Source organism: Limanda limanda, chromosome 7, assembly GCF_963576545.1.
Source record: "Limanda limanda chromosome 7, fLimLim1.1, whole genome shotgun sequence".
Taxonomy (NCBI): Eukaryota; Metazoa; Chordata; class Actinopteri; order Pleuronectiformes; family Pleuronectidae; genus Limanda; species Limanda limanda.
In genome coordinates this window covers 29,805,217-29,861,500 of record NC_083642.1, presented here as the reverse complement: position 1 = coordinate 29,861,500, position 56,284 = coordinate 29,805,217, and the positions used below count along the sequence as shown (strand labels likewise).

The following is a 56,284-nucleotide window of genomic DNA, read 5'->3' as shown; positions in this document are numbered from 1 at the left end:
AATTTACTAATACTATCTGTTATTTCCTGCACTGTTATGGGAGACAACATCTCATCCTGTGATAATCTATTCAATTGGATCGAGTCCAAGAGTTTTGTTATTTTCTCCTCCTTCCCTATCAATTCTTGACCTTCATATCATTTTTTATAGTATGCCGCAAACGCCTCTGCTACTCCTTTCGGTTGGGAGGTAATTCTATTTGTGTCGGGGTGTTTAATTTTAGGTACCACACGGTTCGATTGAGCTTTCCGTAACTGAAAAGCCAATAACCTACTTGCTTTATTCCCCATTTCATAATATTTTCTTTTCACAAATCTAAGCATTCCCTCTGCTTTATATGTGAGTAAATCATCTAATTTTTGTCTCTCCTGTTTTAATAATTCTAATGTATTCTTTTTCCTTGAAACTTTGTGTTCTTTTTCTAACCTGATAATTTCAGTCTCCAATTCAAGTCTCCTGGCTTCCCTTTGTTTTTTTATTCTCGATGGGGTAACCTCTCTGTTATCATTAATATCAATATATTCTTTTATCTTATCATGTAATTCCTATTGGATTAAGGGGTCATTCAATATTGAGACATTAAGTCTGTGCTTTACGCATGTGTTCAGAGAACACAAACCAACATGGTATTTGTCGGACCCATTTGTCAACAAACTAGGTGAATCCAGCATGTCTGTGCAAGAAGAAGATCAGCTGCTGGAGATCGCAAGAGAAAACAACTCTGCCGGTGTTCTGGATTAAAGTCACGGCAGAATACCCTGAGATCGCCACAACAGCACTAAAAACTCTGTTGCCATTTCCGACATATGTGTAGTGACATCAGTGGAATTTTTTTTAATTAACGAATTAATTTTTTATTTTAAATAACAAAAAAACTGCACTAGAGCACTCCGCTCCCAGAATTCAGGCTTACTTGTCGTCCCTAAAGTCTCTAAAAGTAGAGTAGGAGCCAGAGCTTTCAGCTATCAAGCTCCTCTCCTGTGAAATCATCTCCCACTTTCAGTTTGGGAGGCAGACACCATCTGTACATTTAAGAGTAGGCTTAAAACCTTCCTTTTCGATAAAGTTTATAGTTAGAGCTGGTACAGGCTTGTCTTAGACCTGCTTGTAAAAAATCATTGCTTATTTTATCATCATGTTTTCTTTTGAAGCTTTTGTACTTTAATTCATCAACATTTATCAGGAACATCTGATATTTGTGGATCTTGCAGCATAATGCTTCATCTGTTCTAGTTTCTTTAATCTCCTCTGACTTTGATCAGTCATGACCTATTTGACTTTCTGGGGCAAATGACCCAGCAACCGACAATTCACCATCAGTCCACTCACACATGAGCGCAGTGAAAGACACAACATTCTCTAAGTCCATCTTTTTGTCTGCCTATAAACCCATCAGGCATTTTCACATCAATTTGAAAAATAAAAAACATCCACATCAGTTGTGACAAACTTAAAGGATTTTAAAGGCAACCTCAGGAGGTATTTAGACTTAAAACTCTCTTAAAACTATTGGAGCCTCGACGCTGGGTTCAGAAATCCGAACGGAGCCTCCACTTTTGCCAAAGGTCACAGAGTATCTACCGGTACTCCCCGTTATCGATTTAAAACACTATTTGAAAAACGTCTTTTCTATAGTTTAAACCTCAGGTGGGTCCAAATCCGGGCCATCCTGAAGTCACCCAGAAACCAAACAACCACTGGTAAACAGATTAAGTAAAGACTTAGTACTCGTGTACAGTGCATTATGACATTATAAATTTACAAAATCCAATTTTCAATACAGCTCAGTTCACTTCCTTTAATTTCTGCTCATTTAGTTTTGATTTAGATGGATTAATTTGGATTCGACTCTCACACAGAGGGTTGGACATGAGGCCAGTTGTCACAACATGTGACTCCCCTGCATACAAATACTGGCCTTTGATTTTTTTTTTTTTGACAGTCAAATAGCAGAAATTTTGCATGTTTTCTTTATGGTCTCATCAAGCTCTGACATGGTAAGGCAAATCAAAGAATAACTTAAAATTTGCAACCTACCGTATAATTAAAATATTAAAAATTATTTGAACAAATGAAATTTAGAAAGCAATTCAGTCCAGTGTTTTATTTTTAAGAGTAACATTTGAGTAGTTTAACCTCACAATGAAAATAGAGACCTTACCTGGAGAACAGCACTTTATTCAATAACAGTTTTAGCTTTCATCACACCATATGTAAATGCAACATACTGCCTGCCTTATTTAAAGTTTAAGCTGGTCGGCCTGCCCCCACTGCCAAAAGGATCATAGAGGAATCAAATTGATTCTCTCTAAATGATTGTGTTAAGTTGTTTAGGCATCCTAAGGTCCTCTTAAATAATTTTCCACTGCCAAGTAATCTCCAGACAAACAATATGTCTCCTGCACCTTGAGTGCTATTGACCGTTCAATCCCCAGCCCTATCAGTGCTCAGGCCCTAATGACTCTCCATGATATGTAGTATAGGATTAACTTTAATGGTTCCGGCCTATTTTGTGCAATTGCATTTGTCTTGTTTATTTGAAAATAAGCAAGGTGTTTTTAAAGAAGCACACAAAACCTTTCCCAATAGTTGGTCAAGGAGGCTGGGGGAAAATGCATAAATACTCTCAAAAACAAAAAAAACAAAAAAAAGGCTTATTTTAAGAGGATTGATTATAACCCTAACCCTACTCTGATGAATTAGAAAACACAATTATTGTTAAGCACATCATCTAAAGAAAAAAGTGGGGAAATCAATTTTAACAGGTAAAAATACGTAGAAACCTCAGAGAGAGCCACATGTGAGGGATCCCTCTCCCAGGACGGACAGAAGTCCAATAGATGTCAAGTGTAGGAAAACATCATCAGGATTAAAGTTTTTAGCATTTTTAGCATTTCAGCATCGATGAGGGTAAACATTTTTGAAGGATAACTTCAATACTATATGTCAAGCAGTCCTGCTGCAATCATGGTCAGCAGCCAGTAAGATCACGATCCAGCATCAGGATGGGATCCACTATAGTCCACAGTCATTGTCCACTGCCGCTTTAGGATCCATCATCAGCCGCCGCCTTGGTCGTGGTCCACCACCATCCGATGCCAACGCGACAAAGGATCCGCCATTCCCACTATGATCAGCTGGCACGATACAGAATCCACCAAATTGGATCCACCATTGCGACCTCTGATGCGCGTTGTGAGATGTAAATACAAATACTAGTGGAATTGCATTTCTAAAGTCATCAATAAAAGCTTTATTCATATTTGAACCCAGTTATTTTCTACATTATTACGACGGTTATGTTTTCATCGATGTTTGTCTGTCTCTTGGCAGGACAACACAAACCAATTTTATTTAAATTTAGATAAAGGGTGGGGTACATTCGTGAGATGTCGACTGCTCGCGTCCATGCAGTGAAGGAGTTAGTTACAGATACTTGGTACTCACTCTCAATAAACCTCAAAAACGTTTTGCAAGGATATCTCTTAAGAGTTTGTGGGTTTTCTTGGTGATTATATTGGTGATTATAATTTGTGCATTTTGTGCATCTGTTTGTATTTTCATATTTTCACAATGAATGAAAAAATAATTTGCTTTGGCTTAACATGTACGAATTATTTCCACTAACAGCCTCGCGCTGAATCACCTTTTATATGATACTTTATATGAAATAAGGTGCTAAAATACTAAATGGACGCACTACAGCTTTATTTCCTGCTGCTCAGTTTCCAATGAGAAACTCATTGCTGTAGTTCTAAGAGATACAACTTTTAGTGTCCAGTGTTATCACAGTAGGTGGAGTAACGCTATTCTTGATTGTATCGTTAATTTTACATAATGTTTAAGTCCCTCTTCTTACAGCAGATCACTTTTCACATGGACCAATCCTGTGAGCTCTGCTGCTGCTTGAGTTCCTCTAAGCCCGGGGTGTGACGTCATTCTCCCAGAATGCATAGCTTCCAGCGCGGCGCCCAGCAGTCCAGGCCCAGACTCTAATAAATATCTGTTAAACTTTCTCCAAAATGTCGAAGGCGAGGCGGAATGGAGGCTGGATGAAGAGCCGGACCGAGACACAATCGGTAGGTACCCCTCTGTCCGTGTGTGCTGAGCCGGGCTGTAGTGTGACCATGCTCGGGGAAATGCAGAGGAGTTAGCTCCCGCAAGATAAACTCCAATACAACTTTGTGAACCGCTCATCTTTTGTTTTTTAACCCGCATGCTGGCTCGAGGTCACCCCCAGCCATACTAACACCAGTCGGTTGGTTTGCTCGATGAAAAAAAGAGTTTATCAAAACCAAACCAGTAAACACTAAACACCGTTCCTACTCCTGCCGAGTTTTGTGGACGCAGGCGGAGTAGCAGTGAAGTTTAGCTCCGGTCTAGTACTAACCCAGTCCACCACTTTACACTTCAAGACTTCAGTCGAGCTATTGTGAGCCACGCTTCAACTTTTCCCCGATTCTTTCCTTAATTTGAAATGATGAATTCTGCCCGCTGGGTTACTTTTAAAGGAGAGTGTAAGCAGAATAAGTGTGAGGCTTAAAGCTAAACGGCAGCTCCACAAGATGGCGCTAGCTGCTCCCTCACCCCCTTGTTCACTCAGTGCTAATGGAGTCTTTCCAGCGACCTTTTCTCTTCCTACTGTTGAACAACCAATGTGTGTCAACTATCTGCCTGAGTGAAATTAGTGAATCTACAATAGATGGAGAGACTCATGCACATTACTTTAGTAAACTGATGGAATTGTCAATATCTGTCCTTGTAAAGGTTATTATTGTGAAGCATGGTCATCTGCTGAGTGATAACACATGGTTGATGCAAGTAGGGGCACAGCTCCTGGCACGTCTGTATACTAAATGTATGTTTACTTTGAGCTGGTATTAGCTTTTGGTTGTATTTTGCAATTTAATTTCTGTTGTCTTAAATAGAACGTTTGTTTTAAAACGCATCATTCATTTTAAGTTAAACTGTAGAATCCGTAGTTTTTATTTTGTATTTTCAACAAATCTCCATCATAGCCCCCCAATAAACGCACTATACATTGCAGCCAAATACCACCAATCAAAGTAACTGTGGACCATGTCTTTAAACTAGGGCTGTCAAACCATACAATTTTTAAATCAGATTAATCCCCATTTCTAAATGCCTGAAAGTTTCCCATTTTCCATGTATATTGTTGTTGGAATAAGAAAGATAAATGACAGAAGGCTGTTATATACTACATTTAATATTGTTTTTTTATTGATGACAAGTACAAATGATAGTTATCAAGATTGAAAAATAAAATCTAACTAAACCAAAGCATTTTTTATCAAACTCAAAGATAATCTTTATCCTAAACAATTTTTAAATCAAACAAACAACCACACCTTTACACAATTAAATGTGAAATCTGAATCTGAGCCCAGCTGTAGAAGAAGTGTTGTGCCAGTACACACTTAAAAGGAACAAGTTCCAAGTTCAGATTAAAATTAACAAGTGCACATTCATTTGTTCAATTTTTTTTTATTGGGATGATTTAGGTGACAAACGTACGATCATGCTTTGAATCGATGGTGTCGGATCATGCCTGCGTGTCGCTCGACTAATTTTAACACGGAGGCCTGACTGTGTCACGTCTCGTGTTGTACTGAGCACAAAATGTTGATGAGTTGTTTTTATTATATGTTTTAAATGCAGCCTCATAAACTTTGGAGCAAATCAAACAAAAACTAAGTGACTTCATGTACTGATCTGGTCCTGATAACTAGTGATGAGTGTTTATTAGTTCAAGTGACAGCAGGTCAGAGTGGAGGAGCAGACAGAAACTCCAGCTCGGTACATACCAACTCCAGCTTCTGCTCTGATCACTGAGCAGCTGAGAAGAGAGGAACTCTGTGTTTTCACTTTTTCCACTGTTCTTCTACAAAGTCACTGACCGGCTGCTTTACGGGAACGAGCTCTGATCACTGCGTGTGTCGCTCTGAGCAATGAGTGGGGGCGGGTATGGTACTAGTGGCGGGTCATTCTGTGCATGCGTTAATACACAATTTATTCATCCCGCGTTAATTTGACAGCCCTACTTTGGAAAAGTGGAATTAACAGATTTTACCATTACCAAAAACTTTGATGTCAAACTGTGGTGTCTCGTGAGTCATTGTGGGAAGTAGAGAATAACAAGAGAATAGAGAGAAAACAGAGATTTGATGGAACGAGGCGACTGTCAAATCTCGCTCTGCCTACTTGTATGTAGAGCCGGAGGAAGAGAAAAGAAGTAAATTACTGATGGCTGCTAAAAATGGTAAAAAAATATTTAATTCATGGTCCAAACATGGATGAAAAGACTGAATCAATACTAAGTGGACTTAATGGAGCTGTGAATGACTCCCATGGTGTCTGCCTCGGACTTGATGTCTGCAGTTAGGCTGTGAGGCCAGGCTGTACGCCTTCCTCCGACTATGGAGCTGTCCGTGGTCTCTGCCTCCTTAGCTAGAGTTTGTTTATTTATCGCAAGTTATATTATCTTCGCGATATTAAATGTTATCGCAAAGATGTTTCCTAATATCGTGCAGCCCTAATTCTGATATTAAATTATTACAATAAACCAGTCTACATGGACTAGTTTCTCCGCATCCTTTTTAAGAGAGTATGCTTATAATTTTCAGAATATTTTAATAATAAATATGTTGTGGTCCAGGGACATAGTCCAACGTTCCTCGCCCAAACGTAATAGCAAAATTCAAGGGGCCAAAAAGCCCCCACTAGTTGATTCACCCTGTAATAGGCTATCAAAACACTTTACGCTAAACACTTTTGTGGTTCTACTGAATGACTGACTTGTCTTCTCTTCCTTCATCCATTTATTTTTCAAATTAAATGCCCTCTAGTAGGGCTGCTCGATTATGGAGAAAATCATAATCACGATTATTTTTGGACAATATTGAAATCACGATTATTCAAACGATTATTTTTGAGTTTGAAAACATGATGCATTTATTCAGTATTTCTCTCCAAAAAACACTTTTACTCAGAATCGCGCCAGGAAACACTGAAAAATGCCTTTAAACAATATAAATTACATATTTTATATTCCATAAATTATCAAATATGCATCCCATACTTTGGATTTCCCTTCTGTTGTCCTGGAGTTTCAATTTAGCAGATTTTCCTCATTATTAAACGCATCTGTCGTTTTAACTCCATTATAGTAGTTGGAGATTGTTTGACCCAAAAATCGAAATCACGATTAAAATTTAATTAATTGCACAGCTCTACCCTCCAGCATTTCTTATAGTCTTATTGTTTTAAGCTTGACTCACTCTTGGCTCCTCAATATTTTTCCTGTTCTCACACACATTTTTTTGGGCAATCGTAAATATAATACTTGCCCTGTAGTGCCCTGAATACCTGAGGATAATAATGGAACATATGCTTGTGCCATTGCCACTTGCTAAAATTTAGTCCAATAATAAACAATTCTAATTTACACAAAAGGGTTGGGCGATTGGGCGAACATTGTCTATTGGTGATTGTTTCAGCAACTTTGTCATTTTATTTTTGCTTGATCGTTACCATGATGATCTCCCTCCTTGAGAACCCTACAAGCTGGCACTTATTATACACTGCTCAAAAATATTATCAGATCTTGATGAAGGAATCATTTAAGTTGAAAATCCTTACTGATGTACATTATATAATAAAACTGCACCAAAAATCTAAGTAAAAAATAGAACTCACAGACTGAACAAACTAGCGTGAATTTCATCGCAGCAACTTATGTAACTCAGTTGTTTCTTTGGCCCCTACATGCCTGTATGCACTCCCTACAATATCTGGGCATGCTCGTGATGAGGCTTCTGATACACAGATAGATAACCTCTTAAAGGTGCACAATTGGATTTAGATCATGGACGTGAGGGCCTGTCAATGGCCTCAATGCCTTCGTCATCCAGGAACTGCCTACACACTCTGGTCACATGGGGCCAGGCATTGCCTGCACCAGGAGGAACCCAGCACCCACTGCACAAGCGTATGGTCTGACAATTGCTGGTGGATAACAGCAGTCAGTGTACTGTTGGCTATGTCATGGAGGTCTGTGCGACCCTTCGAGGATATGTCATCCCACATCATCACTGACCCACCAACAAACCCGTCATGTTGTATGATTATTTTGGACAATATTGAGATCACGATTATTCAACGATTTACTTTTGAGTTTGAAAATTTAATGCTTTTATTCAGTATTTCTCTCCAAAAAAATACTTTGTAAATGAGAACTTTGAAATTTCCTCTCATTATTAAATGTCCCCATCTGCACCCCCACTACAAGCACACAAGCAGACAGACAGAGAGACAAAGAGAGGGGTGGGGGATGGCTATGAGGACCGTCATTTACCCCTGAACCCCTACATGGAACCGGTTACATACAACAGCAAGTGGAGAATCGCAGGCTGACCGGCGTGGAGAAATGCAGGTCCAGTGTGAACAGCCAGGCGGCTGCGAGCTTGAGAACATTGTGCTACATTGGGTGGTGCTGCTCCTCGTTGGACTCTTCAAATCCGAAGTGTTCCCATACAAGAGAACTTTTTATACCCTTTTTGTCGATAAAACAGGGCTGCCCTCCCTCTGCCATTTTCCGCTTGCGCTGTTTTTTAAATACCGCCGTTCACCACACACACAACTCGCCTCCTTCACTTTACAGCTGCTTGAGAGTGAGTGCCAGTCAGCAGGGCCGCATTGAATTTTTCTCTTTCAGAAAATCTCTAAGCCTACTGTACAACCTAAAAATGCCAAAACAAATCGTTTCAACTCGATTATGTTAGTTTGGAGATCGTTTGACCCAAAAATCTATTAATTGCACAGCCCTAGCATAACGTTCACCACGGTGTCTCCAGACTCTTTCACGCCTGTCACGTGTGCTCAGAGTGAACCTAATCTCATGGTGGCTTCCAGCGATTCCGAAAACAAAGTATTCCATAATAAAATATTATTATTAATTTGGCAATGAGTCTCTCAAAGGCAGCGTTTCTGCACCAGAGCTGCAATATATTTCCTCCAATAAGTCAGGCTTTGTACCAAACTAAATGCCAGGAAACTATTATTGTACTGTGACAGGTGCGTTGCTGGCAGAGCAGCTCCTCTCACAGCAGCGTTTCAGCGACAGGCAGCGGCAAATCTAAAAAGTGAGGAATCAGAAATGACTATCAAATTTAACACTGCTTACAATACAGCAAGAGAGGAGTTGGCCTTCACTAAATTCGAATCACTGATAGTCCTCATGAAAAAGAACTGGTGAAATGTCTTTATTCACTTCATTTATTATTCAGGGTTCGTACGGTCATGGAAAACCTGGAAAAGTCATGGAATTTTAAAATGTGTTTTTCCAGGCCTGGAAAAGTCATGGAAAAAAATAATTTCCCAAAGGTTTTGGAAAAGTCATGGAAATTTGTTATATTCTTATTTTCATGTCGTTCGTTTTAGGGATGGGCATAAATACTCGACTATTGATTAATTGATCATTAAGAATTTCATTGATGACATGTTTTCATCGATAAACTATTGCATGTTCGCTATGTGGCAGGAGGTGGGAATATCCGAGTTGCCCTGAACGCAGCACAGCGTGTCTGTTAGCAGCTGGAGGAAGCAGCCCGGAGCTAAGCCTCTGCTGCTCGGCTTCATGTCCGCACACGGACCCTCAGTCCACGCGGAGGGTAACCCGGACAGACCCGGGTCTGGGTGAGGGGTTCCGGGAGTGAGGGCGTTACGACCGGACTGAGAGGTCGAGAGCCGTCAGATCGAGCTAGCTCTCAGCGGCTAGCTGCTCTCTCAGCGTGGCTTAGGAGGACAGCAGCGCTTATTTACAAGTGTAACATTGAACGGATCCTGTTTAACTGCCACAAGAGTTGTTAATCTTGTAATAAAGATCTCAATGAGGAAACGCGCTGTTTTTTCTGATTTCACTGCATTTTAATATAGGCTATAAATAGTGAATTTTAATATAAAAATATGAATGATTAATCGAAAAATCGATCGTTAATTCTTCCGACGATCGATTAAGACAATTTAATCGAATGCCCATCCCTAGTTCATTTACGCTGAGTTTTAAATAATTCATACATTTTTAAAGAAATATGCTCAAAATATAAGCAGGCATACTTTGGTTTGTGTCATTTAAGGTGTGCTGTATGCCTTGGAATTCTCATTGTTAGTTTGAATACTACATTTTGTCACTTTTTCGCGTATACACCGAGATTTCACGCAATGTTCGGTCATGGAAATTGGTTTAAAGTCATGGAAAAGTCATGGAAATCCATTGGTCAAAATGTGTATGAACCCTGATTATTGATGGAGACAGACATTTTCCACAAAAGAGTGTGAGTGTCATGAGGAGTGTCGTCTACTGCTCCTTTTGTTTGGGTTATTTTTGTTTGGTTTATCTTTTTATTTGAGCTTTTCAAGCACTTAAAAACTAGCACTTTAAGATTGTTTTATCGCCATGTTTTGTTGAGTGTTTTAATTTTTTTTTTAAATGTTTACGCCTTTACTCCTGTTTACAATAATTTATTTAATTAGAAATGGATTTACCTATGTCTATGTATGGAAAGAGACGCTGAAAAATGCAATATGGGGTTCACCTAAAATATGTGGTGGTGCACCTAAATGAAAAAGTTACGTGAACCAGTGCAATCAAGGAAAAACTTAGTCTGGAGCCCTGAGATGTTAGTCTGACGTTGTCATACTCATAATTCTTATCAGAATATGAGTCTGATACTGCTCCATTGGGCTGTGATTATGGGGCGTGTTTCAACCGAACCAGGAAAAAAAATGCCTCTTCGCTCACTTGGATAGACCTACAACCAATCAGAGCAACGTAGTATGTGACGTATGTTAAGCGACGCATAGTTGTTGTCAACAGAACTCAACTGCACGCACGCTGGAAGAAGTCGAAGAAGATCGCCTTGATCGCATTTCTCTGTTCCTCTTTCAAAATGAATGCGCTATCAATGTCTTCTAAAACAGACTCAATGGCAGCATCTACACATCTCAGCTCTCCAGTGGCAGGCATGTTTGTTGAAAACGAATTCAACCAAAGTGCTCTTTGGTGACGTGGTTGATTACGTTACTGTTGATCATTTGTCCATCGTATAAAGCCCGCCCTGACAATTTGATTGGTCCGAACAGCTTCTGTTCGGGCATAGTTTCTCACCAACGGAGAAAATCCAGACCAAACTTCCCAAACTCAAATGTTGTGGGCGGGTCTAAGTTCGTCTGGCATCCAGGCTACTGAGATGTGATGCAAATACCTAAATACATGTGATTTTCTGTGTTTGAAGAGCAGGGGAAACACACACCCGAAGACAGGAGACATTTTCTGGCAGATAATGGCGCAACGTTGTGTTTTGACCTCATTGTAGCAGAAAAAAATCCCGTATATGAATTCATCAGTCACACTGCTGAGCTGCGACTGAACCACCCAGCTCTCAGACAGTGTAGTCACTCTAATCTGTTAACATGGGTTCCAAAATTATTTTTCTTTTAAATTCAATAAGTGCGTGATGTTTCCAAAGTAAGAGTTATTGTCCTAAATACTAATAACAATATTGACAAAAATAATAGTGATTATGATATTTCTATTTATCAAGCAGCCCTACTCTAATCTGTAAAGAGAATGGGGCGCCTGTGGAGTACTTGCCGATTCTGGTGTTCTTTGTCGATGGCAATAATATCTGCATGGTGCTGGGCTGTGAGCACAGGTTCCGCTAGAGCAGTGGTTTTCAACTGGTCTGGCTTTTGGACCCACCGTCACCCCTTAAGCACAAATTATTTGGTTAAAATAAACGATAATGATGTCTGATAAAAGACAAAATGGGAGAAATTTAACAACTCAAAGAAAATTATTTGATAAATTGTCCGCACTACAGAAAGCAGTAAAAATTATAAGGGTTCAAAAAGAGTTTTTAGTGAATACAGAAAAAAGGATTCACAGAAAACCAATTGTATTGTATGTAACATGAACTTGTAGAGTTAATGGCAATTTTGGTTGCAGATTTATTTAACATTGTTTATGTTTCTACCATGCACAATAGGTTTCATCTGCAAAATGTGACCCTGTTTTCTGGTTTGCAGGTCTGCAGAGATGTTGAGCGGCCTCTGTGATTCAGCTGCTGTGATCTTGGTGTTCAAGGCTGCTGAATACTAAAACAGACTGGGCCAACACAACAGGTCTACTTAGGAAACAACAATCCAGCCAGAACTTCCAAAGCTCCTCATCACCGCAGCCCTTTTGGGGTTGCTATGGCAGCTGCTGTCACAGAAACCAAGTGCTGGAAACAGGCTTTCCTCAGCAGGCCAGGACAGACCACTAGTCATTGCCGCAAAAAAACATCAAACAGTCAACAAACAGCACTTAGCATTAACTCTAGCACTCCAAGTTAACAAAGCAACCAGAGGACTGCAGGCTGATGGTCAGCTGTGTGGCGAAACCTCATGAGTCTTGTCTGTGTCTGTTTAGGCTCATGGCAAGAGTCCTTGTGCAGCAGCAGAGCCAGTACTGTTCCTAGACCATGTTCCACCAGCAGGACAATCTGAAGAGCCATTTGCAGGAAAGCCACCCAGCCAGCAGGCAGCTCTTTCACTGCCAGGAGTGTGGGAAGCAGTACAACACTCAGCTGGGTTATCGACGCCACCTGGTGGCAGCCCACAGTGCTGCAACAGGCCTGCCTTGTCCAGAGGGGGTACCGTCCCTCCTAGAGCAACTAGGCGGCCATACAGACAGGCCTCCACCCTCAGAGGGTAACACTAATGCTGCTGTGCCAGTGAGAGAGAGGAAGTACTCGTGTGAGCGATGTGACCGTCGGTTTTATACTCGTAAAGATGTACGACGTCATGCTGTGGTGCACACTGGGCGCCGTGATTTCCTCTGCCCACGCTGTGAACAACGCTTTGGCCGCAGAGACCACCTGACCCGCCACTTGAAGAAAAGCCATGCCCAGGAGTCGGGGTTGATGCCATCATGTACTCCAGGTACTCCTTTGGCTACACCCAATGCTGCCACCCAGTGCCCATTGAAGGAGCCCAGCCCTGTGACCTCTGAGATAGGCTCCATCTCCAAGGAGCCCATGGAGACTTTCCCCAGGGACATGTACAACTCTTATCCTATGACCAATGCTGTCCCCGGGATGGGCCACCCTCATGGCCTCATGCAGGGTTCCTTATCCTCAAGCATGGGTGTGGGACGCCACATTCCCCCCCAGTCTTCACACTCCCACCTCCATCACCTGCAGCCCCCTGCAGCTCCACAGCAGCAGCCCTACAGCAACATGGCCAGGTACCAGCATGGATCTACCTCATATCCTCGTGCCGACGTGGACAGTTTCCTGCTGGACCTGCAGAGTGTCCCACCACCACACCTGAGTGCAGTTAACTCCTCTACCTCTACTTCTGCCTCACCCCAGAGGGAGGTGCTAGGTGAAGGGGTGGCTTCTGGTGGCGACCCACACCTGCTGTGCCGGAGCCCTGCTGTGTCTTCAGCCGAGTTGTCCTGTACCACCAACATGGACCTCGGGCCTCTGCTGGGGTTTTTACCTTTCAGCCTGCCGCCCTACAGCCCTCACATGGGGATGGGAGGGTTAGTGATGAGCTATCCACCTGCCACCACAACCACTTCCTCTCCATCCTCTTCCACTGGGTTGTCCTCACAGGCCCCAGGCCCTTTCTCCTTCTTCCAGCCTCCCCAGGCTCATGTACCCCAGGGCCCTGGAGCCCACAACCACAGCCAACTACCTCAGGCATACAGTAGTCCTACTATGAGCACTTCAAGCTCCCTACCTCACTACTACCAGGCCTTTCAGCAGTAAGCAGCTCTGTCCCCACAAACGTTTCCTTTGTCATGCTCATGGAATTTTCATGAAAAGGGTAAAACATGAGATCAGCATCTTTATGTAAAACACATATGAAACTTTCATCTGTCAGTGCTTATGATGCTAATCTTTGTAGTTTTTTTCGTTGAACACAACAAATCACCTCGTCAGTATTACCTCATTATTTAAAAGGAAGCTTGAACGTTTTAAGAAATGTGATGGTCTCACTACAACCAAAACGGAGAGCCTCTGTTGGTCAGACCCATTACCAACAGTGGAACACTTGAAGCACTTCTTACAGGTGCTGCACAGTGCTAAATTGTTCAGTTTTAGATTATCAAAAAAATAGGTGATGTTAAGAAATATTTTAACCAATCTATATTAAAGAAAATGTCCTACCTTATTGAAGCTGATTTGAGATTTTCTAATATTTTAGATGAGGTTTAGATAGCCTTAGGTGGAGAGACAAAATTGTGTTGGAAGTTCTCATTTAAAGTAAACAGCATTACACCAACCATCAAAGTGCATCAGCAGATCAACCATTATTTCAAGTGGCATAACTTTAATATTTAGGTTAGTATGAGGCCATGTATCAGTGAATGCAGTCACTATTGTAGCAGTTATCCGTAATCAGGGTTAGGGTTAGGGTTAGGGTTAAATCAGTTGCTCTATATTAAAAAAATGTAACAGAGCGGCTCTTACAGCTGGAATTTCACATCTGAGCCCTGAGGGGCGTTATTAGATGGAGTTATCTGAGGTGAGGTCTGTCATGATAACAATTTTTTTTGGACGATATATTGTCTCATTGAACATTGATATTAATGTCATAATTTTTACTCTTTTATTCCACTGATATAATGGTTAAATAATTGAATAATTATGCAACTAGACCCTTTCAATTAGAATTAAAGATATTAAAATACCCATTATAAATAAAATGGATAAAACAAAATAATTAAAATGAGCTCTGTTAACAAAAATTGCTCTTGAATCAATATCAGGCACAGGATATATATTACCAGCTTGGTTAACTGGATTGGAGGGTAACGATTTAGATGAGCTTTTCTATTGTTTAAGGTTAGTAGTGTTTCCTCTAGAATTATGTGTGCGTGTTTGTCTCCTTGTCTCTGTTTCTCTTACACACAAACTGATAGTCACATTTATTTAGTTATTAATTGATGGTTTTGGATCAGGAATCCTGATCATTTTGGCTGTGTGTCGCAGGTCAAGTGCGTACTAAATCTTGGGACTTTTTTTGAAAGTGTTTAAATGCATGCCTTATGAATTCTCTTACGGATCAAACAAACGGAAATTTCAATTGTATGTTTCCTAATAACTTTTTAATTTGTGTTGGTGTTTATTGTGAGTAAGTCTAAGTGACCCAGGCTAGTGGGGGATTGGGTTCCAACAACCCAAAAGCTCTAATCATGAAGCAGTGGCGGTAATAATGAACGTAGTGGAAACCCTGTATTCCAATTTGTTGCCACTGTTTCTAAACAAACCGAAAATGTTTTATCTTGAACTCATATCTAGTTCGCTGTACATTTCGCTCTGTGTGAGTGAGTGGGGGTGGGGCCAGCACGCGGCATCTGGTCTGTGTGAGTGTAAACGCTCCCAGACACGGGAGAGGAGACATTCTTAAGTATACAAACACGCAAGTAAAGACAATGGGCAATTTATCAAGGTCAGCAAAACCATTGACTACATGTTAATATATTGTATTATACGTCAGTATAGCAATTATCGTGAAAGGCCTATCTGAAGTCCCAGCAGCATAATAACAAAAACTGTAATGTGACATAGATACTTTATCATTTTTGCTATATTATGTAGCATCACTATATTTAAATGCACTTACCTTTCATTTTCAACAGTGCACATTATAGGTCAAAGCTGTCACTTAAGACAGAAAGCTGCTGTCTAGATTTTTTTTCAATACCTTTTCAAGTTCTGACTTTTTTTAGACGGAGCATGTTTCATGATGGGTACCTTTCAGGTAGATGTGTTACGTAGATTAAATGCTTCTGAACCCCATACACTGTATTAACTGAGTTAGAATAGCGCTGGTTTTGAGACTTCAAAACTGTCCAAAGTGGGTGAACCAGTTTGAAATTCCTGCCAGCTTTGTAATTGCTGTGGCTTACATCCTCATCTATTTCTTCCCTCCTGTGATGCCCTCTGCCTCTTTTGTGCCTCTCTCCCCGTGTGGGGCCTCAGAGGGATGCAGTAGCTGTATTTATCCTTAAACATCCGACTGCTGTAAACATGTTGAGTTATTGGCACACTACCAACTATGTCACTGGTCTCAGGGCCGCTGCCTTTCCCTTTTTAATAGATAAATTACCATTTTCCTACATGTGTCATCTCACACAACCCACACTCAGGTGCTCATTCAATGTTATATGTTAAAATTACCATCGCTCTTGGCAGTAGGCATTAGTAGAAACTTTTAAGGGTGAGATAAAAGTATGTCAAGCTAGTGTAAAGTTGCAAAATAATTGTATTGATCACATTAGTGACGGAGTAGCCACGTTCCAGACCTGAGACACTAAGAAGATACATGTAACTATCTCTACACTTTTCTGCAGCGACAGGTCTAACCATTGGTTGCAGATGGAGATGGAAATGTACTAGAGACAATTATTAAAGGAACACACAAGCATTTGCCATGCATGTTTCATCACATGCAACCTGGGAATAAGTAATTACGGTTTCAGTACGATCATATCTTGAGCTTAAGTAGATAGATATTTGAGTCTTTACAGCAGATTGAATTTATGTCAGAAAATCACATGTGTATCCAAAAAGCCATAGATGTGAGCCTGCTTGATCTCTTGACCCATGTGTAACTGGGTTTTGGTACCCCTTGTGTATGTGCGCACTTCCTTTGTTGGGCTTTGCCAGGACCAATGAGTTACTTTTGGAGTAAGAACATTTTGTGTTGTCCCCACAACTTGAAATGGCTGTTTGATGGTTAAGAGATGGTTAGAGGTTTTGGTTATAATCAGTTTTAGGTTAGGTAAAGGGATAGTTCACCCAGAAATGAAAATTCACTCATCTACTCAGCCCTATGCCGATGGGGGGAGGGTGAAGTGTTTGAGTCCACAAAACGCTTTTGGAGATTCAGGGGTAAGCAGTGTAGCTGATTAGTCACCCATCTTCAGACGTGATAAAACAACTGAAAAACCATAACATGCCTCCATACTGCTTGTTTGGTGTCATTTAAGTGTCTGCAAGCCTCGACCTGCATATTCGACCTCAAAATGATGTAATTAATATTGTGTTTTTAGCCTTAAAGTTCAACAGGAAGTGTGTTTTTTCTGTTTTATTACATCTGAAGGAGTCACTATTGAGTTCACTTATTATCAGTATTGGATTCTGCTGTAACAAAGTTTACCCCTGAGACTCCAGAATTGTTTTTGTGGACTCAAACAGTTCACCCACCCCTCCATCACCATAGTGATGAGTGGATAATGAGTGAATTTTCATTTTTAGATGAACTATCCCTTTAAGGGGTGAGGGCATATATAATGTCAAAGCTTTCCTTGCAAAGATAGAGATCCATATGTGTGAGTGTTTTTTGTCTGCAACTGTTTGACACGCTTTTACCAGTTCCTATTGCAAACAATACAGATGCAAAAGTCAAAGCAAACCATATCTTAAATATAAGATAAATACACGTTTTCATGCACATTAAGACCTCAGTCCTGTATCATTGTAAGGAAGGTAAACGCACTTTGCGATATATGTATCAGTATTTGTGTCTGAGGCAGAGATCATCCCTATCCCACATTTCCAAATTTTCATAGTGGAAGAAGGCAACCCTAGTGACAGTACATAAGCTAGGGTCATTGGAAGGGCATTGTGTCAATGTTCTCCCTGTTTCGTTCTTTTCAAAGTGTGCCACATAATCGGAGCAGGTTGTAATTCTGCTCAGATTTTGCGTGGTTTGAATCTCTGACTTTACTATAGAGAGCTGCATATAATCTATAAAGGTCTTCCAGAGCACTTGTTTTCTTACCTTTTCTGATGTCACCCACTACTCCAAGGTTGGGTTGTTGGATCGAAGAGCTTCTGATGTACTAAGACTGAAAGGTAACTCTTCCTGGTCTCGTCTGTGTAGAGGATCAATAATCCAGAGAAGCATAAGTTAGGGAGCAGCTGGTCTGTTAAGAATCAGGTCTCCTTTTAACAGAGTCGCACTGTAGCATGGCAAGAATATTGGAACCAGCAACCTTCCAATGCATCCTCCACTCATGAAAATGATCATGTAGTGGATATGTAGGAGCCCCCCAGCCGGACGTTGCGAGCTATTGATGTGATATCTGAAAAAGATATTTACTGAGAGAAATGGTGGGATGATGCTCTATCGTCTGCCTTAATTCCACAAACTGTATATTGAAGGAACTCTACAATTTCAATTGTAACAAGCCTCATTGTTGCACCAATGTCTTAAAATGCTACTGTTGTGCCTCTAAAGAGTTTCTAATCTCTTGACTGGGTTTAAGCACTTATGACATTTTAAAAATGATTAATTTGATCTGTACCTCAAACATGCAGAACTGTTGGTTTCTGTTATTTGTATTTGCTAGTAGTTTGTTTGGCTCTCATGCCGTTAGATCAAAACTATAAAGGTAGATTTTATGAATCTAAACTCTTTATCTAGTGGCAGACATTGACATTATAATTCAGTCAAACTTTCTACCTCTATTTTTTCATATATCTTTCTACAAAATCATTAGAAATAGTTTTAACCTGTAACAGTTAGGCAGTTTATACCACTGGTGAAGGGGGATATGTTTAAAAATCTACTTTGACGGACCGGGTACACATTTATATCTGAGTGTCTTCCAGAGTCAAACATAGTTCTCTGTACTTGCCTTTAATGATATTTCTACTTATGTACTACCTCAGAGAAGAGACAGGTGACTGTCCATCTAACTGCAGAGAAAATGACTGTAAAGTAATATTTGTCAGAACAAGCACATGAACTTGATAGCTCAATAGTTTTACTTAGGGTGGCTCACATCAGAATGTCTAGCTTAATGAGTGCCACATTGTGTCGCATCACATTACATTTGTTGTGTTATTAAGCTGCGTCTCTGCCTCTTCTGTCTAGAATGTTTACTGTGTCAAAGAATAGGGGCCTCAGTCTAACGATATTCCACAGCTTTGGACCTACAGATACCCACTCATAGCACTTCACCTGAAAGTAGTATCCACTTACCATTTGTGATACATTTCCTCAAGAACAATGTTGAAAACTGTCTGTTTACTGCTTCTCCAGTGTAAGTGTTTGCTGTATAATTGCTTGAAAACCTTTTCGTTTTGTTTACTTATCAATCAGACAAAAGGGACAGTTTGAACACATCAGGGTGGGCTTAGGAAATGCTTTGGGGACATTTGTCCTTATTGTCCAACATTTTATAGAATGAACAGTTAATGAAGCACTTGCAAAAACAACCTACACTCTCCCTCTCACCTGCTGAGGGATTTGGCAGGTAATCACAAATGCTACATCCTCTGGTTACCAGTGGCATAGTGACGATCAGCTTGGCTAGCTCCTCTTTTGTAGTAGACCACACAGGACATATATCTGACTTGGACCTTGAATCATTAAAATGTTACATTATTGGATTGGTTCATTTGTCCTGTTGCTGTGTAGCTGATGACATGTTTGAAGATGGCAAAGTGTGTTTGTACAGTACAACAGTCAAGCATTCTAGACAGAATGTGGAGAGAACATAGCACCAGGTTTCATTTCACAAGGCCATCATTCACTACATCATGTTGGCTGCATTTAGGTTGGCTCTGAGAACCACCAGATGCAGGTTACTTTAATTTTAACTTTGACAGGTTTTACTATAGGTGTTTGTATTATCACTTAATAGACTAGAGAACTGTGAAAATGGAGTTTTCATTTTTTTTTATTATCTGAATACAAAGTAATACAAAATAAATAAATATTTAGATTTCCACTGTGTCTCTGTGTTTTAATGGCATTATGTTGATAAGTTGGAAGGTGGTCAACCATTGACCTTAGTTTGGTAGCAAACCAACTAGAACCGATACAATTCTGTTACGAGTAAATCCAGACCGAGTGGCTGTAAAGGGTGACTTGACGTGATGCATGCTGGGAAGAATTTGACATTTTTCCCAACACTGCAGTGTCGCTAACAAAATATCCAGCTGAAGTCACAGTACAGTTTAATAAACGTCATGAAGACAACAAATAGACAAGATAAGGAAAATGATGTACATTTTTTCTTAATACTCATTGAAAAGTTAATTGTACTTTCTGACAGTTTCATTACTTATTTAGTGTTTATTTGTTGTAGTCTTTATTGTTCAAATTGACAAAGAAATCCTGTGAAATTAGGGATTTGTTTGTCATTCTAAAGACATGGATGTGAAATTTACCTTATAGAATAATTAAGTTAATAAAGAAGTCAATGTTGTAATTCTCATCTTTAAAATGTGAAGTTCTCCTGCATCACCATGGGAAGCACCTCAATGATAACATTATTGATTGGCGGAAGGCTTCAATAACAATTAAGTCGCGTTCTTATTCTAAGATTCAAATCTGTTTATTTTCCTCTTAAGTGGATGAGCTGTATTTGAATTGACAATTTTTATATTCTGACATGGCCAATTACCTTTTTAAAGCGGTAATTTTCAGCTGTAAAAACAGTCTAATTCAGCAGGTTGTATTTCTATTTTCATTTTTGTCTTCCTTTTTTTATTCAGAACAAACATACAGGAACTCGTTGAACTTAAACATACAATAAAAGATAAAATGTTCATGTACCAAGAAGAGATGTTTTGAGTACGTATATATATATATGTTCATATATTCCTAAATCATTTTGGGTACGTTATTTTTAAAGGAGCATGGACTTGAGATGCTCAAATCAAAACAGCAAAAAACAGAGAAACATAGATTCAGATTTCTTTTACCTGTTGACAGTTTGCTCAAGTCTTAGGTTCTTATAGAAACGCCCAGCAGGTGGAGGTGTTCTCTTTATAGTGAGCAGCCAGGGGACATAACTCAGACGGTCATAACCTTGACACACGCTTCCCTTTAGGTCCCAGGTAACTGTAGGGTTTGTCTGTGATATTTCAAAGTTTCTTGTAATTGAATATTCACAGTCACCGCCAAAGAAGGATTTTGGGGTGTAAATAGGCATAACGTTGATGACTTAATGATTGTAAGTAACATTGTTATGTCTGATGTGCGTATTTGTCAGGTAGTTATGTCTATTACCCTTGTTTGTATTTTGAAGCTAGACATTATTTAACATGATTTGTAGACAGTTTTGCAGGTCGGTGTGTCTGTGTGTCTGATTCTGTGTACGTGTGTCCGCCTTTGTGCGTGTGTGTGTGTCTGTCTGTGTGGTGGTGCCTGTGTGTCTTATTCTGTCTGTCTTTAATCAACTCTCCTCCTATCTTCACCATAACAAGCTTCTTGATCCTCACCTGTCTGGTTTCAATCAGGTTCCAATGCAGGCCACTTAACTGAGACTGCCCTCCTTGCTGTCTCTGAGCAACTTCACAATGCTAGAGCAGCTTCTCTCTTCTCTGTCCTTATCCTTCCAGACCTTTTGGCTGCATTTGACACAGTGAACCACCTGATCCTTATTTCCCCCATTCAGGATCTGGGTGTCTTCACTCACTACCACAGCTACACTGATGAGACCCAACTAATTATTGCTTTCCGCCGATCCGAATCACAGGTAACAGCACAAATCTCTGCCTGTCTGACTGACACCTCTCAGTGGATGTCCGCACACAACCTGAAAATGAGTCCTGCGAACAACGCAGGTCATACCTTGCAAGCCAGCCCATTCACTCCGCTCTGCATCTGCCAGTCGGCTTGACGCTCCCTTACTGTGAGCTAAACACTCAACAATATCATGACTCTTTGCTGTCCTGGCTATAACTTGGATAGTCTGTGTGTGTGCGTGTGCGCGCGTAAACTTGCATACAGTGTTCCAGCATCAACAGTTTATCTCTCCACACTGACCAAGTGTTTGCTAATTTTGTGAACTGTTGGTCTGGACTTTACTGTGGAGAGTACTGTGTATGTTGTGATATAGTGTCAAAACATTTAATTGTAAATGGATTTGTATAGCGCTTTTCTAGTCTGATGATGACCACTCAAAGCGCTTTACAGTACAGGTTCACATTCACCCATTCACACACACAGTCATATGGTGCATCTACTTGCAGCACTTTGTTATTCTATGGGGGGCCATTCAGGGTTCAGCATCTTGCCCAAGAACACTTCGGCATGTAGATGGTTCAGACTGGGGATCGAACCGCCGACCTTCAGGTTGGAGGACGACCACTCTACCCCCTCAGCCACAGCCGCCCTGTGAGGACTGCTGTGTTTTGATCCATCAAAACAAAACAAATAAATGAAAAGACATGGTTATGGTCCAGGGACTGATAAACTGCATGTTGTAACAAGCCAGATTAAGTCTTCACTTCCCTATAGTGATTGGAGAGGCCACAGCACACAAATACATTCAGAGGTACCAAGCAGTAGCGGGAACAGCCTTTCTCAGCCAATGGAGTTTGATCTATCATGATCAATCATTGAACTTTGGCCGTTGTGCGTAGAGTATCACATTCAATAAGCCATTAAAGAAGCAAAAGATTGAAAAATAAACTGTCTTCTCTCCATGCTGTCATAAGACCTGTGTTTATCCAAATCTTATAAATGTTTATAATTTTCATAGTTGTGAGCCCTGCCCTGTCCTCCTGATAGTGTGATGGAGAGCGTTCAGCAGTAGATGAGTGTTGCATGCGTAGCATTAACCCCAGAGTTTGTAAGATGATTTGATGCCTGAGTGCTTAGCAGATTTCCATTTTACACTCCTCCATACATTTTGCTCTGTGGCTGATTCTCCCAGCAGATTATGATCTCAAAGCAGAGTGGGAATAGACTCAGCCCTTCATCTGGAGCCAGGGATCACGTCAGGATTAAGTGCATGTGGGTGGTGGTCACAGTCAATGCTCAGGAGCAGTGGAGCTGGAAGCATGCAGTTCTTCTTGCTTTTCCTTTTCACCTTGCAGGAAATTAATTTGTGGATTTTTGTTGCTTGAGGATGAAGAATGACTCCGAGATAAAAAGAGAAATTTGAGGTTAGTTTTCCATCCTTCAATAAATTAAGCTGCTTTGCATGAAATTATATTTAGTTTGTTCCCTTTTCTGGAAAATTTCACATTGTCATACATAGAATTGTGTGTAATGTCAAGGTTCAATTATTCCTCACTATTTTCATTTTTCTGTAGTGCCCACAACAACCACTGAACAACATGAAGGTGAAGTGGACCATGCTGGGCATGGTCGTCTTCTTTTTGCTCTCTGTGGTCATGACGTGCTGTTTCATATGGCAGTACAGGATGCCAAAGCTGAAGACAGGTAACGTTTATGTTGCCTCCATAAATAGATTTTTTATAACATTTTGTTTTGAGTGTTTAACCTATGTAGGCCTGTCTTAGCCTCTTTGGTGTAACTGTTCATTTGTATCTGCTGCAGCAAGATTACACAGAACTGGAAATAGCTGCAATTGGATTAGCTCCCAGTTTAAAGCAGACCTTAAATCCTGCTGAGAGACAACAGGCTTCCTGCTGAGTACAGGTGACTGTTTCTGGATAGAATGACAACAGTTATTGCTCGTGCTTTTTATATGACACAGCTCACTGTTCAAGGTTTCCTGTATGCAACTCCCCTTTATATCCCTCTCCCTGCTGGGAACATACAGGGAGGGAGAGATGTTTACAGCACTTACTGCACAGTCATCGTTTCTGGTTTCTATCAAAGTCGGAGTGTTATCCACAGTCACATATAAGAATTGCCTTAAGGTGTTGCTCTGGTTGTGCGGGCGGGGTCTGTTTTATACCATGACACATAGATACGTTGTGTTTGCATGTTTCCGATATGATAAAACTATCCTTTTTCCATTTTTCACAGCAGTGGTTGTAAAAAAAGTGACAGTAGAGGAGATGTGCCCCCGTTTTCCTGAGCCTGTGCCCCTCAAACATCCCATCACATCACTGAGGGTGGCCTTAGAAAAAGTGAATCTCTTTTAATTATATCCTTTTTCATTCATCTTTTATCATTTTGATAATCTTGATGTGGCTACAGTTAGTTTTACTGAAGTTTCTCCAAACAGATAGATGTACTCCTGAGGTCAAGTGTTCACACCACCAAGTTACCAGCGATATCAGCCATCGTGGTTTTAAACGACTCTGTACTTTGGAACGGACACTTTGGAAAGAAAAACATAACTGACCCTTCCTCATCTGCACCCAATGAGTACACCGTGTACAGGTGAGATTTATAATCATTCAAGCTATGTAGAAGTGTAGAAGAGACTTATAAAAATTACGAAAGAGGTATGACAAAGAGGAAGGGGTGATTTATGTAAATGCCAAACACTTCCATATTACAATGATTCAGTCAAAAGCTTCTCAGCCAACCCTTAATATTAGCAGCTCCTTCAGAATAACAATCATTACCACACATGATTCAGCATGCAGTCTAATTCTTCTGTGGGATATTGTATTTGATTTGAGGTCAAGAGTTAGAATTAGATTAGTCCTGCATTGTACCAAGTAAGCTTCATAAAGGATCTGTTATTGAAGGGACTAAACCATTCACCAAATGAAGTGCTTAGATCTGTGCAGCAGCAGTGGGAATGCTGTATTATTAAATCAGGATACATTTATTCATAAATGGGTATCTGTCATAAGATTTTCTCAACAACTGTTCATCTGAAATTAAGTGCTTAGATCTGGGCAGCAGCAGTGGGAATGCTGTATTATTTAATCAGGATACATTTATTCATAAATGGGTATCTGTCCTAAGATTTTCTCAACGACTGTTCATCTGATAAACCTTTAACATGGCCTGTGTGTTGTGATGGAATGTGTATGGTTTAGGACCCTAGAAAGTGCAACAATTGAGATTAATCAATGGTGAACATGTCAACCCTTAAGTTGAGGCACAAACCCTTTGATGAGGACATTATTAAAAGTCATGCTTACAATTATAAATGCGATAGAGCCACTTGTGTCATACAGGTTGTAACCTGTAACACACAGAAGATGAATCTAACAGTTCAATCAAATGGAATTAACTTTTATAACTGTAATTTCAGAATTGCAAGCCTCTCTAAAATCTTCCCCACACTAATGCTGTACAAGCTGTGGGAGGACGGCCTGGTAGACTCTCTGGATGACCCTTTGGAGAAGTACGCAAACAATTTCACCATCAAGAACCCACTCGGGAAAAGTGAGGGACCAGCATCCTCGTCAGTCAGGACCCTCAGGAGCCACGCTCCAGCACTCAGTCTGCGCAGGATGGCCAGCCAGGTCTCTGGTAATTGCAGTCGTCTGTTTTAAGGACATGGGGCCATTTTTTTTTATTAATCCAGAAATTGCTGTCTTTCTTTCTGTCTGTCTTTGATTTTTTTCAACAACTACTCATATAATTGCCTTGAAATATGGTATGGTGTATTTCTGAGGATAGGATGTAGAGTTAATTTAAATTATATATCGCCAGATCAGGACATTCATTATCTGAAGGCACTTTATATGGTGAGGTTGAAACTTTATTTCTTTGAGGAATGTGAGATTTAAGTCGTAGGGGGTGTAGATTCATTTATACCAACAAATTATTCTTGCTGCAGCCAGGGTTCAGTTATAAAGAAGAAATTAATGTGCAGTTTTTACTGTGAGAAGACTCCAGTCCTTACTCTACTCTAACATTCCCCATTTATTTTAAACTGCACTGGTGTCATGCTGTCAGGCATGTGGTATCAGTCCAGTTAACCACACCCTCACCCACCATACTGACCTCCACACCTTAACTTTGTGACACACGATTTCCTGCATTTGCAACAAACTTGGCATTAGAGATACATTTAAGGTGCAGGAACATCCAATATAGATGCAGATAATTCCGTTTAATAATTCTGGGCTGTGGACAGTTAGTTTGTGCATGTCCACAGAAATTAACAATCAAGCACATGGAAAGTCATGATGTGAACTATGGTCAGTAGCAGCAGCTCCTGTACGAATGACAATGACACTGGAACAAACATAAAGTAATTGGATATGGCATCAACAGCTGGTGTACCACAATCATATCATCAATATATCAATCTCATTGAGTGTCAACACCTGGTTATGTGAACGTACAGGGCGCCTGTCGTTCAGGGGTTAGAGTAGCTCGTCCACTGACCAGAAGGTCAGTGATTAGATCCTAGATACTGTAAAAAAGAGCAGCATATAGTAATGCTGTAAGTATGTGCTTGTGAATGTGGCCTATACTATAAAGCGCTTGTAATGGTCAATAAGACTAGTGATATATAAATACTTATCATGTTTTGTGTTAAATACATGTTCTGGGTTGATTCATTAATTGTTACTTTAGAGTTTGATAGGGGAGATATTTACTGCAATATGACCCTCAGAGGATTAATCTTGAGAGTACAAACAAAACAAGAAAGTGTGTGAACAATACTTGCATCACTGCAGTTTGTCTGTACATGTTTGTAAAACAAAAGTACCTACAGTTAGGTTTAGGGCTGAGGTTGATGTGTGTTATTGTGTCCAACATGTGTAGAATCCCTGGTAGGGACTATAAGAGGAACTGAAACAGGCCCATTGGTCTAAATAATGGTCTACAGCCTCAAACTGTTGAGGACACATCTGTACCCTCCACCACAGCACCTACATGGTCACACATGAACAGAGAGAGGAGCTATATTAACACTGACCTGTGTCCAGAGATAGAGCTAATCAGCTCTGTGCTCTAAGACCTAAAAAGAGGGATTAACAGAGGGTGGGGATTTCCTATTTGCCAACTTTTTGAGGACACTGACTCAAATCATGGCACAAGCTGCTGGATACTGGACAAATTGAAGGAAATTAGGTATCATGCTAACACACACTTATGTGCAACCAAAGCATTATTGGATTAGATCAGTATCACCAAACTGACTAGTTTGGAAAGACTTCATGTAGATTTTCGCAAACCATATTTTGTAGATTAATACTGAGACTGCAGATTTAAGTTACTGACGTACACCATGCTGGTGGTCTATTCACTCCATTTCAAAAAGCCACAAAATTCAAATAGTGACTGACACCACCATGCAAGCTAAGCTTTCAAGTGTAGCTACTCTGGGAGTCTAAGCATGAGCCCCTTGTGACTCTGTTCTTTAAGAGCAACTCTTTCTGCAAACAATAGGGTTGACATGCCCCGTTTTAATACATATAGCTCAAAGATATACTTATCAATTTTGCCCATTAAGGTTGTCTAATATTTTTACAGGGTTACCCAGAAGATTGAGGTCAACTAATCTCCTCTGGAGTGGAGACACACAGTCAGCTCTGATTTTGTTGCAGGATGATGTCCTTGTGGCAGATCCAGGCACCAGGTAAGACTTGGCTTCCTTTCTCTGTGGCTTTATTTTTGACTCTGATGTGAATTTCAAGAGAGCTGCTGTTTGGTATTTTGCATCAAGGCAACTTGCAAACATTTGTGACATTTCTTTCTGTCCTCTCCTAAGATGCCACTACAGCAATGTTGCTTTTTCCTTATTGGCCAATATTTTGGCCGAGAAGGTGACCGGCACAGACTTTGAGAGCTGGGTATCAAGGAACATTCTGGAAAAGCTCATAATGGAGCAAACTGGATTCAGCTTAACTCCGGACATTCAGAGGCAGATGGCTTTGGGTGTGTACAGCAATGGCCAGCTGGCTCCACTCTACAACCTTGGCTGGTACCGACCTGCAGGTCAGATGTATTCCACTACTGCTGACATGGCCAAGCTCATGATGGCTCTTCTAGGTGTACATGTTGGGACCCTGCTCCGCCAGGACACCCTGAACACCATGCTGACCCCAGTCTTACGATGCCATAGTGGCTACTTCGCAAACTCCACCGGTACACCATGGGAGATCAATGAGCAGTTTGGCTATGATGTGGTGAGGAAGGACGGTGACCTGGATGGTTATGCGGCCACCCTCTCCCTAGTACCAAGGCTAAAGTTAGGACTGGTAGTCCTGATGGCTGGGGTTCGGCCTGCAGACCAGGACATTGTGAGCCAGGCCTACAGCTATCTCATCCCTGTGGTGGTGAATGCTTTCAGAGACACTCAACAAATGCTCAAACCACCACCTGACCCAGCTCCTTATATTGGTTTTTTTACTTTTAGGAACATGACTTTCTATGAAATCAAAGTGGATTCAGATGGAGTGATAGTGATGCAGCAGTTTGGACCACAGGTTGACACAACTGTGCCGTCCAAGTACCGAACTATTCGCTTGGATTACCTGCACGACAGGGTGTTCAGGGTAGTGTTTGAGAGCCCATACCCTTGCAAACTAAAGTTTAACAGTGCCTCAGTGTCCCTTGAGGCACAGGACAGGCAGATCTTTAACTTTTATGTATTCAACAAAAAAGGTGTGTCACCAGGATTCGATTCCCCAGGCCTCAACACTTACAAAGTGACAAGGATAGCTGGCAGACCATACTTAACTTTATGATCTAATCCAGTTAAACAAGTTACTGTCATTGTTAGTGGGGTGCTGTTGAGGAAATACACAAGGAGTAACGTGATATTGCATAAATATGAACGTTTGGAATGTTTCCAATGGTCAGTGTCACCTCTTTTTTAAATCAATGTGATTAATCTGAAATTTATTTTTGGATTTATCATTTATTTAACTCTCATACTAGCAATTTCATACTTTTGTCTTGTCCAGATCTCTGAGAGGTATCTAAGTAAAGTTTGTTAATGTGTAATAAAGTTTGGTTGCTGTAGAAATATTATGTACATGTTTGAAAAAGGTTTTTGTACACAGAAACTTAATCCGCGTTCTTCAAGATTTTAGAAATATTTTGTGTAATCATAATTAGTTCAGGTCTGTTTTCGATGAGGTTTCACAAAGTCTGAGAGAAAACCCCACATCAATCTATTTGTGAAACTTTGATCCTGCATTTATACTCAAGCTGAAGAGCCATTCAGCACATTGCCTTCAGACCATCCATTTTGAAGATCCGAAAACATTACACTAAAGGCAGAAGAAGACCCACTCGTCCCTACACTGTAATTGTCTGAACCTCTGCTAATACAGCAGAGCCTCTTAGCCCTGGCAGCAGCTGATGGAGGTAGGTTCATGTGAAACAAAGAAGCAAATTCAAACTAAAGTAAAGGTAATCAGTTATCTGATGTTGAGATCACACTAAAATTGTTAGCTTTATATTAATATCATAAATGTTAATAAGTTTCAGTCCAAACTGTTAATTAGAGGTAATGTGATACTGTTCACTTTTTGGACGATTTTCTTTTATTAAATCATTGACAAAACTCAAGAGATGCATTATCTAATGAGGTAGCTCCTCTGTAGGCATCCTCCTTGCTTCCAGCAAAAGTATCAGCAGTCTTACCTTTACTCCAGATTTCTCCTTTGATTCACATTTAAAAGAAATTTCAAGGAAGGTCCTTTCACCTACATAACATTTCAAAATTCAGTCCTGTCTCAAAAAGATGCTGAAAATTAAAATTGTAGTAATTCCTCATTATCAGACTCCACCATTAAGTCTTTAAATACACTGCAAAGACGTCCAAAATGCTGTATAGAATTTATAATTCTAAAATTTATAATTCTAAAGTCTCTGAAAGTAGGAGCCATAGCCTTCAGCTATCAAGCTCCTCCCCCGTGGAATCATCTCCCAGTTTCAGTTCGGGAGGCAGACACCATCTGTACGTTTTAGAGTAGCTTAAAACCTTTCTTTACGATAAAGCTTGTAGTTAGAGCTGGTTCAGTTCTGTCTTTGACCTGCTGTTAGTTAAGCTGCTTTAGGTCTAGAATTTCGGGGGACACATGCCATTCCTCATCACATTTATTTCTCATCAACACATGTTACTGTCTTGACTTCTTCCATAGAGTCTTTGTGCTTTATCATTGACCTTTGGGGTGATCCAGACAGGGTGACTGCTGATTGCCATTCTGCTACTTCTGGGTTGACAGTCTAGTAAAAGCTGTACAACATGCAACTCCCATTTATCTTCCTAGTGGTGCTTTGCAGTGTTTTGATATTTCTGTAATTATATCGCATATATATGTTGACTGAAATGTGCAAATCCCACACAGAAATATTGAATATCTAGATTTGGACTGATGCACGAACAAAAGCTCCCAATACTTAGAATGATATATTAAATGTTATTGGACATGGACAGTATTAATATGGAGCTTTTGCTGTCTAATAGACCCAGAACGCTCTACACTACAAAATACATTCACATACACATTCATACAGTGCCTCTGTACCAAGCCCTTTTTCTCTCACCTTCATACACTGTTGGAACAGCCATCATGGACACAGTATAGGTTTTAGTATGTTGCCAAAGGACACTTCAGAATGCATACTAGAGAAACTGGGGATCTTTTCAACCAACTTCTGTTCTCTCCTCCATTTCTCTCCTCTCACCACAACCCTCATGTACTTAGGGCTGTACTTAAAATTGAATTTATTAAATTGAGAAATGATAAAAGACGATAGCACCTCCTTGGAATAAGAAGCGCCAAGGACTCTGAAAAGGCTTCCAGGTTCCAAAACGATAGAAAAAAACATAATGTAAAATGCCTCTATACAGCTCCTGTGGTGTCATTTATTGATAATACACCACTGTTCACACACATACACACACTTTAACGTGTGGTCAGATACTTCATACCATGTCCTTTGAGCATTAACTACACACACACACACACAAGGCAGAGGCCCAACATCTTCAGGGAGGTGAGGCAGATAACGAACAGACCTCCCTCCCTCACACACACACAGCGGACAGATTAGACTAGAGGTTTTCATGCCTTTCTCACAGTTTTCTATGACCTCACTTCACTTCACTTCACACACACATAAAATAAGCACACACATGAGGCAATATGCTCATGAACTCTAGTAACCGCGACTCAGTGTGCACGTCATCACGCAACGCCAGGAAGAAGACCCAGTGAAGCCAGGAGGGCGGGACTGCCTTGTGAACCAGCCAACGAGGCACTGCCGCGCGTTCAAGAACCTCTGTCACGCCCAGTATCGATATAAAAGCTATGTGCGTACTTTGTCTCAGCGCCATTTTTCCTGAGCAGGACTGATGGCCCATGCATGGACCCATGCATGCTCATTTGCTAGACACCACAGTTTCCTGACCTGTGACCTCTGAATAAACTTGCTTAATTTTAACTTGAGAACGACGACTCCTGCCTTTGATTTCCAACCGCAACACTTGTCTGTCCTGCATCTGCTACTTCTACACACTGCCTCATGAACAGTCCTGTCTGATTGTATGGTGCATCAAAGCACCATAAATAAAATAGTAAATGTTTTTTATTTATATAGCACTTTTCTAGTCTTGATGACCCCTCAAAGTGCTTTACAATACCATTACAGACTTAGAAATATTACTTCACCTTTAACGGTGTGCGGACAAAAACAAAGACATACATTGGGTGTTGTATTTACACTGTGTCTGCTTTAAGTTCAGTGTTTCCTGTTTTATTTTGTAGTTCTTATCTTCCAGATGAGTCTCTGATCATTTGACCTCCTGCCTTGTTTCCCTTCCATTTTTGATTGTTTACCCCCCCCCCCCCCGATTTGGTTCACCTGATTGTCCTGTGTCACCTGTTTGTAGTTTGTCGTGCATCTTGCTGGGATGTGACTACTCTACTCATTTATGATCGCCAACTTTACTGAACATTCAAGCCTCTTATTTGGGGCTGTCACGAGATGGTGGGGGAAAACAGGTGAGGGGCGCTCGATTGTCCAACATCCCGGATTACCTGCATCGTTCCCCGTGCGACCTCCCCTGGAAAAAGTCCCACAGGAGACGTTGAAAACATGCCGACTCCTCCTCGGCCTCCTCTGTGATGAAGGCTACCATCTCCAAGCTATCACATATGTCAATTGCCTGCTGCCTCGTCGCCCGGTGGATCTACAGCCCGACTACTGCTGTGCCCGGAGTGATGTAGACCTCATTACTGCAGTCTTGACTTCACCGCTTGATTTTGTCTTCCTGTCTTCCTCCCGACCTGACAGCCAGACTGCTGGCAGCCGCCACTGACCTGATGGACCCAGCGCCGATGACAGAGCTTCAGCTTGACCATCGGCACGGTGTGAACCTCGACAATCTTCGCACACTGCATTTCAAGGCAGATCTATGCTGACAGTATCGATCTAACTTTTCACATGGCTCTGATAAGTGCTAGGTCTATAGCCAACAAAACGTTTGTGCTTGAACGACTTCTTCACAGGTGGATTTTATGCTCTTGGCCGAGACCTGGCTTCATGTTGGTTAATCCACAGCTTTTTCTAAGCTTCTCCAACCGGACTGTACTTTTTTCAGCTCTCCATGGACCACTGCTAAAAAGTGGAGGGGTAGCCACTGTATTTAAATCCAGTCTGTAACTGCCCCCTCTCCCGAACTGTGCACAGTAGTGTACCGTCCACCGAAATTCAACAAGGATTTTTTGCAAGACTTTATAGCTGGTATTTCAATGGATTGTGATCACTTTAAAAATTCTGGGGATTTGAATGTGCATGTATGCTGTGAAACTAATACTATGTCTAAAGACTTCTTAAATCTTAAATCGACCTTATGTTATGTAATGGCCTTCACGTTAAAACTGTGATACATACACTACCGTTCAAAAGTTTGGGGTCACCCAGACAATTTTGTGTTTTCCATGAAAACTCACACTTTTCTTTATCAAATGAGTTGCAAAATGAATAGAAAATATAGTCAAGACATTGACAAGGTTAGAAATAATGATTTTTATTTGAAATATTAATTTTGTTCTTCAAACTTTGCTTTCGTCAAAGAATGCTCCATTTGCAGCAATTACAGCATTGCAGACCTTTGGCATTCTACCTTATATTCCTGTTGCACCCGGCTTCCCTGTCAAACAAATATATTTAAGTATATAAAATAATCAAAATATCATGTCGGGAGATTAAACTAGTCTCCACCCTCCTTCCCTCTACATCTCCTCCACAGTGATAAGCACTAGACCAGTGGACAGTTCTCGATTTTTAGATGCATTGCGATGTGGACGTGGACTCTAAATAATTGCAACTACTGCTGCTTCTTCAGGACCAAGGGTCTCATTTATAAAAGAGTGCGTAGGATTCATACTAAAAGAGTACGTACGTACAAAAGCCGGATATGGCGTAGGTAAAAGATAATTCCAATTTATAAAACCGTGCGCACGCTCACCTGAAACTATGTTCGCTTAATAAATCCCAGTCCACCTGGAAATGTTCGTACGTGGATCTGCCTCCAAATCCGCCCTCCACACGCCCACTTTCCACCATAAATGGTCAATGCAAAGCACGGTGTGAATATTAAATGATGCTGCTGACCAATGGGTTTCCACTGTGAGTCCTGACGGAGTCACGGCATCAAGCAACGTGAAGAGGAAGTGAAACTTTCTGACACTGACATCGAGGTGTTTGTTAGTGAGGTGGAGGTGAAGAGCGACTTTATTGGACTGCAGTGATGTCACTAATAAAGAAAAAACACTGATCCTCTGCCGCTGCTATGGATAACACACTGTGTGAGATCAGAAATCGCTGAACCCTCGCTTCCTCCTCGTCCTTCTATTCACGTGCACACATCACGCAGATCCCCGCTCCACTGTCACGGCAGTATTTATTTATTTAGAGCATCGGACCTGATCTCCAGTGCGCTCTGTGCGCCTGATGGCACAGTCCCGTTCACTGCAGCGATCTGATGATACACGCACAGTGTTAGAAGATATTATTAATGACTCGGCTCCGTAACTCCGCTGTTAAATCGAATCTGAACGTAATTTGCTGTAAGTTGTTTCATATATTTTTTAGTTAAAAGGCTCGTGTTGAGCAGATATGTCTCGCAAGCAAAAGTAAGCTGTTGGTTTTAATGTAAATTATGAATTGGATCAATAATCTGCTTCAGTTCACCACCTCACGTCTGCATCGCCACTTTCCCGTCTCCAAAACGTTCGTACGCATGGGTCAGAGTTTGCGTGGAAATACGCAAATTCTCCTGTCAAGTTTGTTTTTATAAATACCAACGTTGGCGTGAGAAGTGGCGTACGCACGTTTCAGGCCCCGTTTTGTGCGTACGCAACGGTTATAAATGAGACCCCAGGACAGACACTTATCAAAGTTCTAGTCGTGCTGTATGTGTCAGAGTCAAAGCCCATCATTTAATGGAGCCACGCTTAAGGTACAATAATCTCTACAGTCACTTGTTCACTAGTGTAGTAATGTGCCTCAGTGCAGTGGTGCTGCTGAGGGGGCCAGGCAGGGCCACCTTGATACATTAAAGGCCATAATCAGAGTGTGTCCTTTTAAGCCTTATGTGCAGTTCACAAGTCTAAACTAAATGAATGTCAAATCAGTGTGGAGAGCACTGACCACTGACATATACTTACTGTTGTAGTCGGATTTTTTAATTGAAAACCTTATTTTGTAAATACAGTCGTCTTGTAATACAGTAACAATCTAAAATAATTTTTTTATGAACTTTCTAAATTCATATTTGTCTGACTGATTGGTATAACTGATGGAAAACAGCCATGTGCAGTAATATAGGAAATTATTGTTGTGATTCATTGAAATGCAATAAGATCCATCGTTGTGCATTTGAATCGCTGAATCGTAATCGAATCATGAGGCTAGTGAAGGTGCACACCACTGGTGAGCAAACAGTCATCACAGTCACGTCAGACAGGCAGCACCCCCCACCTCCTCTCCTAGTTGTGAAGTTTTTTCTTACTTGTGTGGAGGTGAGTGGTGATGAATAAAGGACTGAGCTACCAGTGCCTCCAGTTTACAGCTAATTACCCAAAAGACAAAAACAAATATAGTTTACTTGTGTCTTGCTAATGTACACGCATGAGTTACTAGCTTAAGTAATAAGTTAGGGCATACAAACTAATATACTGTAATTTAGGGGAAATACTACAGGTGAAAGCAGTTAACATTTTTTGTTATTAATTTCTATACATTTGACAATTGTCACTGCAAGCGAATAGGATAAAAACATGAACTAAAACAGATCACCACAGAACCTCCCCAGTTTAAGTCCTTGTCACCAGTTATTGTGTGTGTGTGTGTGTGTGTGTGTGTGTGTGTGTTATAAATATATACTGAAACTAGGTGCATAGAAAACATGAACATTGTGGTTTCTTTTGTTGTTGCTTGCTATTGTGATAAACCTAGTGAATACTAAAGAAGACCATTGTTTCTGTGTGTTGAGTATTTAACAATTGTGTGAGTGTGAGGGTATTAAGACAACGGACAAATATAACACTAGCTCTAAAGATGGTACCTGAAAGCCACCATAGGTGTCTTGAAAGGGGAAGGTGAGAGTGTATTAATTTAGTTTCAGACTGTTCCAGCTCCGATTGGGCCCAAGTCACCTCCAGCCCCGACTGTGCCCCAGCCACCTCCAGTCCCTGTCCCGGCAGGCGCCACTCTGGTTCCGGCATTTGAGGTCCTCGCGGTGCCAGCTCCAGTCCCTGCTCCAGTCCCTGTCCTGCGCCGGAGGGTCCCGGCAGACGCAACTCTGGTTCCGATGTCGGAGGTCTTCGCGGTTTGAACTCCAGTCCCTGCTCCAGTCCCCGCTCCTGTCCCTGTCCCGCGCCGGAGGGTACCGGCAGACGCCACTCTGGTACCGGCGTCTGAGGTCCTCGCGGTGCCAGCTCCAGTCCCCGCTCCAGTCCCTGTCCCGCGCCGGTGGGTCCCGGCAGACACCACTCTGGTTCTGGCGTCGGAGGTCCTCGCAGTGCCAGCTTCAGTCGTTGTCCCACGCCGGAGGGTCCCGGCAGACGCCACTTTGGTTCCGGCGTCGGAGGTCCTCGCGGTGCCAGCTCCAGTCCCTGCTCCTGTCCCCGCTCCAGTCCCTGTCCCACGCCGGAGGGTCCCGGCAGACGCCACTCTGGTCCCGGCGTGGGAGGTCCTTGCGGTGCCAGCTCGAGTCCCTGCTCCTATCCCCGCTCCAGCCCTTTTTCTCTGCCCATGAGCGGCCACGGGGCAGCCCTCCCGAGCCTCAGAACTCTGTCCCTGAGCGGCCACGGAGCTGTCCGCCGGAGTCCCTGGGCATGTCCCGGAGTCCCTCCTCCAGTTCCCCCCTCCTCCCTCCCGTTGCAATTCATGTTTTGGGCCATTTGGGATCTGGCTCTTGAGAGGGGGGTACTGTCATGTTCTGTCAATTTAGTTTGTTGATTTCAGTCTCTTTGTGTTTTCTGTTTCCTTTTTTATTTTGTAGTCTCTGTTCCTTGTGTGTTGTTTCTGTCTTCACTTCCTGTCGGTGATTGTCTTCCTCAGTCCTCATGTGTAACACCTGTGTCTAAGTCCATCTCCTTCGTCTAACCTTAACAGTTCTAGTATTAACTGATATCTGTTAACCCTAAGATGTGTCATCTCTTGTAGGAGGGAGACTTTCACTTCTCTCTGGCGTCAGTGAAGGCATTTGGGGCTCAAATGACCGGTTATGATGCATCGGCAGAAGAACATGATCTGTGGCTGTTGGAGGCCAAAGCAGCGGCTCTGTGTTCTCACCCTGCTCTGCCTAAAGACTTCAAACCTCTGTGTCTGAAGAAAGTTGCTGAAGCATCTCTGGCCAGGCTGGATACAATTTCATTTTTAAAAACAATTATGTGATGGTGTGATTTCAGCAAATCTTGCCTAATTTCATGAAAAATCTGTTTTAACCTTGCATTTTAGAATACCTTCACAGCTCAGGGACATTCAGGAGCTATACCTTCATTTCACTTTAAAAAGTATTTTTTTAATTCTTACTTCAATACTTTAAAAATAGACACAATCCAAGCCGATTATAAACAGAGTTGAGAAGTTAGTTTCAGCCAAACTGCTTTAACAGTGAAACATTACTTTGGTTATATTGTCTACACCTCAATACCACTCTAAGGGGTCAAATGCAGACACTTTTTTAAGGTGGTAGTAGTCAAAAATTTTGGAAACAACTGCCTTTAACATGAGAGGCAAATAATTACATCAGTTGAAAGTCTTTATTTTACTGTTCATCTCTTTTTTCTCCATAATGTTAACTATATACAGTATATATATATATATATAGAGCTAAAGTTTGCTTTACAAACTAGTGCTGTAAAAAAAACGTTTACAAATGTATTACAAAGTATACTGTAAATCTTAAAAAACTTACACCAACAAACCTTAGAAGACTAAATTTACAGAACTATTACAACAATACTTTCTTTAAAACTTTATAAATACACTATTTACACTCATAAAGAATTAATCATTTATTTTCTGCCCCCTCATTGCCGAAAACCACATTCCTGCCTCTTCAGGCGCTTGTTCTGCCACTGGATGAGGGTTGTTTGATTGACCTCTAACAACTGCAGTGTAGTGCTCTGCATGACCGCACCATTACCCAGGACCAGCTGCCTGATCTTGCTTTAGTCTGTGAGGATGAGAGTCCATCTTGTCAGAGCATAATTGCCCTGTTTTTCAGGGCCCTATAGAGGTTGCAGTTTTATAAAGATGGACTCTCGCAGGCGATAACTGTTTGGCCACTGTGCAAGGGACTCTGTTAATCCTAAAATACAGCATCAATCAATCAATCAAGTTTTATTTGTATAGCCCACATTCACAAATAACAATTCGTCTCATGGGGCTTTAACATTGTGTGACATCCTCTGTCCTTAACCCTCAACAAGAGTAAGGAAAAACTACTAAAAACCCTTTTCACAGGTAAAAATATGTAGAAACCTCAGAGAGAGCCACATGTGAGGGATCCCTCTCTCAGGACGGACAGAAGTGCAATAGATGTCAGGTGTAAGAAAACATCATCAGGATTTTTAGCAGCATCCATTAGGCTAAACATTTTTCAATACTATGTGTCAGGCAGTCCCGCTGCAATCACAGTCTCTGGCCAGCAGCAAGACCACGATCCAGCATCAGGATGGGATCCACTATAATCCACAGTCATTGTCCACCGCCGCCAGTTAGAATCCATTATCAGCTGCCGCCTCGGTCGTGGTCCCTCATCATCCGATGCCAACGCGACAAAGGATCCTCCATTACAACGACGATCAGCTGGCACGATACAGAATCCACCGAACTGGATCCACCATTGCGACCTCCGACACGCGATCCACAATCATAATCCATGGTGCGGCCACAGCTGTGGCCCTGCATCCGCGGGCGCTAAGGCACAGAAACTCCGGGAAAAGGGGTCAAGTTAGTAACATGTACTGATCAGATAAGAATTATCTTGATGTGATAAATATGGAGAAAAGGAAGGAGAAGCAGGAAAGAGAAGCTCCGTGTGTCTTGTGTCATAAATTCCCTGTGCGTCCTAGCATCATCAGGGGTTTTTGCCATTTAATCAAATTTGGAACATCGCACAAATTAGCTCTAACTATAAGCTTTATAAAAAAGGAAGGTTTTGAGTCTACTTTTAAACGAACAGAGCGTGTCTGCCTCCCTAACTGAAAGTGAGAGATTATTCCACAGCAGTGGGGCTTGATGGCTAAAAGCTCTGGCTCCTACTCTACTTTTAGAGACTTTAGGGACAACAAGTATACCTGAGTTCTGGGATCGGACAGCATGTCATGCTCTCCACACCTGTTCTCTTTTGGGAACAACTTAAGCATCCTGTTGTCAGGAGGCTTTGGTGCTGTGCAGCATATGCCACTCGCTGGTGATCATATAGCAGTAGGTTCTGCAACAGGGCTATAATGGTACTGGCCTGCAGGTTGTTGAGGGTTAAACCAGTTTAATTTCTCAGCCCCACCAAGTACTCTGCAGGGCAGTCCATGCGGTGTACATCAAAATAAAAATTAAAAAAAACTAGCAAATACTGGGTGATCTGTGATTGCAAATATATGACAGTGATTAAATCTATTGTATATGTGAGATGCTAGTATAATATCATGAGGTTTCTTTTTTTAAACAAAGAATACATTTCATATTTCACATCTGTACTACTGATGTTAGAATTTATGTGGTTATAATGTAGAGCAGAGGTCTTCAACAGGGGGTCCACGACCCTTAGGGGGTCCGCGGCGGTACTGCAGGGGGGTCGCGGAATTTTTGGTTGATTAGACAATTTTTTATATTTATTTTATTCTTTTCCCCCACAAATTTAAATGTCTTTAAATACACATGTTATGTCCCCCAAAACTGTTATGTCCCCCAAGCTGTCTAGGGTGGGGGGACAAACAATTATAAAATAAAACCGGGCACTAAACAAGGAAGCCAGAAACTTAGGTTTAACACGGATCAATTATTTATTAAACAACAGAAAACACCCTTCCCACACCGGAAGGGGAAAAAGAACAACGCCAACCACTACTATAATTCAACCACCAGCACGTCTGTGCAGCCCGTCCTCACACAGCCCGTCCGCACACCACATCTGGTCCCAACTGTTTCACACTCCGGCTCTCTGGTCCACTGACTCTCTGGTTCACTGGCGTCTCCCTGACGCTCACCTCAGGGTTCTTATGGCCACTCCCTGATCGCCGAGTGGCATCAGCTGCGCTGGTGGATGTGCCTCTGGAGCACACACACCTGCAGGAGATGAGAGAGAGAGAGGGGGAGAGAGAGAAGGAAAACACGGCACGTAACAACACATTAACATGAATCTGTGATTTTAATATCAATAGTATGCAAGATGTATGTTTATAAATGGCAGTGGCACAAATACCCTGTACCATGCAGATGTTTAAATTAAAAACATGAATATATGACCCTGTGTATTATTTGAATAGCTTAGTATTGAATGCACAATAACAGGGTAGCTATGGTTATACATGGCACTAGAACCAGTTTAATATAAAACAAATTTTATACAATATATATATAGTAGGGGTCCCTGAATATATATAGTAGGGGGTCCCTGAGTATTACAGTGTTAACAGTCAAAAACATTCACTCTTTAGGTGGAGTCCATTTTTAGGACACTAGGTACATGCTATGTTGGCTTTGATGTGGTCCGGCCTGCTCAAAATGTCTCTGCCACAGCCAGCTAGCATCCACCTGTGAGAGGGGATAGATACTGGCTCAGGCTTGGAATGGGAGCAGGCATGGCCGGGCAGCAAGGTCTGAGCATGCACCAGCATATCTATATGTAAAACAAAGGAAAGAGGAGACAAAAATAAAACCAGCAAATTTGAAGTCTGTTTCAATAACAAACAAAGACATTACATAGCGAAATAATCTCAGTATAATAACCTTTGAGTCAGGATCAGCCAGTGAGCCAAGTCGAACTGGTCTTATATGGTCTTACTGGTGGAAATATGACAGATTTTGCAACCAGCTGAACTGCACCACAGGGTCTCAGTTATTAACAGGTTATACCTGTCGACATCCAGAACCTCTCTTGTGGGCTACATAGCCTGTGAGCTGTTTTCCAAAAGCAGGACAGGACAGCCTCACCTTCCACAGTTGATAGGGCATCAACAGGGAAGCCAGTGAGTGAAAAAGCGATCTGGAGTGGCGACCTGATGATAGTTGAACACTGGCTCCGGTGGAAAATACTATAGCTTCAGGTCAGAGGGCAAATGCTGGTGCTTCCACAGAGCTGCTGAAATCCATTTCTGGTCCTGAGCTGGTGAAGTTTTCATCAGCTTTGCGGGCAGCCAGCCAGGCTCTGAACCAGCAACAGTAACCACATTTTCCGCCAATAACCCAGAATCAGGGGCAAGATAGATAGATAGATAGATAGAGTACTTTATTCATCCCCGAAGGGAAATTAAGTTGTCATAGCAGCCGGTACATTTGAATACAATAAAATACAATACAATAGAATAAAATAAAAATATTGAGGTAGAAAGAATAAAAAAACAGAAGCACAAGATAAAATAAAATAAAATAGGTAGATAAGGTGCAATGGCAAGATGATGGTAATAGTACTGATGATATGATGGTAATGTTATTGTTAGACAGTATATATATGAATAGTACAGTATATATAGTATATAATATAACATAATATATATTTATATATGATAGTAATTATACCAATATAAAAGCAGTATATCGTAGTAATGGCAGCAACAGTATATATAATAATAATAATAGTAATAGTGATATAATAATAGTAATTATAACATGTACACATGTATAAATATGTGTATATAGACTTATGTATACAAGAATATACAGAGAGTATGATATAATATATGATATATAGTAGAGGTATGAATATGAATATAAGTATTTGACTATAAAATAGGTTATATAATATACTATGAGTCTAAGAATATGTAGACAGAGTGTGCAAAAGACAATATTATTGTATAAAATGATATATAATATCAATATGGTGTATATGAACACATATCACATATGATGTGAAGTAAGTGTATATGGAGCGGAGTGTTGTACAGGTACACAGTGCAAGGAGACAGGTTTAGTGCAGTTCTGTGATGGTGGCTCTGACAGAGGTAGAGGAGTTGAACAGTCTTATTGCGGTTGGGAGGAACGATTTCCTGTATCGTTCCTTAGAGCAGCGGGGTTGAATGAGTCTGTGGCTGAAGCTGCTCCTTAGCTTGTCCAGTGTTTTGTGGAGGGGGTGAGAGGGATTGTCCATGATAGCCAGCAGTTTTGCCAGCATCCTGTCCTCCACCACCTCCTCCAGGGTGACAAGCTTAGGGCCAACCACAGACTCTGCTTTCCTTATTAGTTTTCTCAGTCTGTTGGCGTCCTTTGCCTTGATGCCCCCACCCCAGGACACCACAGCAAAGAAGATGGTGCTCGCCACAACAGACTGGTAGAACATCTGCAGCATCTTGTTGCAGACATTGAAGGACCTGAGCCTCCTCAGGAAGTAAAGCCGGCTCAGGCCCTTCTTGTAGACGGCCTGTGTGTTGGTGGACCAGTCCATTTTATTGTCCAGTGTGACACCCAGGTACTTATATGCAGACACCACCTCCACATCCGTCCCACCGATGCAGACAGGAGAGGGCAGGGGCTTGTTCCTCCTGAAGTCCACCACCATCTCCCTTGTCTTCGCCACGTTGAGCTGCATGCAGTTCTCCCCACACCACTTCAAAAAGCGGTCAACCAGGTCCCTGTACTCAGCCTCCCCCCCGCCCTCAACACACCCCACAATGGCCATGTCATCAGAGAACTTCTGCAGATGACACGACTCAGTGCAGTGCTTAAAGTCAGCAGTGTATGTGGTGAAGAGGAAGGGGGACAGTACAGTTCCCTGGGGGGCCCCGATGTTACTGATCAGACGACCAGACACACAGTTCTGTAATCTCACAAACTGCGGTCTGCCCGTTAGATAGTCATCGACCCAAGTGATGAGGGGAGCACTCACCTGCGTGCCCTCCAGTTTGGCCTTCAGCAGTCTGGGCTGGATGGTGTTGAAGGCGCTGGAGAAGTCGAAGAACATGATCCGGACTGAGCAAGATGTGCTCAGGGACCAGCCTCAGATCAGAGGAGACACAATCACCAGAGGCAGAGTCCAGGGGGGCAGGAGGAGCAGTGGAGGTATCCGAGGGGGTGGCAGTTGACATTCTCTAATTTATAAATCTAAAAAAGGCAGATTTATAGACATGGTTATAAGCTACTCATGAAGGAGGCTTGTTTCAAGTTTAATAAAATATTGGTGTGAATAAAACAATTTAATTGAGGAGTTTCTCACTGCTCCAGCAGCAGCCGATGTGACAGAAGAAGTGGTTGCAGTCATAGGAGAGGGAGGAAGAGACAGAGGGAGGCACAGTCTGGACATAGCGCCTGAGACTGTGGCCAGGTGACGGAGTACTCCTCGCTGAGGCACTTGCAACGATGCTGGAAACAGCAGATGACTCAGAAGGGCCACTTGTGGTCTAGAGAAAAATAAAACATAACATACATAATAATAAAAGTATTGTGTCATAATTAGGTATATAACAACACAGGTTCAATCAGGAGAGACTTGATTCTTGATTTTTAAAGATGTATTTGACAAGTGCACCCAGTAATGTGAATGTTTTAGTCTTTGGCATTTTAGAGCCCTGTGTGATGTCATCAGGTTAAGAAAGGGAGTGAAGCAGAGCGCAGGACAGGAATACCCCCCTGGGGTCCAGACACTGGTGGTGGTTCAATTAGTCATGCGACATCCAGAAAAAGCTACAAAAAAAGCTACAAACTTCAGAAAAAGCCACATGTGCGGGATCCCTTTCCCAGGACGGACAGAAGTGCAATAGATGCCATGTATTATAGGTACATAATGTCATGCAGTCTTGTTGAGTTTAGTCAGCGATCAGCCGCCACCATGATCAGATGCCGCCATAATACACAATCCAGCGTTGTGATCCATGATCGGCTACCAACACGATACAGGTTTATACATATGAACGCTGCCAGTTGGGGTCGGGAACCAGGTAACATGATGATGATTCTGCTGAAGACTTGAGGAGATTGGGATGGAGGGGGGTTATGCAGGTCAATGAATGACGGCTGATTGCAGAAGAGAGGAGAGGGGATTTTAAAGTTTGACAGGTGCTGAATGATTGGCCATTTAGGAATGCCCATAATCAGCTGATCAATAAGCAGGTTAAGTCTTCCTGACTGAACTTATGCTAAGCTTCATTATTAGAGGACTAGACAAATGTGTAACAAATGAAAACATCACTATGCTTTTTCTAGATTTTCTCCTTTTATTACCTTGTTTGCTTGCTTCCCAGCCAAAGACAAGTTTGGCTTTAAATGGGCCCCATGAGATCCACCTAATCGTGGTTTTGTTAACTGATGGGAGGAAAAATTTACCTAATGTGTAGCCTTTAAAAAGGTGAACATATGAAAAATATAAATATTAGCATCAGTATATCCTTAATACTTACCGATGCCAAAGTTAGAGTGGGCTTGCGTGGTGGTAGCCCAGGTGTCGAGGGGATGCAGATGAAGGTCCTGTTTATGGTGTCACAGAAGATGAGACAGAGACTGATGGCGCCAGGTGCCAAGAAATGAAAATGAAATTTAATAATACACAATGCAACCAAGACATCATAATATTATGTAAGACCTCGAATACCTTCTTTTTATGGAAACCAAAGGTACATGTCTGTGTCCCTCCAAACAGAAACATTTGACCCCTCAGCTGGATTTGGCATTTCTCAATCTGTAATATTATTTGATATTGAATTGTATTATTATACTTTGCTTGTATTAGGATTGTACACATATCATTTTCTCCAAGTCTAGCTTAAGAAATAGATCGTGCCACTTTTTCTGGCGTGGGGCTGGCCTGTTTCCTGCCTCAGAGGGACAGAGCCCTACAGCAGTGTTTTCTCTCTTTGGAAGCCATTTGACAATAATAGACACAATGCAGTTTCATTCAATAGCACAAGTATGTAAATGTATATATAAAAAAAGGATCAGCATGGTTATATAGAGTGATTTTTGAGCGAACCGTTTGACGGAAGTCTTAGAAAAGTCATAGCACATCATTCAACGTTATTACGCATGTTTTTTTATGACCTTTGCATGTGCGACAAAAATTGCGGGAGGAGTAGCAAGACAAACTTTTGTGCGGAAGTGGAAGAATGGTGGTGCTTCGCACTGCAATGAATTGCCTAGTGGTGTACAGAATAATTATATGTGTGCAATGCATTGCAGTGCGAAAAATCACAACGCACGTTTAATGATAGTTTGACAATTTATTGTTTTAATTATAATTTTTCTTGATTTCACATTGAATTTGAAGGATTACAAATCGGTACAAAAATTAAAAAACAAGATAAAACGGTGTGACTGAGCGTCACGTGTTGTACTGAGCACAATGACGTTTAAATGCAGACTCATAAACTCTGGAGCGAATTCAAACAACATTAAGTTACTTCATGTTCTGATCAGGTCCTGATAACTAGTGATGAGTGTTTATTGGTTCAAGTGAGAAGAGTGGAGGAGGACACAGAAACTCCAGCTCGGTACAAACCAAGTGCAGCTTCTGCTCTGATCACAGAGCAGCTGTGACCAGAGAAATCAACAAACGCATACACATTTTCTGTTGCTCCTGGTATTTCACTTGATGGTCTGTTACGATGATTTATAAAATATATTCAAATTAAAATATATGAATAAATATATATATATATATATATATAAATAATAATAATAAAATTATAAATTATAAAACAATCTAAATCTATTAATAAATAAAATCACATTCTTCATATGTAAATTGACGGTCTCCAGTGGCGAGATAATAGGCACAGCGTGATTGGACCTAGGTGTAAGTGCAACAGCTTACTTATATTTCAAACTCAGTTTGAATTGAAATAATTAATGAAATCATATAGCATATTCGCGACATCACAAAATCCTCCCTCCCTAGCTAAAACGTCACAAAGCAGCAGCTGCTTTCCTCAGCACTTTGCGATGTGCATCATCCCTCATGAAGCCCCTTAAAATTCCATCTATGGGACACGGCAAAAAATGTGTATATAATATTGCTTGATGAAAGTGCCGATCTGACCTGCATTCTGGTCCCATCTGCACAATCACTGACGTGCCATCACTTTCTTCAAAAAAATTGCTAGTGCATCCCTCTGTTTCTACAAAACGGACCTTCTCCTAGCCATTTGTCCTGTATTCCTCATCCTGGAAACTTCCTCTATCAAAAACACAACATGGTTCTTCACCAGCATGAACAGGTCTAATTAAAGCAAACTTCTGCCTGCACTCTATTTAGCTTGTGCATTCAGGATATGAGCTGCTACTTCTTCAGCCAACCAAAGTATTTCCTTTGGTTCCTTACAACAATTGGGAAGATGATCTTTTTCTACCTTCACTTCCTATATCCGTCCTCATATATACATACTCCTCTTGAATCACAGTTTTAAAACCTGATCTTGCATATAACTGGTGCTAGTTTTGTATTATCTGCTCACTCTTTTATCTGCTCACTCTTTTGAGTCATGCTAGCTTTACAGATAACTTCTCATTAAACACACGCTTGGGCACTCTCCTCAGTCATTGCCTACGCGGTCTTGGTGACCCTGCTTGGTCTGAAGGACCCCCTGTATTTACTTTCGGTCCAGTGGATCTTAATTTTTGTTTGTCATGCGACTTAATTTCTCTTGCGGGGGCTGTACCGATTTGCATTTCTGTTGACATTTTATTTTATTTGGTCTTGGACCTTAATTTCAGTTGGTTAAATGACCTTTTATCAAAGTTCGGTCCTTGCTGACTGTTTAAGTTCTACATTTAGATCCTGCACTCACCACAACATTCACTTTCGGTCCAGCGGACCTTAATTGTTGGTATCAAGCAATCTACATTTTGTTGCGGTTGCTTTACCGATATATAATTTCTGTTAGCGTTTTATTATTTAGTTTTGGACCTAACTTTATTTATGTCTGATAACCTTTAGTTATGTTCTACATTTTAGATCCCAGATCATACCTGCACATATGATTTCTTACTTGTTGGTCTCCAGACCTTTATCTTTATCATTATCACTCGGGTGCAGGTGCACTCTAACGAGTCAACTCATATTTATATTAGATAAATGTTATAACGATTGTCTGTTTTACCAAAGCATGTATTACTTTTCCTAGAATACTACAACACGAGGTAAGACTCATCATTATCTCACTTCCCCTGATCTACCTTCTTCGTCTAACTTTCTTTCGGGGGTATTCCTGTTCGATGCTCTGCTCCAGCCCCTTCTTCTTTTTTTTTAATACTTTATTTACAATTTTCAGATATATAACAAAGTGTTGACAATACATAATACAAATTTACAAACAAAAACAAAACAAAACATAGGGTAAAATCACACACCAAAAACAAACAACAAAAATAAAAACAAGCTGCCAGACAGATTACTCAATTACATATGGTCTTTTGGGAATGTTCTCACAATAGCCCTATCTAAAATATAGGACCAGGTAAAACGAATAAGTGAACAGAGCAATATACTACATCAACTAATGTAGCCAGGTAGGTCAGGGTTGTTGTTGAGTTAAAGATATATTGCACTGCGCCAAAGCAGGTCCCCATGTTCTCTCAAACTTTTTCTGTGTGTTGCCTTTGTGGTGACGCAGTTTTACCATTTGAATTACAGAGAACATCTCGTTAAGCCAGTGTGTGAAGCAGGGTGGAGAAGTAGACTTCCAAGCCAGAAGAATAAGTTTCTTAGCGATTGCCATCCCGACGTGAAGAGCAGTTTGTGTGTCATAAGTATTGACAATACACCACTGTTCACACACATACACACACTTTAACGTGTAGTCAGATACACATAGCGTAAACACACAAACATAACACATAGTTCTTCTCCTGCTTCTCAACCTCAGAATGTTTCATACTCCTTAAAAAGGGAGTCTGCCATAGTGGACAGATAACAGGTTTTCAAACCTCTGGCTTCATGAATCACTTCATTATATTAGTTGTGAGACTCCCTCACTCACACACAGCGGACAGATTAGACTAGAGGTTTTCATGCCTTTCTCACAGTTTTCTTTGACCTCACTTCACTTCACACACACATAAAATAAGCACACACACGAGGCAATATGCTCATGAACTCTAGTAACCGCGACACGGCTTGCACGTCATCACGCAACGCCAGGAGGACGACCAAACGACGCCAGGAGGACGACCCGACGAGATCCGACCAATCCCAATCCAAGAAGAACCTCTGTCATGCCCAGTATCAATATATAAGCTTTCTGCGTACTCTGCCTCAGCCAGAATAGGCTTTTGAGAGCCACTGAAAAATTTTACTCCAAAAATTATACAGTTTAGGGTAAAACCAAAAAAGGTGCGCCAGTGAACCCACAGCAGCACCACACCTATCACATTGAGAGGAGACCGATGGGAAAATGCGGTTTAGCTTTTTTTTTGAATAGTGCAGTCTATGCAACACTTTGTACTGGATTAATCTATAACGTGAATTTATAGAAGAGTTAATCCGAGTCATTGCCACCTCCCAGAGCTCAGCTGATATATCTGAGTTCAAGTCCCTAGTCCAGGCCTCCCTAATGAGGTCAGAAGAAACCTGATCAGCCAAACCCTCTATAAATTTTGATATTAAATGCCTGGAGTCAGGAGGGAGCAAGAAAACCCCAAGGACAGGGTGAGTGATGGTGGGGGACTTAAAGTCTTGGCACTCTTCCTGAACGTAGTGTCTGGCTTGAAGATATCTAAAAAGATGTGAGTTTGGAAGATTAAACTTAGTTTGTAGTTGACTAAATGAAGCGAATTGGCCATCAATATACAAATCTAGGAAAGTTCTTATTCCCCTCTCCCTCCAAACTGCAAAGACCCCATCCAGTTGTCCAGGTTTGAATGTGTGGTTCTGGCAAATTGGGGCATGTATAGAGACACTAGGGGCCCGGCGAGCCATTTTTATCTGGTTTAGTATTCGCAAAGAATTCTTTAGGGTAAAGTTCTGTCGGATTGACTTGTCTATGAGGGTAGGGCTCGAGAACAAAAGTGCAGGAAGTGAGGAATTTTTAACAGCAGAGGCCTCAAGTTGTAGCCACAAAGGCTCCTTTTCCCCCTTTGCGCTGATGCAATTCCAGTAAGTAAGAGCTCTGGAGTTAGCTGCCCAGTAATAGTGTTTCAGAATTAGCAAACTGAGACCACCCTTTTTAGTGGGCTTCTGTAGGTGAGGCTTGGATATTCTGTGTGATTTGTAACCCCATATGAAAGGGACTATGATAGAATCAAGCTTCTTAAAAAAGTATGCATTTAGATATATGGGCAGGTTCTGGAAAAGATATAGAAGCCTAGGCAAGCTTACCATTTTGATTGCGTTTACCCGTCCTATCATGGATAAGGGCAATATTCTCCAGGACTCAATATTTTCTTTGAGTTTTTCTATTGATTCTGTAAATTTGCTAGGGATGAGCGAGTACAGCATTATCTGTATCTGTTAACCATATGAATTATCCCGTATCCGTACTCGGAGTGGGCGGGGCCTAACCCGGAAGTGGGTGTGATTTAACCCGGAAGTGGGCTGGTTCAACATAACTTTCTTTTTTAACTTTGAATTTTTTTTTATGATTTTTTTATTTTCTATTTTTTTTAAATTTATTTCCACACCAGGTGTGTGTGTGTTTGTATGTGTGTGTGTGTGTGCGTGTGTGTGTGTGTGTGTGTGTGCGCACAGACTGGTTTTGTTATTTTCACTTTACATTAACACTTAAAGTTTAGTGCAGTGTAATTGTTTGCCGTGATAATTAAATGCCAGTGTGATAATAAATGACAATTTCAAACCATACAAACTGTCATGTTGTACTGTATTTAATAGAGGTTTAATTTACTGTAAAGTAAGTGTAAATGTAAAGTGAAAATAACAAAACCAGTCATTATGACTATGAACAAATATAATTCACGTCTTTCTATACTAAAAACACAGAATGTTCATTTCTCCGGGAGACAGTGAACGTCCCTCGCTACATCTCCAGCGCTCCTCTACTGAGCCAATGCAGGTCACGTGAAAAATGATCCAAAGACTCGTACCCGAAGACCCAGTCGGGAAATGAACGAATCATTTCTGCTTCCTTGACTGAGCCTATGGAACAGTCCCGATGCGCAGTGAACCTGAGTGACTGAGAGACAGAGAGCTGTTCTGTGAGTGAGTGAGCAGAGCCGTGTGTGACGGGAGGAGCGCTGTGACGCTGTGTGAGGACTTTCATTCAGTCCGATCACAGATATTGACTCCGATTACTCGTATAATACTCGTGCTCGGCAAAAGTGCTTTATCCGTACCGGATACTCGTTTCAGCCGAGTATCCGGCTCATCTCTAAAAGTTGCATTTAAAAAGATGTTTTGGATCTCTCGTGAGCTTGAGGCCAAGATATGTGAAACAATCTTTCACTACACGGAAAGGCAGTTTTTCCAAAAATTAGTTTGTGAGTTTATCCACCCAAGGCATAAATTCGCTCTTTTTCCAATTTATAGTGTAACCAGAAATATTCCCGAAGGAGTTTATATATTCAAGAAGGGTTGGAATAGAGGATGCTGGGTCGCCAAGACAGACGAGAAGGTCATCAGCATACAGGGTCAAACGGGTCTCAATACCTCCCACTTTAATACCTTTAATGTCTTGATGTCCTCTAATTCCAATCGCCAGGGGCTCTAGCGCTAAGTTAAATAGTAAGGGGGACAATGGGTCCCCTTGGTGAACACCACATTGCAAAGAGAACGGTTTGGATCTGTCCCCATTTGTAAGGATAAAGGATTTTGGATCATTATATAATATTTTGACCCATTCTATGAATATATCCCCAAATCCAAACTTCCTGAGTCTCAATCAAATAGGGCCACTCTATCATGTCAAACGACCTTGTGCGCATCTAAAGAAAGTATAGCAGGGTTATCATCTTTGTCATGAACAGCGTACATAACATTTAAAATTTTCCGGACGTTACAAAAGGAGTACCTGTCTGGAACAAAACCTGTTTGGTCTGGGTGGATTATGGTTGCTATATGGTTGCCTACCCTTTTTGCCAATACTTTTGATATTATTTTCAAATCACAATTTAGAAGGGCAATGGGCCTGTAGTTACCAGGAAACGTTTCATCTTTGTTTTTTTTTAATAGGACACAAATGTTTGCTTCACTCAATGATGCTGGGAGCCTCCTGTTTTTAAAAGTATGGCAGGTCATTCTCATTAATATAGGTGTTAGAGCATTTTGAAAAGCCTTGTAAAACTCGGGTCCAAACCCATCCGGTCCGGCTGCCTTTCCAGCAGGGAATGCTTTTATTGCCTCCTGTACCTCAGATGACGAGAAATCCAAATCCAGATTGTCCCTGAAGGCAGCATCCAATTGTGGGAGTCTTCCTGTGTAGCTGTCGCTTTTGATGTGTAAATATCTGAGTAAAACTCCTGAAATCGATTGTTAATATCCTTCAAGTCAGTAAGCATAAGGCCAGATTTGGATTTAATTTTATAGATGGCTCGTTTTGCTTGTTCTCCCTTTAATTGTCTTGCTAATAACTTTTGTGGTTTGTCGCCAAACTCAAAATGTCTTTGTTTAAGTTTGAGAAGTGTTTTACCAATCTGTTCCCCCAGGATGGAATTGTACTCATATTTCAATTTAAGTATATTCTTATGATCTGATTCGAGCAAAGAGTTTTTATAAACCTGTTCAGCAACCAGCAATTCTCCATCAATCTCCTCCAATCTCTTTCTCCTAGCCCTTTTCAATGTTGCTTCATAAGAAATAATGTAGCCTCTAATATAAGCTTTAAGTGTTTCCCACAATGCTGAGTCACTCACCTCCCCGTTGTCATTGACCTCAAGAAACTGAGAAATATTCGTTGTTATATATTTTTTAAATGCTTGGTCTTGGAGTAGGAGGGGATTGAAACGCCAGGTATAGGCTTGTCTGGGGAGGGACATTCGGAGGTTCAATTCAACCGGACTATGGTCTGATATTATTATATTGTGATATTTGACATTGTCAGTATTGGAGATCAGTCTAGAGTCGACTAGAAAATAGTCAATCCGTGTATAGGACTTGTGTACATTAGAATAAAAAGAATAATCATGATCAGATGGATGTTTCAGTCGCCAAATGTCTGTTTCTAATAGCGCCTACACAAACACGCCCGCCCCGATCTCAAAACAAAACGTGCGCACACACAAGTTCTCAATTCAATTCAATTCAAAGAAGCTTTATTAGCATGAATGTTTTTTAACACTATTGCCAAAGCTGATTCAACACAAACATATTTATATAGAGTTTGTACAACGTGTTACACACATTAAAAAAGTCCACTACAGCTGCCTCGGCTGACATCGCATGTACTACGACCAAATGTAGCTGATGGTTCAGACAGTGCACATAAGGTATCTCACGGTCCAGTTCCTGCATGCCACCGTGCTTCCCTGACATCAATGAAGCCCCATCATACACCTGGCTGAGAATCTTTAATGAGTCCAAACCAACATTGTTTAGCTCAGCTAAGACTGTGTCTGTCAATGTTCGTGCATCACCTGCGTCAGCAGTCGCGATGGTTACCAGGCGCTCTGTCACTTCAAATGACTTGTTTACAAAGCGAATGACAACAGATATATTTTCGCATCCCGTGGGGTCTCGATGTTCCGTCCACTTTCAATGTGTAATGTGAGTCGCATACTTCTTCCACTATAGCCTCAGTCACCACACTGCTAAGTGTATTTATAAGTTCATTCTGCATGTCGTGATAAGTGTATGTGGCGTTTCGAGGGATCGTTTTCACTATGTCAGCCAATTCGGGGTCCTTTTTAATTGTGTAGTCCAATAAGGACAGGAAAAGACCACTTCCCCCCTCAGACATGTCACCAAAAGCATCTAGCTTCCCTCGTAAAGGCAACTGGTTTTCTACCAGAAACCCGACAACATCCACGAGAGATGAGACGTAGTACCTGTTCTTTCGTAGCTGGTCTGTGTTGATAAGTGTCGAAATCTCCTTTCCGGTATTGACACGTCTCTGTCGCTCCTTCCACATGGTGTAGCTAGAGAGATGTTCCTTTGACGTTTCATGTTTATGAAAACCCCTGTCTCTCTCCGTGGCATTTTTCCAGTTACGGTATGTTTTAACGTCCCTGACCCTCATTGCTTATGCTTATCGCTCTAACTTCCGCTCTGACTACAGCCGTCAACTCAACCGTGACGCAATTGTAATAATAAATTCAAACACACCAATCAACAATCACACACACACACACTTCTTTTAAGATTATTTTTGTTTGATTACGACTTTTACTATAATAAAAATAATTAATTAATACAACACAGGGCATGACTTGGGAGGGCACAGTAAGGCTGTCGGGGGGGCGTGGCCCGCGAATGCCCCCCCATAGCGCCGACACTGCCCCAAACGAAGCAGAGTTACTCTCATCCACATCTGGGACCACCGGCTGAAAAAGCAGGGAGAAAATCTCCAAAACACAGCCCCTCATTGGCCCACACGGCACAGAACGTATTTCACATTAAAAAAAAAATGTTAAAAAAAAATCGCCGTGGTAACAGTTCAGTGATCGTGGAATATACTCTACATTTGCATTTCGCATAGTAGCCTTTCAAAGTTTTTGCTCAATGAAGTTCTTCGCCTCAGCCGGGTCGTTAAATACCTTCACTTGCCCCTGATGATGAACGTGGAGCTTGGCAGGGAACCGCAGCGAGTGCCAGATCTCCTTCTCTCTCAGCACCTGCTGTACTGCGCGGAAGCCCCGCCGTTGCTCCATCACCTCCGCTGTATAGTCGGGGAAAATCAAGATTCGGTTTCCTTCGTACTCCATCGGCCGCTGCCACCCTATAATCTTCTCCTTCTCCTGTGCGAGGTGCACCCGTGCTATGATCGTGCGGGGTCGGGAGCCTTCCGCTGGTCTGGGCTGTGATGTGATGTGCGGTGCGCCCTGTCGATGACCACCGGCTTAGCGAAGTTGGCGTCCCCGAGCAATTTGGGGATCAGGCTGGAGACAAACTCGGTTGGCCTCCCTTTCTCTTCACCTTCTGGGATGCCAACAATCTTTATGTTTTGGCGCCTGGACCTCCCTTCCAGATCACACAGCTTGGCCCTTAGTGTTTTGTTGTCCCGCTGTAGCTCCGTGACTGAAGTTTCCACGTCGTGTGTGCGCTGCTCGTGGTCTGCGGCCTGATTCTCGGTAGCAGACAGCCTCTCCGTGAGCACTTGCTGGGCAGACAGGAGACTCTGGAAACTCTGTTCAAACTTATCGAACCGCTCGTTAAAGGACTGCAGGAGCTTGTTTGATAGTTTCTGCCAGATAAGTGGGAGATCTTCCTCCTCCTCGAGCAGTGGCATGTCTGCGGGCTTCTTGCTAGCAAGGTCACGGCTAGCGGCAGCTTTGGCTACCTGGCGAGCTCCTTTTCTGGTTCGTGGAGTTTTAACTGACATTTTAACGGCAGTTTTTCGATGGAGCAAGAGACAAACCGGACGCGAAGATTTTTTAGAGCAAAAACGTAGAGTATAGTATTAAATTTGCGATTAAATAAGTAGAACTGTGTGAGCCTCGAGAAAACACGTCTACACTGCACTCATCTCACTAGCGCCCCCTTGCTCCAGCCCCTTCTAACCCCGATGACATCTCATAGGGGTCTAAAATGCCAAATACTGTAAACATTCACATTACTTCTGTGCGTTTGTCAAAATAAACATTGTTAAATTGAGAAATCAAGTCTCTCCTCATGAATGAAGCTTAGCGTAAGTTCAGTCAGAAAGACCTAACCTGCATATTAATTAGGTGATTTGGGAGGTTCCTAAATGTCAAATCAGGTCTGCCGCGGTCTCCTCAGCCAATCATTCAGCTCCTGTCAAACTTTAAAAATCCCTTCTCCTCTCTTCCGCAGTCAGCTGTCTTTCAGTGACGCACATAACCCCTCCTTCACCCCAAACTCTTCCAGTCTACAGCAGAATATTCATCACCTCTTCCGGATCCCGACCTCAACTGATAGTATGCATAATCTCACATCGTGTTGGCAGCGATCATGGACCTTGATGACGGATCCCAATAGTGTCAGTGGATCATGACAATGGATCGTGGATTACTGCCGCAGCCAATCATATTGGGAGCTGATCGCGGACTAAAAAATCAACAAAACTGCCTGACAATATACCTATTGCTCATGGCATCCATTGCACTTCTGTCAGTCCTGGAAGAGGGATCCCTCGCATGTGGCTCTTCCTGAGGTTTCTACGTTTTTTCTTTTCAAAAAGATTTTTGTAGTTTTTCCTTACTCTTGTTGAGGGTTAAGGGCAGAGGATGTCACAATTGGCGAAGTGAAAAGAGTCAGCTGACCTTATGATCCAGATGTAAAACTCAACCATCACTTTTTGTTAAATTTTTAATAATTTTTTTTTTCAAGAATTTAAATGTCTTTCAATACACATTAACATGCATCCAACATATTGTCAGGCTGATTTGACCCTCTGCCTGAAAACCTCCATCCATCCAAGATTAGATAAGTTGTGTGCTACCCATCAGGGTCCGACATCTCACTAATGTGGGAGTATGTGTGCCATCCACAGATAGCTTGAGGATTCACTGTCTTTTCTACATGTATGTTTAAAATAAAAACATGAATCTGTGAATTACTTTAATAGCTCAGTGTTGTATGCAAGATGTACAGTGGGTACAAAAAGTATTCAGACCCCTTTAAATATTTCCTTCTTTGTTTCATTGCAGCAATTTGCAAAAATCAAAAAAGTTCATTTTATTTCTCATTAATGTACACTCAGCACCCCATCTTGACAGAAAAAAAACAGAAATGTAGAAATGTTTGCAAATTTATTAAAAAAGAAAAAACTGAAATATCACATGGTCATAAGTATTCAAACCCTTTGCTCAGTATTGAGTAGAAGCACCCATTTGAGCTAGTACAGCCACGAGTCTTCTTGGGAATGATACAAGTTTTTCACACCTGGAATTTGCAAAAATTTCTACATTTCTGTCAAGCTGCTGAGTGTACATTGATAAGAAATAAAATGAACTTTTTTGATTTTAGCAAATGGCTGCAATGAAATAGAGTGAAACATTTAAAGGGGTCTGAATACTTTACGTATCCATTGTATGTTTATAAATGGCAGTGGCATGGCCACCCTGTACCTTGCACATGTTTTAATTAAAAACATGAATATATGAACCTGTGTAATATTTGAATAGCTTAGTATTGAATGCACAATATCAGGGTAGTTATGTTTATTCATGGCACTATTCATGGCAGTTTAATATAAAACACAATTTTATACAATATATATAGTAGGGGGTCCCTGCTCCATCTCCCCACCTGTTTGGGGGTCCTTGGCCTGAAAAACGTTGAAGACGCCTGGTATAAGGTATGAAATGCCTTGAAACAATTCCACCTGGTAAAGTAAGTGAGAGAGTGCATGGTGCGAGGCCGTTAAGAATGACTTCTTGTGAAGAGAAAACAAGGATTTCCAATAGTGGAGCCTAGATGGAAAGTGTGCCCGAAAACGGGGGGACGCCTATGGTGCACTCTAGGAAAGGTAGGGATGTTGAAGGGGCCTATCATGAATATATCTTTGACCTCTTTAGCCAATAAGGTGTTGACAGTATGAAGTCCAGTGAGAGTAGACGGAAGGTTGTGGCAGCTGTGGGAAGAGTTGTTTGAGAAGCCATTGATGAGATGGTGGAAAAACTGTCTATCTGATGATTATTTTGAAAAACTGTGACAAGGACATTTATCTTGAAGGCTGTATTGCAGTGCTGTTCTAGTCAGTCTGCTGGTGTGGTTGGTTTTTGGGGGCAGGTGTTAAGGGCATGGGCACCTCCGCAGAAGGAGCACACTTGTAGGAGGCGGCAGCTAGAAAATGTCAAGCCCAGGTCACTGGCAGAGGACTGGCCTACCATGCCCTTTGGGTGGGGATGTTAACAGAGGGACTTATATCAGCAGGTCTAGGAA

General features: G+C 41.5%; 2 protein-coding genes across 5 annotated transcripts; both read left to right on the top strand.

The window, feature by feature from the left end:
- The first annotated feature begins 4,026 nt into the window (after window positions 1-4,026).
- Window positions 4,027-19,816, top strand: LOC133005456 (zinc finger protein PLAGL2-like). The gene is made up of 2 exons (XM_061075135.1): window positions 4,027-4,079; window positions 12,106-19,816. The coding sequence occupies exon 2, from the start codon at window positions 12,543-12,545 to the stop codon at window positions 13,833-13,835; it is 1,293 nt and encodes a 430-aa protein (XP_060931118.1). The 5' UTR covers window positions 4,027-4,079; window positions 12,106-12,542; the 3' UTR covers window positions 13,836-19,816.
- Window positions 19,817-20,875: 1,059 nt separating this feature from the next.
- Window positions 20,876-28,450, top strand: LOC133005722 (putative beta-lactamase-like 1). 4 transcript variants are annotated; one of them, XM_061075496.1, is made up of 7 exons: window positions 20,876-20,896; window positions 23,157-23,265; window positions 23,818-23,921; window positions 24,020-24,177; window positions 25,007-25,227; window positions 27,187-27,292; window positions 27,425-28,450. In XM_061075496.1, exons 2-7 carry the CDS (start codon window positions 23,160-23,162, stop codon window positions 28,401-28,403), a joined length of 1,674 nt encoding a protein of 557 aa, XP_060931479.1. In that variant the 5' UTR covers window positions 20,876-20,896; window positions 23,157-23,159; the 3' UTR covers window positions 28,404-28,450. The 4 variants fall into 4 exon arrangements, with proteins under 4 accessions (XP_060931479.1, XP_060931478.1, XP_060931477.1 ...); XM_061075495.1 differs by lacking the exon at window positions 20,876-20,896 and having other exon boundaries at window positions 23,160-23,265; window positions 23,845-23,921; XM_061075494.1 differs by lacking the exon at window positions 20,876-20,896 and having other exon boundaries at window positions 23,160-23,265; window positions 23,842-23,921.
- The last annotated feature ends 27,834 nt before the right edge of the window (window positions 28,451-56,284 follow it).

Coding starts and splice junctions, on each gene's coding strand:
- LOC133005456 (XM_061075135.1), top strand. CDS start 12,543: ATGTTCCACCAGCAGGACAATCTGAAGAGCCATTTGCAGGAAAGCCAC.
- LOC133005722 (XM_061075496.1), top strand. CDS start 23,160: ATGAAGGTGAAGTGGACCATGCTGGGCATGGTCGTCTTCTTTTTGCTC. Junction 23,266..23,817: donor GATGCCAAAGCTGAAGACAG/GTAACGTTTATG, acceptor CATTTTTCACAG/CAGTGGTTGTAAAAAAAGTG. Junction 25,228..27,186: donor GATGGCCAGCCAGGTCTCTG/GTAATTGCAGTC, acceptor ATATTTTTACAG/GGTTACCCAGAAGATTGAGG.